General features: G+C 41.5%; 1 protein-coding gene across 1 annotated transcript; it reads right to left on the reverse strand.

Annotated features, from left to right (window-relative positions):
- Positions 1-16,274: 16,274 nt before the first annotated feature.
- CDK4 (cyclin dependent kinase 4) lies at positions 16,275-47,130 on the reverse strand. The gene is made up of 8 exons (XM_063427774.1): positions 46,983-47,130; positions 38,695-38,931; positions 28,150-28,285; positions 27,359-27,526; positions 22,828-22,937; positions 21,070-21,120; positions 18,871-19,006; positions 16,275-17,389 (listed from the first exon to the last, which is right to left on the reverse strand). Exons 2-8 carry the CDS (start codon positions 38,910-38,912, stop codon positions 17,252-17,254), a joined length of 957 nt encoding a protein of 318 aa, XP_063283844.1. The 5' UTR covers positions 38,913-38,931; positions 46,983-47,130; the 3' UTR covers positions 16,275-17,251.
- Between the last annotated feature and the right edge of the window lie 24,959 nt (positions 47,131-72,089).

A 72,089-nucleotide genomic window follows, 5' to 3' on the forward strand; every position in this document is an offset into this window, starting at 1 on the left:
ACCCCCCTGGCCCACAGGGGTGGGAGAACGGGGCCCTCAGTAGGCATGCGAGAGGTCCCGCCGGACTAAGCACGGGAGATCGGACGCCTCTCCCGCCAGAGCCTCACGACAGGCCTTAATCTCAGTTGCCCAGCTGTCTGCTTTACCGGCAGGACGGGGGCCGATATTGACATCCAGGGTATTTGCTTGTGTCCCCTTTGCCTTCTTGTGGCTGTTTATCATTTGTTTCGGGGGGAAAAAAAGGTAGGTTTTGACATTTTGTGTGGTTTACATAGGTTAAAATGTGGTTTATGTTGTTGAATTACATTACCTTTTGTATGTTTTCAGGGTATGTATTCAAAAGGTATTTTTAATTTGTGTATTCCTTACATTTTAAAGCTGTTTTGGAAAAAAAATGGGCCTATCCTGCTGCTTGGCTATCAACACTGGATGGCAATGACAGGCTAAGAGCATGTTAGCCCAGTTTATTCTCAACCAAAGTTGTATTGAAACTCCAGTTTGATACATCTGCAAGCCTCTTTCAAGTTCTTACACGGTTTACATTGGGATACGTGACTATATATGTTCAAATTACTATTTACAACTTTACAAAGGGAGGATTTAACAGCAAATGAGACAGAGTATTACACAAGTAGTCAGGAACAAGAGGTTAATGATGACCTTTCCTTTATCTAAAGATATAAGGATATCCTTTGACACATTCTCTTTAAAGGGATTCTCTAGTGCCAGGAAAACAAACCCATTTTCCTGGCACTGCAGAATCCTGGAGTGCAGGGCCGGACTGGGGATACAAAGCAGCCCTGGAAAAAAAAATCTATGCCAGCCCCATAAGTCATTGCGCCATATATTGTCGCAATATATATATATATATATATATATAGCTTTTTCTAATATAATATATTGGTCCTTTCAGAGTAAAACATTTAATTATACAGTAAGCATACTCTGCAGACACAGACAATCTCACTGACACACACAAGCTCATTGATACACAGCCTCATAGACAAACAATTTCACTAATATACATAAGCTTATTGACATAAAAACACAAGCTCACTCACTAGCAGGCACACACACACACACACATACACATGCAAGCAAGCTCACTAGCAGGCGCACACACACACAGCTTAATGTAGTGGTTCTGGTGTCTATAGCCTGTCCCTGCAGGCTTTTGAATGTAAACACTGACTTTGCAGAGAAAAGGCAGTGTTTACATTGCTTCCTAGTGACACCTCTAGTGACAGACACTCAGACGGTCACTAGAGGCGCTTCCTGTGTCAGTGCGGATTGGCTGAGATCATCAAGCTTGATGATCTCAGTCATAGAGGCAGAGACCAGCACGACGTTGGAAAAAAAAAAAAGGTGAGTAAAACACTATTTTTAAAAACACACACAGACACCACGACTGACACACACACACACACACACACACACCACGACTGACACACACACACACACCATGACAGACAAAGACACACACACACACACCATGATACAGACACACCGTGACACAGACAGACACACAGCATGACACATACAGACACACACACAGCGTAACACAGACAGACACACACACAGCGTAACACAGACACATACACAGCGTAACACAGAGACAGACACACAGCATGACACAGACAGACACACACACACAGCATGACACAGACAGACACACACACACAGCATGACACAGACAGACACACACACACTGCATGACACAGACAGACACACACACACTGCATGACACAGACAGACACACACACACTGCATGACACAGACAGACACACACACACTGCATGACACAGACAGACACACACACACTGCATGACACAGACAGACACACACACACTGCATGACACAGACAGACACACACACACTGCATGACACAGACAGATACACACACACTGCATGACACAGACAGATACACAGCATGACACAGACACACACACCGCATGACACAGACAGACACACACACACACCGCATGACACAGACACACACACCGCATGACACAGACACACACACCGCATGACACAGACACACACACCGCATGACACAGACACACACACCGCATGACACAGACAGACACACACACACCATGACAGACACACACACACACCATGACAGACACACACACACACACCATGACAGACACACACACACACACCATGATAGACACACACACACCATGACAGACACACACACACCATGACAGACACACACCATGATACAGACACAGCATGACACAGACAGACACACAGCATGATACAGACACACACACACACCGCATGACACAGACACACAAACAGCATGACACAGACAGACACACACACACCATGACAGACACACACCATGATACAGACACAGCATGACACAGACAGATACACAGCATGACACAGACATAAACACAGCATGACACAGACATAAACACAGCATGATACAGACACACACAGCATGACACAGACACACACACACAGCATGACGCAGACACACACACACACAGCATGACGCAGACACACACAGCATGACACAGACACACACACACAGCATGACGCAGACACACACACACAGCATGACGCAGACACACACACACACAGCATGACGCAGACACACACACACAGCATGACGCAGACACACACACACAGCATGACGCAGACAGACACACACACACAGCATGATACAGACACACACACACACACACACACACACACACACACACAGCATGATACAGACACACACACACACACACAGCATGATACAGACACACACACACACAGCATGACACAGACACATACACACACACCATGACACACACACACCATGACACACACACACACACACCATGACACACACACACACACTTCCACTTACATACATATTTTTTAGCACCTGTGGGCAGGGGCGTACCTAGAGCATTTGGCACCCGGGGCGGACCCTGAGTGTGGCAACCCCCCCCCCCCCCCCCCTATAATAAAAATGTAAGAAAACACCCACATATTTTTTCAATGTTTTCAATAATATTTATTGCACAAATTTGTAAACTGCTTGTAAAATTTGTAAAATGCGCCAGTTTTGTAGAAGGGGGAAGACCAGTGCTTTTGTAGAAAGGGGCTGGTGAGAACCTTCTAGAAAACTCCTGCCCTGCCCTGCCCCTTTCTACAAAGCCCCTTGTCTCGCCCTTCATATAAAAAACCCTGCACCCCGATCACATAAATGCCATACACTCCCTACACATAAAAACCCTGCACCCCAATCACATAAATTTCAGACACTCCCTACACATAAAAACCCTGCACCCCAATCACATAAATTTCAGACACTCCCTACACATAAAAACCCTGCACCCCGATCGCATAAATTTAATTCACTCCCTACACATAAAAATCCTGCACACCCCCTTAATAAAAAACCCTGCACACCCCCTTAATAAAAAACAAAAACGTGCACAACCCCTCTTAATAACAAAAAACCTGCACACCCCCTTATAAAAACCCTGCACACCCCCTTAACAAAAAACAAAAATCTGCAGTGCACATCCTCCCTTAATAAATAGAATACTGCAACCCCCTTAATCAAAAAAACCCGGCACCCCCATTATGTAAAACTCCCCCTTTAATTCTTTAATCCACAGCCCCCTTTAATTAATCCACACCCCCCTTAATTAATACACCCCCTTAATAAATCCTCACCCCCCTTAATTAATACACCCCCCTTAATTAATCCTCACTCCCCCTTAATTAATACACCCCCTTAATTAATCAACACACTCCTTAATTAATACACCCCCTTAATTAATCCACACACCCCTTAATTATTACACCCCCTTAATTAATCCTCACTCCCCCTTAATACACCCCCCTTAATTAATCCACACACCCTTAATTAATACATCCCCCTTAATTAATCCACTCACCCCTTAATTAATCCACTCACCCCTTAATTAATCCTCACTCCCCCTTAATACACCCCCTTAATTAATAGACCCCCCTTAATTAACCCACACCCCCATTAATACACCCCCCTTAATTAATACATCCCCCTTAATTAATACATCCCCCTTAATTAATCCACTCACCCCTTAATTAATCCTCACTCCCCCTTAATACACCCCCTTAATTAATACTCACTCCCCCCTTAATTAATACACCCCCCTTAATCCACACACCCTTAATTAATACACCCCCCTTAATTAATACACCCCCCTTAATTAATACTCACTCCCCCCTTAATTAATACACCCCCTTAATTAATACACCCCCCTTAATTAATACTCACTCCCCCTTAATTAATACACCCACTTAATGAATACACCCCCCTTAATTAACACACCCTTAATTAATACACCCCCTTAATTAATACTCACTCCCCCCTTAATTAATCCACACACCCCTTAATTAATACACCCCCCTTAATTAATACTCACCCCCCCTTAATTAATACACCCCCCTTAATTAATCCACACCCCCCTTAATTAATACACCCCCCTTAATTAACACACCCCCTTAATTAATACACCCCCCTTAATTAATACTCACTCCCCCCTTAATTAATACACCCCCGTTAATTAATACTCACTCCCCCCTTAATTAATACACCCCCTTAATTAATACACCCCCCTTAATTAATACTCACTCCCCCTTAATTAATACACCCCCTTAATTAATACACCCCCCTCAATTAATACACACTCCCCCCTTAATTAATACACCCCCTTAATTAATACACCCCCTTAATTAATACTCACTCCCCCCTTAATTAATACACCCTCCTTAATTAATACACCCCCCTTAATTAATACTCACTCCCCCCTTAATTAATACACCCCCTTAATTAATACACCCCCTTAATTAATACACCCCCTTAATTAATACTCACTCCCCCCTTAATTAATACACCCCCTTAATTAATACTCACTCCCCCTTAATTAATACACCCTCCTTAATTAATACACCCCCCTTAATTAATACTCACTCCCCCCTTAATTAATACACCCCTTCTAATTAATACACCCCCCCTTAATTAATACACCCCCCTTAATTAATACACCCCCCCTTAATTAAACCTCCCTCCCCTTTAATTCTTTAATTAATCCATTATCCACCCCCCCCCCCCTTAATTTAGCCCCATCACATAAAATGACTACTTACATTTTATTGAAGTAGTACGCCACTGCCTGTGGGTGGGCAGACTGGTAGCTGTGCTGGCGGCTGCAGGAAGAACTTGAAAGGCGGCCGCAGGGGAAGCTTTTCATGAGGCCGGGAGCAGGCTCTTCTGGGGGAGCAGGCTGTTCTGTCTCTGCTCCCCCTCCCTCGCGCGCTAGAAAGACCGGGGCCGGAATATGACTTCATATTCCGGCTCCGGTCTCATTAAGCTGCGTGCGAGGGAGGGGGAGCAGAGACAGAACAGCCTGCTCCCCCAGAAGAGCCTGCTCCCGGCCTCATGGAAAGCTTCCCCTGCGGCCGCCTTTCAAGTTCTCCCTGCGGCCGCAGGTCACCCCGGCCCCAGTTGCCGACGGCCCACCGGGAAATTTCCCGGTATCCCGGTGGGCCAGTCCGGCCCTGCTGGAGTGCCCCCCTCCCTTCTGCCCCCCATCCCGCATCGCTGAAGGGGTTAAAACCCCTTCAGCCACTTATCTGAATCCATATCCACCCACGCTCCTCCCCTGCCGATGTCCGCCGACGAGGGAGACTTAATGCGCATGTGCGGCAATGGCTGCGCTCGTGTGCATTAGACCTCACCATAGGAAAGCATTATTCAATTCTCTCCTATGGGGATTTTGGCGATCCTGGAGGTCCTCGTGCATAGCATAAATAAATGTACAGACTGACATCTTCACATGTAGTAAGTGCAAGTATGTCGATATGCCAGATACGATGTCTAGCCACATTGAAGACCATGCATAGTTTCAAAAAGCTGTCATCAAGCGGACTAAGGCAGGAAGATGAAACAAGCAGAGATTTGGTCCTCCGTGTGGTAACATTGTTCTTTAAATCTCTGAGGTGTTCTTCCCAAGAGACATTAGAGAAAAAAAAAACATTTTGATTTACCATAAATTGCACTTCCTGTCATTCTTCTAAAAAGGCACCACATGAACGTCACACTCTCGTTTCTGTTATTTTGTCTTTACCGTCTCTATGCTAGTGGTCTGTGACAATACCAATTTACATTGTTATCTACAGCTAACACAGGAAGTTTGTAGTTGGGTCAGTGAGGTTTCCTTCTGGATAACCCTTTGAGGTGAGAATGCTATCAGCCTATCTACTTAATGCATGTATAGGATGTGAAAGCACCAGTATGTAGTCTGTTGCTATTACATGTTACTTAGGGATGTATGTGAAAACAAAACAAACAAAAAAATCAACACACACAAAGATCGAAAGAAGATGTGCAGGTTGTTTTTCTTAACTGTTTAACGCTCTTTACAATCTTTTTTTTTTTTTTATTCTTTATTTTTCTGTGCATGGATGTACACTCTTTACAATCTTAACCTCTTCACACCTAAGGGCTATTTAGTACGTTAACCCCTACACTACCAATTAGTTTGCACAAGAAAACACCACCAGAATCGGCGGATTTTGGATGTTCTTGAAAGTTTGTGTTTAATTGTATTTTTTTTTTTTTTTCAGTATGCACAAATATCACATTATTTACCGGACACAAAAAAAATAATTTTTGTTGGATGGAAAAACGTTAAAAAAAATCATGTATCAAATAATGACAGGTAAGAAAGCAGGTGTTTTGTTTTTACCAAAGTCTATAATCCTTTCACACATACATTATCTCATATGCATTCAATTGTGCGTGCATATATATACATAATAAAAAAAAACACAAAAGGTGGTGAACAGCACTTAGAAACAGTAAAAAAAAATTGAGTATTACACACAACCAATAGAGGGAGTGTTTTACTGGCTCACTGGACATCCCAATCTATCCACAGGTGGGGATCAGTCCACCCAAGCCCATCATACCAGAGCAGGTCCATGCTCTGGGTATTGTAAGTAGGATACTTACCCATATACTGCTATACCGTTTTACACTATTGGAGTTCCCTCGTTATGTTTGTGACATATACTGCTGATTGTTGCCAAGACTCCTGGGTTTCAATACTATATCTATAGACGGGGATTATACCGTCCAAGCTTTCTAAATAGAACTATAGTAGCTCTTAAAAGTGTGAGTGTTACATTGGCACCTTTCTTTTATTGTCATATATGTTTTATGTTGTATTGCACCATTATATAGTTTTAATTTTCTCTGTAAAGATACATATTGTGAACACTCCCTCTATTGGTTGTATGTATTCCTCCATTTTTTTTACTGTTTCTAAGCGTGGTTCACCACCTCTTGTGTTTTTCTGTTTGCTTGTCACAAGGTTGTGGAAACTCCTTGTAGGTGTACCGCTGCTACTAGAGATAGATAGATAGGGATAGAGAGCCCCTTTCACATATCTTTGTTTCCTATATATAAATATATATAAAAGGCAGGGCCTGAAGTTGTGGGAGGGGCTTGGTTCCCCTTCTTAAGGAGCTCCAGCCCTTCACTCACTTCCGTCTCAGGTCTAGAGATTTGCATAACCGAACTTCCGGTCCGTGCAAATCTCCTTTTCCGCAAGGAATCCAGTGGATGCACTTCCCTGTTCCTCCTACTCGCACGGTGGTTCAACTCGCACGGTGGTCCTGTCTCCCTCGGTGTATCCACATACCGGCTAAGCGCCCGGCGACTGGTGCCGTTTTCACAACTAACTGTAAGTCGTGGCTGCCGTCGTGCGTCGGTCGCGGTCGCTCCGCGTCATTTTGGGATACCCCTATACAACACTGAGCTTCTCCGTTACGTCACAATTTTGAGTATTTGGGCGGGCGAAACAGCACGTACGCTGGGCAAACTTACAATCGGTTTCTATGCATGATTTAGTTCAAATCAGATCGCGATCTTACGTACATATACCTGGCTAAAGTAATATTCATATGGCAGGCCAATACTCTCGTTATTTATTCATTAAACTACGCATTAGTACTTTCATTGTGTGGTTTAGGAGGGTTATGTCGGCCCCTTGTGGTCATACTAGTTATTGCATGTTGTGCTAGTTTGAAGCATATTGTGTTACATATATAGTATTAGTATTTGATGCAGCTTTAGTGACTGGCCTCGGCACCAGAATTCAGATAAATAACATGCAGGTCTGGCAGGTGGCATTTCGTGTTCTAGATACTGCAAGCAATCAATGTGAGGCATTTTTTTATGTTGCACATAAATTCCTAAAACACGTACAGTTACACCTGTCAATTTTATGTTATAAACTAGCCACTTGAGATTTTGCATAGCCATTGGTCTTTCTACATTTATAGGCTAGGCCATCCGTGCAACCTTTTTGGGTTTTTGATCCAGTCTCCAATTTAGGATAATCTACCTGGTAGGTATCTTGGGTACAGGAGGGAATTTAAAGGTACATCTTGATAAACCACTAAATAGTTATTAAATTAATTTAATTTTAAATTCACTATTTAATCTTGTAGGACCTACAGATCACCTTATTACCCTATCCGGCTAAATACTTGGCTCAACAGGTACGTCCCTTTTTTCGCAATTCCACACGATTCCCGTCCCCGACTATTGTCAGAAGATAGTTATACACTGGCACTTAAGCATAGAAGCCTCTAGGTACGTTCTTCCTGGCCTTTTACGCCTTACGTTAGTGGTCCCGCTAGGCCAACACCCATCCTCAAAACGGAGGTACGACATCCCCTCGGGCCAAATCATAGTTAGCCGCCTCGAACGGTTGCATAGAGAGGGCCTCCCCTGTCACTCCCATTCTGTCTTTTTCTGGTTATTGTCACAGAGGGGCCAACTCCCCGCCATAATGTCAATGGCCTCGTACCCCAATCGGGCCAACTCATAGGTAGAGCCTCTCACAGCCGCTTGGCAACTAGCAGGGCCTCACCTGCCACCTATCGTCTTAATTGTTTCGCCGCTTGGCACTAGTTAAAGCAGCCAGTGAAATTTTACCCTAGCACACCTGCTAGATCAGTCACTCCATCTCAACGAGACGACAATGCAAGCCCTTCATCTCTCCGCTCCTGGACTGTGCCGCGGATCACCGCCGAATTACGGTAAATAAATATCCCATTCCCAGCTACGGCTAGGAAAGCCGAATTGTATAGACTTTTAAACACTCAAACTGATAATACCGGGGCTGATGAAGGGTCCAGTAGCGGTCAGTCTTCTGATCTGCACGCAATTTTATCCTCGGTCTTGACCTCTTTAGGTCGTATTACCGATAAGCTGGAGAAAATGGACATGGAGACCCGACAGCAGTCGCAAAAGGCTTTGGCGAATAGTGACACGGCGGTTGTCCCCAGCCCTTCTCCTGGTAATTTTCCAACGGGTGCTAAAGACGCGCATATTATTAACCCGGCACACTTGGTGCCTGCTAATTTGCGAAAGGACATCTTGGAGGGGAAGGAGGTTAATTTGGTATCACTACTCATCGCCTCCCAAGATGTCCTGGAAAATAAGACGTATGCTTATGGTGATATATCCGTGGTACTTAAATCTAGGGACCCCAGACTAAATCGTAAGCTGTCTATCCCTGAATTTGTCCTGGCGTTTGGGACCTACAGGGATGTAGTTTGCTCAGTGCATCCCCATAGGAGGGAGAAATTGGATCTGTACCTACACAAGCTGGTGGATTTGGGGCACACGTATGGTGGTACGGCTTTTTATGACTACCACCGTGCTTTCGCCGCAAAGGCGTCGGCGGCTCTGTCCCAGTTTAGTTATCAAGTAGACTGGAGTGTGCTGGATACGGAGCTTTTTTGTCGGCACTTTGCGGGCCTCAAGACACCGGCTTGTGCCATTTGTGCTTCCAATTCACACACGGCAAATCTATGTCCCAATACCCCAGAGGTAAATACTTTCTACCCCCCTCCCAATATGACACCGACTGGGAGACCAGCCAAGGTCCTTAAAGATAAACTGGGCCGTGATATAATTTTTCTGGGACAGTCGCAAGTTTGCAACAATTTTAATACAGGCACTTGCGGGTTCAGTGCATGTAGGCTGCTTCATGTTTGTTCCTTATGTTTCCGGGCTCACTCTAAAGCAATGTGCCCAAATAAATTATACCTCAAGCAGTATTTATCGTCAATTGATGTCTCACTGCTGAGAAAGTTATTATGTGATCACCCTTCCCAACACTTAGTGTAATTTTTGGTGTCAGGTTTCACGGCGGGTTTTCACACGGGTATTATCCACATGCCTACTGGGGTCTTAGAATGCAAGAACTTGCAAACAGCCATGGCGGATCCTGACGCTATTGACCGACTAATACAGAAAGAGATTGACCAAGGTTTTGTAATTGGCCCTTTTGACTCTCCACCTTTGCTGTATGGAGAACTAACCCCATAGGTCTCGTCACTGGTAAATCCTCAAACAAGCAAAGGTTGATTCTTGACCTCTCTGCTCCCCATGCATCAGCTACACCAAGTCTTAACTCACTTATTCCGTCAGAAGAGTTTTCGCTGCAATACGCAACTATAGATAATGCCATCACGGCCATCCTCTCAGCAGGAATAGGCGCTTGGCTTAGTAAGACGGACATAATGAATGCATTTAAACTACTCCCTATTCATCCATCACTGTGGCATTTACATGGTGTTAAATGGCAAGAGTTATATTATTTTTTCACTCGTCTCACATTCGGTTCCAAGAGCAGCCCACGTATTTTTGATATGTTTGCTGAGACGTTGTGTTGGATATTGCTTAACACCGGTAGATGCCCCACCATTATTCATTATCTGGATGACTTTCTTTCCATAGAAAGCAACCTCTTACCTCCCAGTAGCCTCCAGGCCACAACACGGCTTTTTACACAACTAGGAATCCCGATTTCGCCTACTAAGACTGAAGGTCCCGATACGGTCATCAACTTCCTGGGGGTTGTGCTGGATTCTGTACACATGCAGGCTAGTCTCCCCAGGGAAAAGATTGAACGCATACTGGCCGCCATTGACTTTTACTTAACTGAACAGTCCTGCAGCAAAAAGGAGTTGCAATCCCTGTTGGGTTCTCTTAATTTTGCCATGAAAATTATTCCTCAAGGGCGGGCTTTTATATCCCGACTATTCAGTTTATTTCCTCGTTTTCAGATCGACTCCTCCCGTTTAATGTTAGATGTGCATGCCACCGCTGACTTACACATGTGGAGGGAGTTTTTACGACACTGGAACGGGAAGAGCTTATTCATACCAGTATTATCGGATGAGTCTGTTTCTATTTGGACAGATGCTGCGGCCACTTCCGGTTTTGCCGCTATCTTTGGCAATGAATGGATGTGGGGCAACTGGCCAAAGGCAATTGCTGAGATACCAGAGTTCAAGGACACATCTGCTTTATTTGAACTTTATCCCATTGTGGCAGCAGTGGTAAAATGAGGAGCTGTCTGGTCAGGGAAGTCGGTGCGGTGCTTCTCTGACAACATGGCAACATGCCATATTGTTAACAAGGGACGTTCCGCTTCCCTGGCCATCATGCGGTTTGTTAGGAATCTCACATGGCAAGCAGCGAAATACAGTTTTTTCCTGAATTGCATACATGTTCCTGGGATTCTCAATGTTGCCGCTGACCATTTATCCCGATCTCGTTTTCAGCAGTTCCGGGCGGCCCTTCCCACAGCGGCCTTAATACCCACTCCAGTACCACAGTGGCAGGAGATGATATTGGACTAAACAGATTACTCGCTCACGGATATCATCTCTCACAATTAGGGCTTTCTGTAAACACTAGAAAGGTTTATGACAGGGCTTTTCATATGTTTAATAAATTTGTGATGGAACACAACATTTCTGACAAATTTGCCATGAGCACTATGATTGCGTTTATTTCTTTTTGCCATCTTCACTTAAAACTATACTTCAACACCATTACCGTATATACTCGAGTATAAGCCGACCCGAATATAAGCCGAGGCCCCTAATTTTACCCCAAAAAACTGGGAAAACTTATTGACTCGAGTATAAGACTAGGGTGGGAAATGCAGCAGCTACTGGTAAATTTCTAAATAAAATTAGATCCTAAAAAAATTATATTAATTGAATATTTATTTACAGTGTGTGTATATAATGAATGCAGTGTGTGCGTATGAGTGCAGTGCGTGTATGAGTGCAGTGCGTGTATGAGTGCAGTGCGTGTATGAATGCAGTGTGTGAGTGCAGTGCGTGTATGAGTGCAGTGTGTGTGCGTATATATTAATTGAATATTTATTTCCAGTGTGTGTATATAATGAATGCAGTGTCTATGAGTGCAGTGTCTGTGAGTGCAGTGTGTGTGAGTGCAGTGTGTGTGAGTGCAGTGTGTGTATATGAATGCAGTGTGTGTGAGTGCAGTGTGTGTATATGAATGAAGTGTGAGTGTGTGCAGTGTGTGTATGAATGCAGTGTGTGTGAGTGCAGTGTGTGTATGAATACAGTGTGAGTGTGTGCAGTGTGTGTGTGAGTGCAGTGTGTGTATGAATGCAGTGTGTGTGAGTGCAGTGTGTGTATGAATGCAGTGTGAGTGTGTGCAGTGTGTGTGTGAGTGCAGTGTGTGTGTGAGTGCAGTGTGTGTATGAATGCAGTGTGTGTGAGTGCAGTGTGTGTGAGTGCAGTGTGCGTATATGAATGAAGTGTGAGTGTGTGCAGTGTGTGTGTGAGTGCAGTGTGTGTATGAATGCAGTGTGTGGGAGTGCAGTGTGTGTATGAATGCAGTGTGTGTGAGTGCAGTGTGTGTATATGAATGAAGTGTGAGTGTGTGTGATGCAGTGTGTGTTTGTGTATGTGTTGGTGGGGGTGGGCATTTAATATATTATTAATTTTTTTTTTTTTATTATTATTATTTTTTTGTATTATTATTTAATTATTATTTTTATTTATTTTTTTAATTATATTTTTTTTCGTCCCCCCTCCCTGCTTGATACATGGCAGGGAGGGGGGCTCCTTCCCTGGTGGTCCAGTGTCATTGGTAGTTCAGTGGGGGGAAGGGGGGGCTGGCAGAGCTGTTACTTACCTGTCCTGCAGCTCCTGTCAGCTCTCTCCTCCTCCGCGCGGTCTGTGCAGCTCCTTCTGTCAGCTCCCAGTGTAAGTCTCGCGAGACCGAGGTGCTGAACGGACGGCGCAGAGGAGGAGAGAGCTGACAGGAGCTGCAGGACAGGTAAGTACAGCTCTGCCAGCACCCCTCTCCCCCGGTCTGTATTATGGCAATGCAAATTGCCATAATACAGACTCTGACTCGAGTATAAGCCGAGTTGGGGTTTTTTAGCACAAAAAATGTGCTGAAAAACTCGGCTTATACTCGAGTATATACGGTAAATTATACATCACGGGTATTCAACACCACATCCTCACCACATGGCCTGATAAACAACGGTTCCTGTCCTCTTATCAAGTAAAGTCTGTATTGAAAGGTATCAAGGACTCCACCCCGGCACCTACACCTTCCAGATTACCTATACACGATATTCTATTTCAGTCACTGTCGAATCTTTTAGACACTTCACCGTTTGAGACTCGCACAAACCAGGTCATTAAAACAGCCATCTACTTGGCATTCTATGGGTTCCTTCGGCCCAAAGAGTTTACCACTACTAATTATAAAAAAAAAAAAACTAATTATAAAAAAAGAATATCCCAGCACACATCATTAAAATTATGGGCCGCTGGAAGTCCACAGCTTATACACGATACATTCCCCAGCCAGTTCAAGAAGTACGCCTAGTATTCAAGAATATGATTGTGTGATAATCTTATACTGTATTGTAGGCTGAATAAACTGGTTACATCTTTTTGCCCTCTTTTATTTCAGGCCTACTGCGTCGTCAGTTACGGCACACCACAACTGACTTTTCATGTCCTGTTTGTTTTAAGTTACTAATTCTACGGCTTTATGCCTTGACCACAAATATATATATATATAAACACACACCACCCATGTATATTGAATATGTTGCCGCATTGCATCTTTGGATACATGAATATACACATATGCATGCATACATGTACACATGTGTATGTAGACTCTGATATGCTAACACATACACAAACACAGAGGCAAACAATTACACAAATTGACAGTAACACAGCGTGTCTGAGAGTGTGTATTTCTGTCCGACTGTGTCTGGTAGTGAGGATACTTTAGTTTGTGTCCCTAAATATACATCTGTATGTGTGACGTGTCTGGACTGTTTATCTGTGTATGTGTGGGAGCTGCTTGCAGTTTTGTGTTTATGGGGAGAGGTTTGTTTTCTTGATGTGTGCTTTGTGTTTATGACAATCTCGGCACCCAATGCAAGCCCCCTATGCTTCTGATTGCATAAGTTTCTTCTTCTTTTATTAGTCAATATATTTGAATAAGAAGGGGAATTTTATACAAAAAATTAGATACCCAGCTGTTTTACTTTTAAAATTGTGGTGTTGGTCCTATTTATATTTTGTAGGGCAGGGCTCTGAGGGCTGCAGTCCATCATTTGAAATTGCTAAGGCAAACGTGTTAAACGTGGCTTTTAAAATGTGGAAACGTGGTTGGGGTATGTTTCATTGTTAATCTCCTAGTTCCTCTCTAGTGCATTTTTGTGAGTTAAGAGAGTCAGACTTGGAGAGCAATATATTCTCTGTTTACAGGGATTTAACAAAGATTTGTTTGGGGTCATAACTCATCAATGGGAAAAAGTTTCCATACAATCAATAGGAGTCTGGTTTGTAGGGTCCCTTGATCACTGCATAATACAAAAAGTGGATACCGATTATGTAAAATAAGTAATGTAACTTAACATACCCCTGCAATGCAAAGCAGTCATAGACAGATTACCAGTCCAAAAAAAAACAAAAAACTTCTGTAAATTGTCATAAGAATACTTTATTAGTAGCTAATTGTGGTTGAAAAGTGTCACAATGGTAACATTTCATCTGTCAAAATATAAATGTGTTAAAAACTAAAATTCAATCAATGAACAGAAAAAAGAAAACCTATTTCAAATATGTATGCTGGATTGCAGGGCCTGTTACTGAAACGTTAACACAGAAATATACAAAAGACAGTCACTAAATGAAGAAAATCCAACTAAATATAACATCACAATGGATTCTGGGAATAGAATGAAATCTATGGCCAATGCCAGAACCAACCATTCACAACTCTCTGTATGCAAAGACCACAGTCCCTGTAACTCTTTAACCCCTTAAGGACCAAACTTCTGGAATAAAAGGGAATCATGACATGTCACACATGTCATGTGTCCTTAAGGGGTTAAAGACCAGACAATGAAAAAAAAAAAAAAGGAAAACACATTAAAAGCAGGATTTGTGATGTTTATTTACAATATTTCTGACACGCATTTAAACCTTTTTGGGGTTATTCAATGAACCATGGATTTTAGAACACTGACCACAGTATTGTGTATTAAATTATTGAGTTGGAAAACTAGCTACGTTGGACAAGATTTCCATTTTGGCCAAAAATATGCCATTCTGATGCCAATCCAATCCTCTACCTATCTTAGTTTATGTAATAAACAGGCTTAAATTTCAATAAAAAAAATCATTCACGAAAATGTGAATTGTCTGGAATTCAGCGTAGATTTCAAATTTGAGGCCCAAATAGAGAATTTGGAAAAAGTCAGCAATGATTTCACTTTGTCCTGAAATGTTAAATTCGCTTTGAATTCCAAACTGTGCACATTTTTACGAATAAACCTGCCATATTATTATTATCATTTACATAGCGCCAACATATTCCACAGCGCTCTACATATATAGAAGTTATCTAGATTATTTAGAGGTGAAGAAGACCCTGCTCAAACAAGCTTACAATAGTAGTTGGACAAAAACTGCAAATTTGTAATCAACTTCCTACCACCATGCAAGACCATAGCTCCCATTTCAGTATTAAATAAATAATTTGGGAAGAAAAAAAAACAATAAATAAAAAAACAGGCGAAAGATAAATCACTTGAGACCAATACCCGGTTTGTTTCTCCCTCCATCTAGATTGTAAGCTCCCACGGGAATAGGCACCCAAACTCCATCTGTATTTGTTTGTCAATTTTTGTATTGTCTCAGATGTAATGTACGTTTTGTGTGTTTTACCAATTGTGCCGACGATGCACAGCGCTACAGAATTTGTTGGCACTTTATAAAATAAAAGTATAATAATAATTTGTTATAAAAAAGAAATGTAATCAAATCTGATGATTTAACTGGTTTTCAGCACATGACATGTCAGACAGACAATAAATCACAGACAACTGTGACATTACATTTCTTTTTAATAATAATAAAGCATACGAAACAGAGAATATAGAAAAGTATTCTGCAGTCTGAACAGCTCTATAGAAAGAGTTCAATACGATTCATCTTTATGATGCTCAAGACCCCATAATATGCTACTAACTCCATAAATGTTATGCATCATCTTAGGTCCTTTAGAGAACAACCATGCCTAGAACGAAAAAAAAACCCTGAAACTTTCAGGTGATAAGACGACATGATGAAATGCATAACAAATATTGACCATATATTTCCCCAGCACACAAATGTATTTTTTTTCAAACTGGGAATTGTGCAATTTGTATTTTCTAGTAACTTAAAAGATTTTTTTTATCACGTTCATGTAACTTTTTTAACAGATGGGTGTAGTGTCGTGACAATATAGCTAGGGACCAGTTTTAGATAAAAGTCCAAATGTTCTGGTCAGAAACACTATTTAAAAAAATTATTATGAAAAAATGCAGATAGACATTTGGCACGCAAGACTAAAAGGCTGTTAATCCATCAGACTGCAGCTTTTGCATCCAAAACTAGCTGATCCGGCAAAAGATACTTAAGTTCTGATAATTAACTGGTCCAGTACCAACCATCATGTGGGACATATTCACATCTCGCATTCTCCCATCCAGTCAGTCACAGTATAGTCCGGGTAGAAATGTTCAAAAGAACTTAGAATATATATATATATATTTTTTTTTCATGGTACAAAAGCAAGTAACTCAATACACGATGTTCAGTAATTATTTTGAAGGCAGTGGTAAGCTCAATGGCAGTGATTCTTGCGTAGCTCATGAGAACAAGACTGGCTTCCTCATTGGCTGACGGAATTTAGTCCACAAGGAGATGCGAATAGAGAAGAGATGTCCTCTTCTCTCGTCTTAATTCAATTTTTGATTAAAATGGAAAGCAGAGTTTTTAATGTCCAGGTGTAATCCACTTTTTGACAACTGTGGTTACCTTACACCTCATCTGCTGGGGTTTGGGTGTGAGAATAGGATTCTTGTTTGGAACAGGCCTCCGTGGTGTCTGTAAAAAAGAGATGATGTAGAGCTTGGGAGGCAGATATTCGTCTCTCAGGACTGAAAGTCAGCATTTCCTAGAAAGAAAAGAGACACTTTAAGATACTTTTTTCCATATCACAAAAAAAATGTTTATTTCCTGTTAAAACAAAAGCATGAAACCAAATCATATAAGGTGTTACATTTTTATATTTATTAAGTAATTTAAAAATAGGACCAGCCAAATAACCAAAACTTCAATGTCTTATATTTTGGACAACTGTTTCTTATTTCTTTTTATACGTTGTTATTACTGCTGGGTACTTAAGTTTGCGGCTTACTGGTGACAAACATTGCTAAATAATATGGTATATAATACTTATATATAGGTTGGCTGGCCAAGAGGCTTATTGCCGGATTCTGCGGGTATCGCTGGGTAGCAGGTCGGGCAAACTGAGTATTGGTGGTAAGCTGTGCATTAGGCAGCCTTTAGCCGTAGCCAGAGGCGGCTCAACCAATGCCCACTAGTGACAGCCTGCCAAACCCAGGGAATCTGAGTCCGTCTTGCTGAAGGTGAAAGCACCGCCGGTTCCAAGTGCCTGTGTGGTTGTGTACTTCACTGACTGCTCCGTCTGAGTCCAGTAACTGGGTTGTGGCCTCCAGGCCGTCTCAATGCCCGTGGGTTGTAGCGCCATATGTGATCTCTCCAACTGAACGGCATGCCAGCTTGGAGTCGGCTCCCTTGTGAGTGCCGTTCAGGGACGCAGCTGCAAGGTGGTAAGGTGCATGCTTGGTGGCATTGTGCTGCTGTGTGGTTTGGTGCTTGGGGAGTCCGCCGGCAGGCCCGTCAGCGAGATGGTCGCATCTCCATGTGGGCGCTGGGTCGATAAGCCGCCGCTTCAGCTCCAGTTCGCTGTGCGGTAGGTATAACGGGGTGGGTAGCGTTATGCTCTATGCGCCTTCAAAAGTCTCGTCAGATGCAGTCAAACTGAGCTTTGAAGTGCTCTCTCCATGCCTGTGTCTATGGGCTTTCTTGTGGTTGGTGTTCAGCAGCCATCTTGGGCCCGACATGCGGTCTGCATGCCGGCCGAGGGATTTCAGGATTGAAGCCTGTTGTTTTTCCCAGCGGGGACCAGGATAACCCACATCAGTCTAGGGGGGTGGATGTGGGTCATCAGGAGAGCTGCTGCTTTTTGCAGTCCCCAAGTTAGGCCTCATCTGTGAAGTGTGGACCGTTCACCCCAGAATTTCACAAGGCAGGTGTCAACGGGTGTCCACTTGGTTCAACACTGCTGTTTTGCTGAGCTGGGCTGCTTTTGTCGAGATTGTGGCATATATTTGCCAATATAATGCTGCGTTTATGCCGGAGCTCTCTGCAAGCATGTCTAGCTAGCTCGGCTGTCAGGCCCCGCCCCAAAAGAAAAGTTTAATTTCTACCCCCAAATATAATTTCTGCTCAGGAGCTTCTCAATGTTGTTTTAGTTCATTCGCATCTTTAAAGATGAAACCTATCTCAATGAATATATGGCAATTTTGAAATAAATTAATTTAAAAAAATTAAAAACCCTGAAATACTCACCAGCAATAGTTTAGCACCTATGGCATCAATCTCTGGCACAAAGTCCTCCACTGGCTGAGGATTCCTTGCTGAGAAGGCAATGCGTGACAACGTTACATCCACTGGCCACTCTTCCTCAGATGGAAGCCCAATCAAGCTGAAGAGAAATATAAAATATAAAAGGAAAATTAAATAGTTTACAAGTGATCTTTACACACCACAAATAATTGTGCAAATCCAGTGAACTCAATGTGTTAATTCATGGCATTTAAATGTCATGTCTGCATTTTTAGATAAGATTACATTCAAGCACGCTATGGCATGTTACAGAGGCCAACCCTACTCAATTCTGCACAATTAATCTGTGAGTCTGTTACACAGGAGTAGTACGGACAATGTTTTTGTTAAAATTTACCACAACTTAAATAATTCATCATCTGTAACACAATGAATTTCATGCTCAATCGAGACTGTAAAAATGCAGAGTGGACATGCTGAATGTTACATTATTGCTATTTTACTCATTGTATCATAGTATAATCTATATATTAGATTTTGAGGTTTTATAATCTCTGCTCTTGCGATACTCAAGATCGCGATCAATGACCTTCTTTCACGGTCTTCAGCCAATCCTGGTCCTCCTGTTGCTTTGATTCAATGGTAGAATTGTTGAGCATAGAAATGCAAATAAAAATAAACCTTTGTATAGGTCAATCTCAATATTTTGAGACACTATTCATGATCATTTTTTTGAACGCTCACTGCTGTTATTTTCTTCGAAAAGGGACACAACCTAAAGGACCTGACCCCAATGTTTTTTCATTCATTATTAAAATACATCCAGGAGTATAAATCTGCACCCGCCGCAGTCCCCTTTATCTCATTGGACGAGGGTTAATGCAGAATAAGCAGGTAGTAGTCATACCACAGCAAACTGCTGCTATTAGCCACAATACTCTCTGCAACGCAACACTTGCAGCAATGTTTAGCTATTATGATGCTCAGAATGACATTTTGATATTTAAAGAAAAAAAAAAATACTCACCACTTCCTCTTGGAAGAGATATAAGAACTAGCAACTGACACGGGAGTTTTACTTTACTGCACTTGAGTACGTCAGTTTTGCTTATTTATTTAAGAGTCAGTTAATAACATATAGTGAAGGGCTGGTTCGTAACTCCCCATATGTTGCAGAGCTACAACTCTCATAATGCTTTGCCATCCTTTAGAATGCCAAATCATCCTGGCAATCGCAGTGCTACAACATCTGGGAATCTACTGTTTGCCCACCCCTGACATAGCGTATCTTGTATTTAAAAACAACCGGAAGTATAAAATGTTGGGAGTCTATACTTCAGGTGCACACGAGCAAGCTCTCCAAGACTGACACGTTGTTGTTAATATACTTTTTTTCCCACATAAATACACCTACTTTGACAGCAGAAACTTTAACCCGTTATGGACCAAACTTCTGGAATAAAAGGGAATCATGACATGTCACACATGTCATGTGTCCTAAGGGGTTAAAGAAACACTCCACACCCCAAAAGCACTTCAGCTTGCTGAAGTGCTTTATGGGTGAGGAGTACTCACGTTAAACCCCAGTTTATAAAAGTGCTGCTTTCTATAAGAAATCAGCACTTTTATAAATAAACTAGGGAACTCCCCCTTGGCTGTCAATCAAACACTGCACATCGGCAGCAAGTCACAGGCTTCTCAATGAGAAATATCCCTGCGAAGAGACTGAAAGTCTTTTCCAGGAAAAAAAAAAGGGGAGGGGGGCAGGGGGGCTGGCTAAGAACTGCAACCTTTGCAAGCTCTTTTAAGATATACCTCCAATGAAAAAAAATAATGAATGCATGTATTCACTGGAGGGATATCTAGTAAAAAGTGATTTAAAAAAAAAAAAAAAAAAAAAGTTACTATGAGGGAAGTGGAGTGCTCCTTTAAAACAGCAGCCCTGTTAAACTACAGTTCCAAACCGACCCAAATCTGCTTCCACATGTTACTGGGGTAAAAAGCCAGCTCACTTTACTTCCTCCGTAACACAACAATCTTTTAAAACCATTCCATAGATATAGCAATGTTTGAGATGTTTTGCAATGCTGTTTACAGTTCAGCTCTCTAGCTGTGGAAACTCCTTATGTGACTTTAGATTCTAAATAAGGATAAGCAAACAAATTTCTCCTTTTAGGCTTTTCACAAGAACAGGCAACTTACTCAAAGATCTTGCATAACTGATCAGCCTCTGAATTTCCACAAAAGAGAGGCCTGGAAAATAAAAAACATGTAAACTGTCAGCACTGGTGGTTAATGGTTAGCTTCACAGTTCGCAGTTATAAAGAATACATCACGTTACATTCTAAGCTGGAAAAACAAAACAGACACATACGTGGTTGGTTTTAAAATTAACTTGAACATTTTCATTGGGGGTTAATCACTAAAGAGTAGGTTACGGTGAGTTTGAAAATTAAAAACCCTGCGGCAAAGTTAAAATGGTTTATTTGGAAAACATTTTTTTAACTCTACTATAGTCACTACTTGGCTATTTAGTCTGATGTTTGCAATTCACATAGAAAAAAAACCCACCAGAGAATTTTTTTTTTACATAATTTATTTTGCCCATAATCAGTGACAGAAGTGACCCATCCCCCAAACACCACCCTTGCCCCTTCCATCTCTGCAGTTATCTGAGCTATACTGGGATGTGGCACAGCCTACCTGGGCATTCCACAACCTTGGCACAATGCTCAACAGTCCCTTATGTCCTAGGGTCCTATGGCATCCTGGTAAAAATTTAAGTCAGTGATATGGCCCCCCCGCCCCACCACTTTAAAAAGGGGTCATCTGCTCCTCGGACCAAAGGAAACATCACAAATTAACACACAGTAAGCGTAACAGTCCTGAAGTCTACGGTGATGTTACAGGTGGTCAGAGGATTGTGACTTTGTTGGAATATGAACAAATTGTTCAAGGAAAGTAAAACTTGGTGTTAAATGTATTAATTCTAAAGTAAAAAGGAGCTGTTACAAGGGTTTGAGTTTGTATATCATGTCAGCAGAAGAGGTTGAGGTGGAGAAAAAAATATATACAAAAATACATAGTTTACACAGTGGTAAGACTCTTAAAGGAGCATTATAGGGTCAGGAACACAAACATATATTTCTGACCCTATAGTGTTAAAACTACCATCTAGCCCCCCTGACTTCCTCTTGTCACTAAATATAGTGCAATCTTACTTGTATTCAGGTCTGCAGCTGCTACCTCTGCCCCTGTTTGTCTGTGAACTGCTTCTGTCTGCTGACATAATCAGAAGTGTTGTTCTGAGACAATCCCAATGCGTTGCAGAGCCAACACAAGTCAACACAAGTCAAACACAGCCCTGGCCAATCAGCATTTCCTCATAGAGATGAATTGAATAAATGCACCTTTATGAGGAAAGTTCAGTGTCTACATGCAGAAGGTAGAGACACTGAATGGCAGTGCTGCACACTAGGCAGGACTGCCCCAGGAAGCACCTCTAGCAGCCACCTAATGAGTGGCCAGTGGAGTTATCACTAGGCTGTAATGTACACATTGCATTTTCTATGAAAAGACAGTGTTTACAGCAAAAAGCCTGAATGGAATGATTCTACTCACCAGAACAAATTCAATAAGCTGTAGTTGTTCTGGTGACTATAGTGTCCCTTTAAGATTTTGAAAACTAATAAAACATCAGAATGAACAAAAAAAACTAGAATCTGCTCAGTCAAGAGTTAGCGGATATTCTATACCTAGAAAATGGTATAACCAGGAAGCTGAGCCATTGAGGTTCTCCACTAGTCGTTAAGAAAAAGGTCCAACATATGCAACATGCCCAAACCTTTATTAACCTTTACCGTAATGAAGAGAGAAGGATTAAAGAAGATTGCTTTGAAGTCCTGGGAGTGTATCATGCACTATTTGGGTTTACACCTAGGTATAGCAACACATACTCACTTTCTTCTGTACATCTCAGCAAATATGCAACCCACGCTCCATATGTCTACTGGAGTGGCATAGGTTGACTGAAGCAGCACTTCTGGGGCACGGTACCACAGAGTCACCACCTGCACAAGGAATTTAAATACCATTAAAATGCCTTCTTTTAATCAACATCAAACAAAATGAGTAACAAAAGGTGCATGGATATTTATGAATGTAATTTAGGTGAGAACCTACTTTCCTATTGTAAACATGTTTAAGAGAACACTCCAAGCACCATAACCACTACAGCATGCGGTAGTGAATTCGGTGCCTCCAATGCCCTGGTGTCCCCCCACTGTAAGTAGTTCAACTGTTTTCTAATGGCTTGACTTCTTACCCGGGGCCTTCCGAGCATTACACAAGAACAAACCCAAGCCTCCACTGTTTTAGTTCAAAAGCCAGATGCTCCTAAGCAGGATCTTCTGTCTGCTCTTCTGAGTTAAGTCCTGCACTGCTGACTTAGAGAGAGCAATACGCTCTCTGTCTGAAGTAGTGGTGGTGGGGAGCAGCACCTGAGAGACAACCAAGTACAAAATCATACCACTCTAAAATGGTTGTATTGCTTACGGCATACTTAAGATTACAGCAGAGATTAGATACACACTTCCTTGTAGCCATACCGATTCATGCCTGCAATGGCACTGTTGTAGTGTGCAGTCAGCTGACAACACCAGAAGGGATGGGTTGCTGGGGACTCTTGTTTAGCATTAAACATTGAAAACGGTTTAATGCTGAATGGAAAGACTAGAGGACTCTAGTCACTGTAACCACTTCAATGAAATGAAGCAGCTACGGTAACTAGAGGGTCCATTTAAGTAGACACTGCTTTACTGCTTTAGAATAGGCTGTCATGCAAGGAATTAGACTAACAAAACAAGCATTTGCAAAATGTTCATTCTCCAATAATTAACATGCAATATTATCTGTCTTATACAGTTTATCCCACTCACAGAGAAACTGAAAGACCTAGTGGCTGACTGCTGACATAGAAGGTTACTGATGGCTCCTAACTTTTAAAAAAAATTGTATACAAAGCTTGAATATACACACTAGATCCTTTGTTCTTTAAAAAAAAAAAAAATCTATTACCGTTATTTCTAGGTCTAGAAATAAAAAGTTAAAATTTTAAATAATGAGGGAGAAGCAGGGGGAGGTTTGCTAATAATAAAGCATTTTTTATTTCTTGCGCCGGACTGATTATCCTGAATATCTGGCACCACTATTTTATTCTCCGCCATTCCCTTCTCTAGGAACTTTTCGCACATGCATGAAAATAGGCACACGCCAACCATTCTGTTTAATGAAGTCTGAGCCAAACCACATGCAAATTTGTGAGGCGTCTAAGTCCACCAAACATATTTCATTGATTGATTTTGGGTAAATCTGCTTGGCAACAGAAACGGAACCTTGATTAAGCTCTGCGTTTTGCCAAAGATCCTGGTCTACATTAGAAAAAGTAGAAACCCTAATTGTTTTTATGTAAAAAAAAAAAAAAAAAAAGCAAAAAAAGCAGTAAGGCGGCTTCACTTTATTTTGTCACACGTGAAATGAGCACATTAGATAAGATGGGTGAAATGGACACAATGTGCTTTAATTGGGTGATCTTAAACAGGGATTGTTTATTATGCCAATTCCTCGCTGTGCGGAGTGCAGCTTAGAGCCAGCTGCGAGCAGGACAGATGCATGAGAAGTAGACAATGTGCAGATTACATAGCCGGACATAGCCTGGAGCCAGCACAGCGTTTGAGAAACAAGTAGATGAATAAATAACCTGCCAGGCCAACACGTCCTTCCAGAAAGGGACATTTCATTTACATTAAAGCTGTGAGCAGACAGCTTGCGAAACACAGCAGCGACTGCAAATAAACTGAAACTGTTAAAAGCCTTTTTTGCGGGTACTCTTGTTTAGAGATACACTGAAACAACAATGGAAGTGAGTATGTGCAATGTCCACACAAACAGCCAAACAGTTCACCTCTTTGTTGCAGCAAAACAGACACTGTTCCAAAGGGAATGTTAGCTAGCGGCTGGTATTCAGTCTCAGGGGCTCACACAGGGAGAGGAGAACGCAGAGAGGCTCAGGCAGGGAAAGCCAGTGTCAGTATAGAACGCAGGCGGCAAGATGTCCCTTCACACAATTTTGTTTTTATTACATGTATTATGAGGGTTTGATCACTATATTAGGAGAACTGACAATGGCACCAGTCCAGAATACTCCAGATGTGCTTATGCACACTTGTGCATCTGGTTTAAAAATGCGATACAAGTGCCTGTGCTCTCGGGCTTCCTATTATAGTACATACGCATGTACAAGCCCCCATGCCACCTTTGAAAAACAAAACCTACACACAGCCAAAAACAAACTTTTGGTTATTTATGCAGCTAATTTTGCATACTTCAACTTTCCATTCATTTGAATGTTAATAAAATGCTCATGCGTGAATCTTTAGAGATTAAGCACCCAAGGCGTTACATGATCACTAGTGACTATTAAAAAATAAAATAAGTAAAAATAATGGCGTAAAAGTGGTGTTATACATTAAATAAAACTTGTGGCTGACATCTGTATTGACAATCATGTCTCAGTCAATATGTGCAGGGAACAAGAAAGTGGAGCCCCTACAGAGCTTTGTATGTTTGTTTTGAGAAGCCAGAGAGTTGATTCAGAATGATACCTTATGCTCCATTAGCTATGTCGTTTTAGTAAAAGGAGCCAACAAATCACCTGTATGTGCTAATTCACTAACAAGCTTTAAAGTAAACAAAGCTCGCCATCAATTAGATTTCATCTATACATTGTGCTACAGAATTATTGTATTGACAAAGAAAAAAATAAAAATGAAGCTAATTTTCTCCTCCAAGATGACATTCTGCAACGGAATGGGGCAACTAACTACACAGCTGCCCTGACCCACACTGATACATGAGGCACCAAGCTTTCTGATTATTGCATAGTAAAAGTGCACATACAATGTCCGCTCACTCTTGCCAATGGTAAATGTCTATCAATTGTTTATTGCAGTAAAATGTGATTGAGAACCACCTCTTCATTCCCATTAGTGTGATCAGATATCCATATAACCTCAACTGGTTCTTAAAACTGTGGCTTTCCTTTGTTAATCAAGCCTGCAGACAGACTGATACCCAATACGGTGATTTTAAAACTATAATATATTGCAGAAACCATAGAGTCAAATGCTAGAGCAATGATGTCCACCCTTTGGCCCTCCAACGCACATTTCCTATACTTTACTTCCAGATGCTTGCTGGCACAGCATTACGAAAAGTGCAGGCCAACAACAGCTGAGGGGCTGGCCCGTTTTGCATTTTAGGATCTCATCGGTTTGGCAATGAAATAGTTATACTCACTCCACAAGCTGCAAGCCAGCAACGTAAAAGCAGTAGTGGGTGGGTGTACGAGAAGTATCAGAAATGACTCATTCAATGGTAAGAAACTACCTACAACACTGACCGAAAAGTCCCAGCAACGAGATTATCTCAGTAAGTTAAACAGCACATGTTTTTAAAGCTCAGTCTGCTTGCTAATGTCTGAACACAGCTATGTTAGCAAAGCAAGAGACTCTATGTAGCCGACATCTAACCATTAGAAAGAGGAAGTCACTAATACGTGAATAAAATGGGAACACTAATAAAAAACAATAGGCATTCACACACACACTCCTAAAATTCCTACCTTTTTAAAATGTTATTTTAAAACATGTTTTATAACAAGGTTTATGAGCATATGAGCAGATCTCCAACATTTCCATAATGGAGGCTGCACGAGTTCGCTTTAACCTTAGAAAGCCTTTTAAACACTATAAAAAGTACGACAGGAGTGGAATTTAGTCCCTGGCTAGATAGTAATGGAATGCTGCTAACAAACTCAAGTGGTGAAGATAAAGACATAGCTGGGTCACCATGTTGGTAACAGAATATACCTATTGCCATAGCTTTACATGCGAACATTGCAAGTGCTTTGTTTGAAAAATAATGTTAGGGTAAAAGCCAGATATGTTTATGGTGTAAATATTTGTAAATCGAAATTCTTAGGCTCTATCGATTTATAGAAAGTACTGGGAAAAGGCCCTTTTTAAGTTTATATATTTTACTAAGAATGTCTTAAAGGAACAATGTAGGCACCATAACCACTCTAAGAGACTGAGGTGGTTATGGTGCCGGCAGTGTCCTTTTACGTCCAAGCAGTACAGTGGGTGAGGTGACTGATTTGTATTAAAGAGTACAGAAACACAGTTATGGACTGCACATGCTTTAACAAATGTATATGATTCCATAGTGCCTCCCAAACCGGAGTGACAAAATTCCTTTTCAATAGATAAGATAAGAAAAGATGTCCAAATAAAACCTGTTTTTAGACGATCTCTGTCTGTGCTCGGTTGTCTTTTTCAACTATGGGCGAACAGAGTAATGACGATAATTTATTATTCTAATCTAAATGTTCTGGAGGTGGATGGTTAGAGAAAAAAAATAATAAAAAACTTACCACGGGTGTGAGAGCCATCTGGCAGCTGTAAATCCTTGCCAGGCCAAAGTCGGCCAGTTTGACCTGCCCTGCACTCGTCACCAGTATGTTCTCTGGCTTCAGGTCACGGTGCACAATACAGTTCAAGTGAAGAAATTCCAAGCCGCAGAGAAATTGCTTCATTAGGTCCTGAAAAGTCAAAACAATCCTTCATTGTAAATTCAATACGCAAAATGCACTTTCCCTGGATAATTCCATTAATATACCTGAAGAAGCAATATTATAGCTTCACATTACAGATAAACGCAAACACACATATAATCTTTCTGTTGGTATTTTTCACCATTTGCATTTTCGCTGTGTGCTTATTTCCCATAATGCTAAGCCTTCTTTTTTTTGCAAACTAATGATCATCAAAAATGCAGTACACAGAGTCTGAAGAATCAAAGACTAGCGATTGCATGTAATTCTGGATAAATGTAACTAAAAGTTAATCTATGTTATGCCACCTCAGAAATGTCCAACTGGTCACTAAAACCAGCATGGGGGCCTAAGAGCAATTTTTTTTCTCTTCTGTATAAAGGCTACCCTAGAGCCAGTTGCATCCTCATTTGAGTTAGTTGAAGTGTGTAAAGACTTCCTAACACTGTTGATTGACTCCTGATGCAAACCTGTGTTTATTGAATGCCTATTTGTCAGCCCCAAATAGCATTTATATTTATAATATCAGACATGATGTTGGGAGACACTTTGATTATCCCACTCATCACAATGTTAAAACTGCCCAGAATTAGTTAAGGAACAGCAGATACCTTAATTGTATCCAGAGGCAGGCCAGGAGAAGGAACTTTCTTCAAGTAAGTCTTTAAGTCCTGATCCACATGTTCAAAAACAAGAGTTACTTTTGTCTCGCGGTCTGTCCGGGCAGAGGCACAGACATCCATTAACCTGGAAAAAACAATATAAGATATGTTATAGATACAAATGCTATAAAATGATTGTAAATAACTGGCACGCACTCAAGCTGGTCTCATTCACTGTATTTCCCACAAGCAGCTCTACTGACTCATTAAAGTAACACTCCAAGTACCATAACAACCAATCCATTTTAGCACGGTTTGACGCCACTCCCAGCCTCCATTAACACTTAGTGAGTGCTGAGCTGTACACGAGGCAGGGAGAGCCATACATGTAAGAATTCAAACTATTTTAAAACAGTTTGACTCCTGGCACCATAACGTAACTATAGAACGCTGTAGTGGTTATTTGGTGCTAAAAAAATAAAAAGTTTTTTTTAAATGATCAATAGCTTCCTGGAATGACCCCTGGAATGACCAGAAGTGGCTGGTTTCTGTTGAACACTTGAAAAGGATCAGATCCTGGAGATATGCTGCTATATACTGAAATTCAAAGGTGTCTTATTTTGTGCCCTTTCAATGTACCAGCAATATTTAATGCAATAAACAAAAAGAGTTATTTCAACCCGGGCCTTCTAAAATATAGAAACAAATTGACATTCTGATATGGCCATTGTGATATTAAGGCTTATTCACAAAAAGTGATGAACTAAAAATGAAAGCACAAATGTATGCCAGTATGTCAGAATAAGTTGGAAAAAGGATGGACTGGAAGGGTTTCACAATCTCAGCCACCATGGCCTAAAAAAAAATCTTACTTTTACTGATAATTTTACTGATAATTTCTTCTTTATGTGTTGGATATAAAAGGAAGTAGAGGGGCCAGTTTATCAGTTTAAGATTATTCTGAAGGTGCAGTATCCCTAGCACATAACTATCAAAGAAACATGGCTGGAGGCCTTGATAATTAAATGTGTAAAAAAAAAATAAACAAAAACAAACCACAAACATATTATGCACTTCGCCTGTGTTCATATTATAAAAGTGTTAATTTTAATGACTGCACACAAGGCTTGTCTGCAAGGCTGTGAAGCCTCGGCCTTGTTATTCACAGAGACGAGAAGCATTTTGCAACCCAATATGTCATATCCCCCTTGAGAAAACCTGAATTAATAGTTCCTAAACATTTTTGATAGGGACTCATATAATGTAATGTACTTGGCAATCTTTAATTCTAATAGAATGTGTGGTATAACCAAAGTAAAGCACTTTTATTAGACTATTCCCAGCGTCGAAAGGGTCTATACTGGGGAATGTAGAGCTGCTACAGTAATTAGTTCAATGTGCGCAGGACCAACACCATGTTCATTTGGATGCCGCCCCAGAAATTAAAGCAGCACTAAAGGGTAAAACTGCCCATTCAATGTTTTAGTGCAACATACACATAATGCATTAGATATAATACAAATAAATCAAAGTTATGTTTTACTCATTGCCTATTTCCTGGGAATAGTTTCCTCATCATTTTGTTTCACTATATAAGCAGATAGCAGACATGACTGCTACCGGTGTAAACATGGTCTGGTTCACAGTTTAGTGAACAGGACTATGTGAGGCTCTCATAGAGAGAAGGTCCTCGCATGCACAGTCCGCGGCTCCGCTTTATCTACTGAGAAAAGTGAACTCAAAAAGCACAGAATTCACAGCTGGACACAATTAACACACACAACCCAGAACAAACTGAATGATAGCTTTGATGGACAGGCTAAGAGTTGCAGACATTTTACAAACTGTAAGTTATTCTGAATGTATATGCAGGGTACTATTGTGACGATGCTTAGAGTGACCCTTTAAGAACCGCAATTTTTCTCTCTCTTTCAATCTTTCTGTTACAGTTTCATTGATGTATATTGCTCGCCACTCTCCAGCAACACTAAGGAGCCATTGTGACACTCTATTGGTATCCAACTCAGAATAATTAATAGCAATGAGTAGCTATCTGTTCTGCCACAAAGATTACTTATGAAATAAATTCAAAATCAACCTAAAGGGCTCATGTCTCATGAATTTCCTATTCATAACTTGTAATAAAGAAATACTTTCTTTTATCAAGCTACTAATGAATAAAAAACAGAGGTTGCATTTAGTATGTATATCATGAATGAGCTAACAAGAATGAGCTAACAATGTACAACAAGGGACACCAAACCCTAGGTTTTCCGTGAATTGTGCCAAATCATGGTCAGTTGCTGGTGAGCATTTAACCGAACTACATATAGCATTTAATACTTGCCAGTATTGTCCCTCCAAGCACTATGACCACTTCAATGATTTAAAGTCATGTTCCTGGCGTCTGTATGAGCAGTGTTTAACCCTTCTGCTGCCAGAGTTGTAACTCAGAGCATCAAGAGTTCTGCGCCACACAGCCAATCGTGGCACGGCTCTCCCCTCTGTTTTATTTTGAGTTGATGGGCAGACCACCACAGAAAGGGTTTTTCTAACCAAAAATAAATCTGAAAAGGCAGTGTTTACATAAAAAAGCCTGCAGGGGCAGGCTATAGACACCAAAACAACTGCATTAAGCTGTAGTTGTTCTGGTCACTATTGTGTGCCTTTAAGGACCTTAAAACATGCATCACAACGCAACAGCAAGGGTTTAACCCCTTAAGGACCAAACTTCTGGAATAAAAGGGAATTATGACATGTCACACATGTCATGTGTCCTTAAGGGGTTAATGACTGTTAGCTCTTTGCATCCATAGAACACACACTGTGCATATTTCACAGCATAACAAATTCACTGCAGCTGGACACTTGAAGAATCTCCTAAAACAGCAGAAACATGTTGTCGAATAATACAAATAAATAAATAGTGTGATTTTTTTTCTGTACAATACCCAAAGTGCTAAATCAGAGCAAGTTTCCAGGGCAGTAACCACATGTGGAATTATGGCACAAATTCCCAAGAACAACTTCATATCTTTCTGGTTTGTGGGAGCAATCCATCTCTCTCATGAAAGTGAAAAACTGGTAAAGAGTACAGAAGAGCTGGATAATCATATTTAGTAAAGAGAAAATTGAAAAAGAAATTAGCAAAGAGCTAATGTGGATCAATTTGCAGATCGATTACTGCATATTGCCCATTTATTTTCATTTGAAGGTGGATAAACATGCCAGCAGTGAGCCATAACTCCTAAGTTTGTTTTTTGTTTTTTTGGGGGGGGGGAAGGGGAGGGGGGTCAAGTTGTGCAGCTACCTGTCAGCTGCATCTGCTGAACCCCAAGAACCTCAAAAACCTAATAACGCCACTACTACTAGTACTGGTTGTGGCTAGGACAGTAGTATGCCAGGGAACCTTTTCACCCCTATACACCGTAGAAAACCATGCATAACACACAATTAAAAGGGGGCACTATCACATGCAAAGGCCTTAAACAACGCTCATCCTTCAGACTTCTCACAATGGTCCACAGATCAGGCCATAACCATGTAACGCAGTATCTATAGGGTACATATTTATCAAATATGCACTCTCATCATCTTAGGTCATCCTCATGGTACAATGCTACAAGACGACAAAAAAACATATCGTTGATTATGGAATGCTTCTCACTAGACATAAAAATTTAGTACCATCCCATATTTCAGATAAAAAGTAAAGACCCGACTCTCAAATGTGACTTTCTCCCACTCTCGTTTTAGTTCTTTTTTTTTTTACCTTTACCACTGTTTTGTACTTTTTTTTAGTTGTCTCGAAGTTTCAAAAAAACACAGAAGGATGGCCTCCTCTGTTTCAGCACTACACACATTCATCCATTGTAACACAGACGTTGGTATGTATGTGATGTGATAACGCATATAGAACAATTTTATTCTGCTTTTGTAATAACCTCCCATTTGCATTTTCTCAATGTTGAAACCTGGGGCAAGATAATCAGATCTGTAGGCTGTTTTCTACAGATAAATGGTCCTCTGGCTTAGTATGGCTTTGCATTGACAGCTAGATTGAGCAACATGACAAAAGCAGGTTTGCTAAACAGACAAGAGATGGGGAGAACTCTTGCCACAGGATTAACAGCTGTCATCTGCAGAAGATAACGCAAATTGTAACCAATAGTTGCTGTGCTTGTCTTTATATTTCAGCTTCACTTTTAACCCATTCATTGAAGGAGCAGCCTGTACAGCTGTAAACAAGGCCTCAAGAAGGTTTCGATTTTTACAGCCACATATTTGAGAAAAAGAACATTGGCTGGCAATTCTGAACATAAAAATCGATCAAATATTAGTTATATCCTTTACTCCTTAACACGTGCTGTCTGTTTGACAATGTTGGTTGCCATTCTATATAGAAGGAAGTCAGTCTGTGTTTTGCCTCTTTTATTTCATGCCCAGATCTTTTTTATTCTTCCCCAGATACTGTTAAACTTGTTTTATTTCTGTCTGTCTGTGATATGGCTTGTATTTTATTTGTTTGTTTTTTTTAAATCAATAAAATGTTAAAGTAAAAATGTTTCAGTGGTTTACGTGGACTTTTAAAAAGTGTTTAATACAAGGAGAGTGGTGGGTGTTACTCTCCTAGCCTCTGTAAATGTCATTAAATGTCACAGACAGTAACACGAAGGAATGAACAACCATCCAATGCTTGAGAATGAGTCTATTCTTTGTTTAACCCATTGAGTGACAATAATCTCTGTACAGTACTTACTTCCCCTTAGGCCTTCAATGTGCTTTGTTTGAGTTCTCTCACTTCGCAAGCCAGGAGTCTCTGTGGTAACCCTACAGATTGCTGTATGTGTGTTCACATGTGCAAAATATATGTATGTGACCATTACTATGTGTGATACCATTTAGAGAAGCCGCCACGGAACTCTGATGACTAATTTCTTTATATATTGTATTTCTAACCTACCACTCTGCACAAGTAGCTGTGTTTTACTTGCTACTTACCTTGAATTTAAATAAAGGTTTTGTTGTACTTACCTTGAATTTAAATAAAGGTTTTGTTGTACTTACCTTGAATTGAAATAAAGGTTTTGTTGTACTTACCTTGAATTGAAATAAAGGTTTTGTTGTACTTACCTTGAATTGAAATAAAGGTTGAGTTGTACACCTAAACAATATATATAATCAACTGCTAGTGACAATGATTTACCAATACCCTTTGGGTGAATGTTTGCAAATTTATGTATGTTATTACTGAACAGTATCTTGAGGTATTTTGGGTTTTAGCTCCTTTCCCCTTTCTCTTGCACATGCTAGATCACCACTATTTGATATTGTTTATCTATGTTACTGAACTGTAAAATAGTATGAAAGTGTCATGGACAATTTACAACACTGGGGATGAACCTGGCAGTAATGGGAGAGCCTCAACCAGGCAGCGAAACTATCCAGAATAACACAATATCTAGCGTGGTGGCTGAGCAGGGCTGCCGATGCACAGACCGCTGCTAAATCACTCGCATAACAGCAGAAATTGTCTAGAATTAAAGAGTGCAGTATCAAGAACATTTCAGTCTTCCAGTGTGTACTGGGAAATACTCCAATCAGAAGGCTTTTCATTGTAGGGGCCACAAGTGTGCGCAAGAGTGAGCTGTAATACAACTCATTAAGAAGGCCGTTGGCCTAAGTGAGGCTGATGGAGGCGGAAGAAAGGCTCTGTGAGTAACAGCCAGGGAGAAGTTTATGCCCCAATTATAAACGTGCTGATTTATGTTGAAAATCAACACTTTTATAAGTTATCACAAATATGACAGACTCCATCATAAAGCATTTTGGCAAGCTCCTTTAATTAAATTCACCTTGAAAAAAAATGTGAGTGTATTTCCCAACAAGTTTTGCTGCAAGTTAATGATAGTTATATTGGTTAAGAAAAGCTAATAACAAACTGTCTGATATGCAGGCATCGGAGTTCCCCGCATAGAGGGACTTTTTATACTTTACTCAGCCAACGCACTCACAGCATCAGCTAGATTATAGTGAACAAAAATATATCTTACGGACATGATTAGCACAGCATCGCTCTGGCACTTGAATTTTAATGGGTGGCTAAGAGCATAAATATACAGTTTCATACTGCCCAGAATTCTTATCTTAAAGGTTAACACCATTACCGCATGATGCGTCACTTTCCTCCTCAGTAAACATAACGGCCACTAATGTGTACACCAACAATCCAAGGATAACAGGTAGATCAGACACATATATACTACGTACACACATATATATACGTTCATATATATCACTCACATATGATTTGGGTGTACTCTGAGAAAATTACACTAATGTCTACAGTAACTTCGAAATCTAAAACACATCTTAAATCTAAAGACTAGAACTGAGCAAAAACGTTTCACTAAAGTGGAATTACAAATAGTAATATATATATATATATATATATATATATTTTTTTTTTAACATGGATAACGCTGGATCAAATTCATGTCCCAATTGAATGACTGTTGCTTTAGAACACAGTCTAAGTAAGGCAGATAAAACCAGCTATCATATGTTGTGTAGGGAAAAGATTAAGAGTTGCCATGTCAGAGATACACAAAGAAAAACACGTTTCTAAGAACACAACAGCCACAGGAATAGTTTTTTTTCATGCATTACCTAATACTGTAATAAAAAAACACAAAACAAACCCCCCCACAAACTACACTACATACATTTGAGGTCCTGTTGCATCCATCGTATAACTGTAATTGCCTCTTTGGGGCTTACTCCAGTGCCCCTGCGGTATGTAGTCTAGGGCTATGATGAGTAAAGTGTAGTTTAATTCAACCCAATTCTGACTTCTCCATGACTTTATTTTTTTTGTCATCAGATCCGACTTTGCAATACTAATCAGCTTCTTCCTGTCTGCAGCACAGAGGGGACAGGTCGGCATGAAATCTCATTTAGAGTAAGAATTGAAATGGTTAAGCTAAACAAATTGAAAGCACCACAGACAGTCAGCGCTAGGTGATATAACCACTTCAATTAGATGAATTGGTTACAGTGCCTATAGTGTCCCTTTAAGGTCACATATTGGGTAACGATTTTACAGAATTGCCAGAATGTGATCAAAAATCCAAAATGTTTTATCCTAGATAGGCACTATTATTTAGCATATATATATATATATATATATATATATATACACATACACACACACACACACACTTAAAGGGACACTATAGTCACCTGAACAACTTAAGCTTAATGAAGCAGTTTTGGTGTATAGAACATGCCCCTGCAGCCTCACTGCTCAATCCTCTGCCATTTAGGAGTTAAATCCCTTTGTTTATGAACCCTAGTCACACCTGCCTCCATGTGACTTGCACAGCCTTCCATAAACACTTCCTGTAAAGAGAGCCCTATTTAGGCTTTCTTTATTGCAAGTTCTGTTTAATTAAGATTTTCTTTTCCCCTGCTATGTTAATAGCTTGCTAGACCCTGCAAGAGCCTCCTGTATGTGATTAAAGTTCAATTTAGAGATTGAGATACAATTATTTAAAGTAAATTACATCTGTTTGAAAGTGAAACCAGTTGTTTTCCATGCAGGCTCTGTCAATCATAGCCAGGGGAGGTGTGGCTAGGGCTGCATAAACTGAAACAAAGTGATTTAACTCCTAAATGACAGTGAATTGAACAGTGAAATTGCAGGGGAATGATCTATACACTAAAACTGCTTTATTTAGCTAAAGTAATTTAGGTGACTATAGTGTTCCTTTAATTGCAGGCTTAATTTATACTTCTTGCTGGCAGTTGCAATGTATAAACCCATGCGAATTGAGCATGCTTTGTGGGTGAAAAAAAATCTCTATAAAACGCTTTGGCATGGCTCTAGAAAGCCACAGTCTCTCCAGAACTGAATATTAAATATTGTGCTGCAATAGCAGAAGGTCATGTTAAAGAATTAAAATGTTTAAACTGCTGAACAGTTTAAAAACAAATACGCAGACGCTGTCTGAACTCCACTGCTGGTCCATGAACTACAAATCCCATGAACCTTTGCTAGCCCGTGGGAAATTTAAGCCTTATGCTCAGCTGATCAGCCACAAAATTCCTAGCCCTGCTTTGAAAAGCAATACGATTTGCTTGGTTTCTACATAGTTCTTCCAGTGTTGTACAATGAAAAAAAACCAACTTGAATTCCAAAAGATTGGACATCAGCAACATGAACCACAGCCTTGAATGTGGGAAACAACACAAAAGGACATGTGCATATTTTTGGTCACCCAGTCATAGCTTTCCAGTTCCTTCAGGAAACTCAAATTTCACAGGCAGTAGAAAAATAAATTAAATGGAAAGGGAGAACAATCATTGCACAGATGGCTTGAGCTGTCTCGTGGACGAAGATTTTGACAACGTTTGGAGAATTCCTGTAAGACAATCAATCATACAGGGAGAAGAGCGTAATCTTTATTATCGATAAAAAGCCAAAAATGACACTTTCAGAATTGAATATAACATTAAAAATTTTAATTAAAACATACCCGTTTTCTTTGCACTGCAGGACCCTACAGTGCCCCTCTCCCTCCCACCCACCCCCATCCCATGTAGCTAAAGGGGTTAAAACCCCTTCAGTGACTTATCTGAATCCAGCGGCGCTGGGTCAGGCTCTGCCCACGCTCCTACCCCACCGACATCAGCCGGCAGGGGAAACCTAATGCGCATGCGCGGCAATGGCCGCGTGCGTGCGCATTAGACCCTCGGCGCAGGGTCAGGCTCCGCCTATGCTCCTACCCCACCGACGTCAGCCGGCGGGGGAAAACTAATGCGCAGCAATGGCAGCATGCGTGCGTGCGTGCGCATTAGACCTCCCATTAGGAAAGCATTATTCAGTGCCTTCCTATGGGGATTCCAGTGATGCTGGAGGTCCTCATGCATAGCGTGAGGACGTCCAGCGTCGTTTAAAACACTTTTCGTGTTCTAAGAACATGGAAGTCCCTATAGTGGCTGTCTGATAGACAGCCACTAGAGGAGGACTTGACCCTGCAAGGTAATTATTGCATTTTATAAAAACTGCAATAATAACACTTGCAGGGTTAAGGGTGCTGGGAGTTGGCACCCAGACCACTCCAATGGGCAGAAGTGGTCTGGGTGCCTGGAGTGTCCCTTTAAGAACATCGCCCCAGTTATTTCTGCAGTTTCCAAAACCTGCACAGAAACACTTTTCTCTTTATTCTTTTTTTAGAGTTTTTTTTTTTTTTTTTTTAAATATTTGTCTATAAAACCTCATGACTAAGAGGTCGAGTGTTTGATAGCTGTAAATAGGTCTGATGGTTTTTTTTATGGCGGCTGTATGGGTTGCAGACAGGGAAGGTGTGGCTAAACTGCATAAACAAAGTGATTTAAAGTAACACTCCAAGCACTCTAAACACTGGAGCGCCCTTCAGTGGTTATAGTGACAGGAATGCCTTTGGCCCCCACCCACCCACTCCCCGTTTCACTGAGACGACAGTGCCGGAAGCCCCAAAGCAGAACTTTTATTAGCTCTCCTGAGCTGACCCATGAAATCCAGGGCTAGCTCTGGAGTTTCTGGAGTCTGTTATATTTGTGGCGGTTTATAAAAGTGCCGATTTCATTGGAAATCAACACTCTTATTAAGCCAGGGAAGTTTTCTTTATTCTCCCAATAGCTCGACAAAGCTAACAGGAGCTGGACTTCAGTGTGGCTCTGTTTCCCCCTTCTCAATGAGCTATATTACAACTCATTGAGAAACATAGGAAAGCTCGCGGCTCCAGCATAGAGACTTAAGAAACCTCTAAATGTTGTAAGCCCACAAAGACTGAATGTCTGCGCCATGGAAAAAGGGGACGACTAGCGAAGGCTGCAGCTTTTGCAAGATATTTATCCATATACCCCCTCAATAAAACATGCAGAAAAAAATACATGCAGGCGTATATTTACTACATCGTTAATAAAATCTTAAAGTGTTCCTTTAACTCCTAAATGTCAGAGAACTGAGCAGTGATGCTGCAGGGACATTATGTATACACCAAAACTGCTTCAATAACCTAATGTTCTGTTGATTAGAGTATCCCTTTAAGCAAAAAAACAACAACAAAAAACAAACAAGCAAAACAAAACAGTAACACATGAGACAAGACTTATAAACACACAGAGCCTGAACGTGATTTCATGTCACATAATATGAAATGTCACTATTATTAAAGTGCAGATCAACAAATGAGACTCGGGAAATGTAATGTGCACGTTTCACACAGTGCAAGCGGCTTCCATGGTCGCCTGGTTGGAAATCCCAGAGGAAAAGAGACATGGGAATGAAATAAAACTGAGCAGGTGAATGCATATGTAACAATAATAGCACGCTGACAGCACTAATGTCTAATGTCACTCCTAGACTAAAGACACACGCCCCAGAGATCAAATAAAGGTGTTTCATTGATAGTAAGTAGTAATAAGTAAAAAAAATATATCAATGCATTTTCCTTCAAAGATCCGGGGAGAGACAAATACAAAAAGCCCTCACACCCCTAATTCACTTACTTTACAATGTTTGGATGGTCAAAGTGCTCAAGGCGTTTCAGTAAAGCAACTTCCCTCACTGTAGATAGAGGAAGTCCATTTTCATTGGTCTGCACCCGGACATTCTTAAGAGCCACAAACTTCCCACTCTGAAGATCCCGTGCCTTGTACACAGTACCATAGGCTCCGACGCCAATCTCTGCAACCGGTTCATATTGACCTCTCATCTCTTTAGCCATATTGTTACTTCACTCTCCCCTGCAAAAAAAACAAATACATAAATAAATCGTCACAACAATTAAATGGCTAAAAGACCATGTTGCACTGAATAATACACTATCAGGTATGTATTTGGATGTGTTAAGGCAGAATTCCGTTATTTTCAGTAACAACCTGCAGAAAGCGAAAGCAGCACTCTGCAGTCCACCTTCCCCTTAGGGCCCCCACCCGCCGCTCATGGGTGGGAGGACAATATGTCTGCCCCCCCCTTATTGTAATTTAGGACCCCCACCTGCAGCTCAGGGGTGGGGGCCGGGGGGAGGACACTAGGTTCACCTCCCCATTTTCATTTAGGGCCCACACCCGCCGCTCAGGGGCGGGGGCTGGGGGGGAAGACATTAGGTCCACACCCCTATTTTCATTTAGGGCCCTCACCCGCCGCTCATGGGTGGGGGCCAGGGGGAGGACACTAGGTCCACCCCCATTTCCATTTAGGGCCCCCTCCAGCCGCTCAGGAGTGGGGGCCAGGGGGAGGACACTAGGTCCACCTCCCCATTTTCATTTAGGCCCCCAATAGGTTCCCCCCACTTATTGTTATTTAGGGCCACCACCCGCCATTCAGGGGTGGGGGCTGGGGGGAGGACAAACGGTCGTCATCGTCCCCTTATTATAATTTAGGGCCCCCAGCCCCTCTTGATATTTAGGGGCCCCACTCGCCGTTCAGAGGTGGGAGCCGGGGGGAGGACGATAGGCCCCCCCTCATTGTCATTTAGGGCCCCCAACCAATTTAGGTCTTCAGCCTTTTGGTAGATACCGTGAGCACGAATCAGAATTTAATTCATGCAGTGTTTGCATTACAGCCTATGGATACCTCCACTTGCCACTCCTCGGACTGCCACTAGAGGTGCTTCCTACGGGAAAGCATTGTAATTGGCTCAGCACACCACTTCTGATGATGTCAGCCAAGCAGGCAGATCAGGGGCAGAGCCAGCAACAACAGACTGGAATAAAAGTAAGAACTTACTATGTTTAGGGGGCAAGGGGAGAACCAGGGGGACTAGATGGTGGTTTTAACAAGGTAAGCAATACATGTTTGTGTTCCTGACCCTATAGTGTTCCTTTATATATATAATTTTTCATAACCAATAAGTGCTACTGTAGCTCCTACTCAGGTTAGGAATGCAGAAACAAATTAAAACCACTATCTTCCACAGCACTTTTTCTAAAATGCCTAGTTCACAGCTGTTACTTAACGATGGGTTTGAGAGAAAAAAAACTGAGAGTGACACTTTAAGCCCTATTCTAACTAATACCACCAAGATATCTTTGAACTGAAGCCTGTAACATTCAGAGTTTGTCATATTTAGTTAGCAAAAGGAAATAATTATGCATTACATGCAGTATTGATACTTCGGGGACTCAGCACTAGTTGGTTCTATTTTTAGCAATATTAAGATGCTGCCCTGTAGAGAAAAAAGGAAGAGACAACAATCATTACAAAATGATTTAATGAATCTTAAAGGTTAACTTCAAGCACCATTATCACATCTGCTTTTAGAAGTGGTCATGGTGGCAGGAGTCTGTGTGTGCAGCGTTTCTGCTTGACATGTTGCACATACAGAGAAAACTGCACTTTGGTGTCGGTGGTTTGTTGAACACCGGGCACAAGTGTCTGGGCTACCTAACTTCAGTCCTGTGCAAAAATCGCCAGTCTTCAGCGCACTCTACGTGCAAGCGAAAGATGTAAAGAGTTTCTTTCTTGCAGGCAGCGTACCTTCAAAGGGGAACTTCATTGCCCCTTTCTGCCCCCCTTTGTTTTGAACATCTGTATTATTTTTTATTATTTGTATTAAAGAATTAGTTTCCTCCCCTCATCGACCCAGAGCCCCTAAGCCAGCGAAAAGGTCCAATCATGGATGATGTGTCGTGACGACAGACAAGGTATGGAAATAAAGCTTGGTGGTGTATTTAATGTAGGTTTCAATCTATTTAATACATTTTTTAATTAAATAAGGGGGCGGAGAAGAATAATAGTGCCCAATGCAACACAAGGATATTACAAAAAGCAAGAAACAGATTTCACTTTTGGTGAAGGTCAAGATTTAACTTATAATATAATAGTGAGTTATGTATAAAACGGGTCCAGCTCAGAAAACTGGTCTAAAGTACTAAATGTGGGGTAATCACCACGGAAACCAGTGAACCCTATAGAATGTAAGCTCGTTTGAGCAGGGCCCTCTTCAACCTATTGTTCCTGTAATTTTCCCTTCGATAATATTGTAAAGCGCTACAGAATATGCTGGGGCTATATAAATACCAGTAATAATAATAATAATAATAACCTAGCAGACACAATCCATAGGTGACGCCAAACCTTTTATATCTTTGCACCACTTTTCACAACAGACACTTTTTACACATAAAACATAATCGTAAAGATACCTGTTATACCGTATATACTCGAGTATAAGCCGACCCGAATATAAGCCGAGGCCCCTAATTTTACCCCAAAAAACTGGGAAAACTTATTGACTCGAGTATAAGACTAGGGTGGGAAATGCAGCAGCTACTGGTAAATTTCTAAATAAAATTAGATCCTAAAAAAATATATTAATTGAATATTTATTTACAGTGTGTGTATAATGAATGCAGTGTGTGTGTGTATGAATGCAGTGTGAGTGTATGAATGCAGTGTGAGTGTATGAGTGTCGCGTGTGTGTATGAGTGTCGCGTGTGTGTATGAGTGTCGCGTGTGTGTATGAGTGCCGCGTGTGTGTATGAGTGCAGCGTGTGTATGAGTGCAGTGTGTGTGTGTGTATGAATGCAGTGTGTGTGTATGAATGCAGTGTGTGTGTGTATGAGTGCAGTGTGTGTGTGTGTACGAGTGCAGTGTGTGTGTATGAATGCAGTGTGTGTGTATGAGTGCAGTGTGTGTGTATGAGTGCAGTGTGTGTGTATGAGTGCAGTGTGTGTGTGTATGAGTGCAGTGTGTGTGTGTGTGTGTGTGTGTGTGTGTGTGTGCAGAGCCTTGGTGGGGGGTGGGCAATTTTTTTATTATTTTAATTTTTTTTTATTATTATTTATTATTATTTTTATTTATTTTCATTATTATTATTTTTTTATTATTATTTAATGTAATTATTATTATTATTAATATATATTTTTTTCGTCCCCCCTCCCTGCTTGATATATGGCAGGGAGGGGGGCTCTCCTTCCATGGTGGTCCAGCATTGGCAGTTCAGTGGGGGCTGTGAGAGAGCGTTACTTACCTCTCCTGCAGCTCCTGTCAGCTCTCTCCTCCTCTGCGCCGTCCGGTCAGCTCTTCTGTCAGCTCACACTGTAAGTCTCGCGAGAGCCGCGGCTCTCTCGAGACTTACACTGGGAGCTGACCGAGTTGCTGAACGGACGGCGCGGAGGAGGAGAGAGCTGACAGGAGCTGCAGGAGAGGTAAGTAAACTCTCTGACAGCCCCCACAGCCCCAGTCTGTATTATGGCAATGCAAATTGTCATAATACAGACTATTGACTCGAGTATAAGCCGAGTTGGGGTTTTTCAGCACAAAAAATGTGCTGAAAAACTTGGCTTATACTCGAGTATATACGGTAATTGAAATTTTAAATTTAAGGCCAAAGCAACTAAACTGAAAACACACCTGACTTGACTATAGTTTCCCTTCAACAGAAAACTACTGCTTAATGTAGTTGTTCTGGTGAGTATATTCATTCCCTTCAGGCTTTTTGCTGTCAACACTTGCTTTCCAGAGAAAATGCATTGTTTACATTACAGCCTAGGGACACCTATAGTGGCAGTCACTAAGACGGCCACTAGAGGTGCTTCCTGGGTCAGTGCTTATGTTCAGCATCTCCACGCTCTGTATGGGAAGACGCTGACCTTTCCCCATAGAGATGCACTGAATTAATGTTTCTCTATGAGGAGATGCTGATTGGACAACACAGTGTTTAGCTCCACCCCCACCTCCTTGGAATTGATGATCTCAGCCAATCCAATCCTTTCCTGGATTTCAACAGTTTTGTCCATCTAGCTATCTACCGTCTAATGTTGTGCGGCGGCAGCTAACCTGTAGTACACAGCAGTTGAATAGCAAACTCCTTAAAAAATTACTCAACATTTTTGCTTACAGTTTACTCATGAGTTATTTGGATGATCTGTCCATGTTATTGACTTGGTTACCGATATAAATTATTACTCCTGCATGAAACAATGAGGGGGCTCAAGTTGCAATGGTGGGAACAGCATGAAAAAAAAAAGTGAAATTCAGTGAAGCTGAGTTGAGGGCACTGGTAGATAAACTGCTAGCATTTCCATAGACTTTTTTTGAAAGTATGCTGGGTGCCTCTGGATGATGGGTGTTGAAGGCTTCCTGCTATTAATGGATGTGTATTGATGACTGTGCTAAGGAATGTGTATGTCTGGCTGGGGCTAATGAATATGGATGTGTGACTGGGGCTAATGGATGTGGATGGATGCCTAGGGCTAAGGAATGTGTACGTCTGGCTGGGGCTAATGAATATGAATGTGTAACTGGGGCTAATGAATATGGATGAATGGCTGTGGGTAATGAATGTAGATGGATGGCTGGTATAATGGGTGTGGGCTGCACACTGTTCATGTATATGTGATCTTGCCTTCTTTATTGAATAGCACCAGTGACAACATCGGGACCCAACATGTGCGCTGACATTTAAGGAGTTTGAGGCCCACACACACACACTCACTGACAAACACTTAAACACTCACCTCCCTAGGATCCAGTGTGGGGCAGCTCCTCACTCACTAAACACCGTTTAGTATGCCGGGACCGGAATGACGTCATATTCCGGCTCACGGCATCACAGAGGGCGCGTGAGGGAGGAGTGAGAGGCTGCAAGAACCGCCTCCCTCGCCGCCTTCTGCTTCCCCCCTCTCCTTCAGTCACTGGGATTTAATGGCAGAGCAGGCACCTGTCATCAAGGTAAGAAGGTGCCTGCTCTGCCATACTGTGACAGGGCTCTTCTGGGCGCCCCCACCTTCGGGTGCCTGGTATAGCGGCCCGGTGCTGAGGGGGGGCGGCTCTAGAGATGCACGCCCAGCGCTGCGGCCCAAGACGGGGTGAGCCCACCAGGAAATTCCCTGTGGGCGCCCCCAGCAGGCCGGCGCCCCAGGCGAATGCCTAGTTCACCTAACGGTGGTGCCAGCCCTGTCTGTGTGTGTGTGTGCCTGCCAGTGAGAGAGCTTGTGTGTGTGTGTGTGCCTGCTAGTGAGTGAGCTTGTCTGTGTGTATATGTCTGCTAGTGAGAGAGCTTGTGTGTGTGCGCCTGCTTGTGGGTGAGCTTGTGTGTGTGTGTGCATTCTAGTGAGTGAGCTTTTGTGTGTGTGTGTGTGAGCTTGTCTGTAGACGGGGTGAGCCCACCAGGAAATTCCCTGTGGGCGCCCACAGCAGGCCGGCGCACCAGGCGAATGCCTAGTTCACCTAACGGTGGCGCCAGCCCTGTCTGTGTGTGTGTGTGTGCCGGCTAGTGAGTGAGCTAGTCTGTGTGTGTGTGTCTGCTAGTGAGAGAGCTTGTGTGTGTGTGTGTGTGTGTGCCTGCTAGTGAGACAGCTTGTCTATCTGTTTGTGTGTGCCTGCTAGAGAGAGAGCTTGTGTGTGTGTGTGTGTGTGTGCCTGCTAGTGAGCGAGCTTGTCTGTGTGTATATGTCTGCTAGTGAGAGAGCTTGTGTGTGTGCCTGCTAGTGCGTGAGCTTGTGTGTGTATTCTAGTGAGTGAGCTTTTGTGTGTGTGTGTGTCTGTGAGCTTGTCTGTAGTAAGCTTGTGCGTGTCAGAGCTTGTCTGTAGTAAGCTTGTGCGTGTCAGAGCTTGTCTGTACTACATTTGTGTGTGTGTATGCCAATAAGCTTGTCTGTGCATGTCAGTGAGATTGTCTGTCAGTGAGCCTATTTGTGTGCATCTGTAAACTTATGTATTTATGTCAATGAGCTTATATTTATCAGTGAGATTGTTTGTCTATGACGCTGTGTATCAATGAGCTTGCGTATGTCAGTGAGATTGTCTGTGTCTGCATGTGAGTATGCTTACTGTATAATTAAATGTTTGACTCTGAAAGGAATATTTTATATTGGAAAAAACAAATATATATTGACCAATAATATGTAAGGGGCTATGTCTTGCCACCCCAGATGATTGAGTCATATATAAATACATATTATATAATATATTTATAATATGTGTATATATTATATCATATATATAATCATCTGGGGGTGGCAAGACATAGCCTTACATATGATATGTGACAATACATGGAGCAATGACTTATGGAGCTGGCATAGATTTTTTTTCCAGGGCTGCTTTGTATCCCCAGTCCGGCCCTGGTCAGAGTGCCTCGAGCCTGTATGTTTAGCGTTTCACTACCTCACTTCTACCGGAGGCTCTGGCTAATGTCAATTCTGTGCAATATTGGAGTGGTCAGCTGACACTCTCAGCCAATGAAATATGACGGTCGCAACTGTGCAGAAGTCAGAAGTTCAAACTAAACTGTTTGCCCCATTACAAGGGAACCACACTGGGGTACACCTGGCATCATAACCACTACAGAGTGCTGTAGTGATTGTGATGATTGGCGTAATCCTAAAACTTGCACACTGGATTGTATGAATGTCAGAAAATTGTAAACCAAACTGTGCAATTTAGATAAGAAATACCTTTTTGAAAAAACAAAACAAAAAAAAACCCCTCTGTAGTCACAGCCTGGCAATTTTTCGTTTTTAGTACAGCAAGTCGCTTAGCCAGGTTTGTGTTGTATCAGTTTCCTTATTGATCTGTCATTAATAAACTTATCACATACCACTAATAATCCTGAAACAATGCAAGCCAGTTTAGTGATTTATAAACGCATATTATAAACATGATGCATATGTTTTAAAGTATAATTTACTCTTAAAACTAAAAATATAATAGCCGAAGTAAGACAGCAACAATTCCACTACAGAACTTTATCAGAGTGCTCTAAATTTTATCTCTTACACAGTAAGTTGTGTAACACATGACTATTATCCCACCCCAATAGCATATAGTTATGGCTACTAACTACAGCTCTGACCTGTTGGAGTTGTGGGGTTGAGGGGGGTGGGGGGTTAAAGTTCACAACAAGTCTAGTAATGAGAAAACAGCTCTGAAATGGACATTTGTATTTCGAGAAAATGGAGAGATAGAGTCGCCTTGTAAAATATGCATGGTATTTATTGTACAGGAAATAGCTGTTTTCAATTTCCCATCAAGATAGTCCTCCCCGGAAATCTACTTGGCTCTAAGGTACCTTTAAATAATGCGAAAGCTGCGGATTCCACGTGGTGGCAGTGTGATGCGATAAATCCTTTGTGCTTCGCCCATGTGCCATCCTTTAATGAATGAAGCGAAGAGGAACTCCCTGCATCCTGCTAGGAATGAATCAACTAACATTCTCTATACCCCTTTATTCTCCCCTCCCCTTCCTGCAAGGACATTTTACACTTTCTCATTAGGTCAAAGCCCGGAGTTTTGGGTTTTTTTTAGGAATGAAAACTAAGTAAACAAAAATCCCAATGTTGCCTGATCTGCACGATTTCTTTTTAATTATTATATCCAATTTCTTGCCTTCTACCAACTTTATGCATTTAACTTTAAAAGATCATCGATATATCGGGGGAGGGGGAGGCTCAGAGTCGTTCAAAGTCAGACTGCGACACAGCAGAAACATCTGTTTAAAGGGGCTTTCCTCAAATACTGCTTTAGTTCAGACAACCGATCACTTATGAGAGGGTGAAGCCCATCCCTTCTGTCCCATTCAAACTACCACTCTGTGCTGTGCCCCCACCAACAGTATCACTGAGGCCATTGTAAAGTTACCCAAAATAAAGAAAACATGGATTTTTTATTTTTACTTTTAAAAAAACAGCAATACGAAATATACATATCCTCCAAATTTGGCTGCAGATCACATATCCTGCCTAATAATAATATTAATCCAACAGATGGCTTGCAAATAAACAGCTGAGCTTCCATTAGAATCCTCCCTGTAAATGACCAACAATGTATCCAGGGGATTAACTCTTACCTGGGTAGATCCCTTGTTAGCAGTCAGTGAGCAGCCATACCATGTCGATTGTCTTGTGTGTTTTGTAATAAGCCAGTGTTCACTTATCTGCGTCCAGTTCACATGCTCTAAGTCACTTCAGTTTGTTGAAGATCCACTTCCTGCAGTCGTCACTCCCACTCAAAGTGCATGGAGCTGGTCTCTCCCCCTTCTTCTCCTCCTTCTGATATTACGTAACCAGCATCTAGAAAAGACTTAATTGTCATTATAATTGTTTTTCAAAACTGTATGGTAACAAAACTCATTTAAAGTTCAGCTACTGTAATAATTGACTGTCTTTGTTTTTACATTTGTTTTTAGGATCATTGTGTTTATTAAAACATTATATATGTGTCATGTATCAAATTGTATTTTTTTTTAAAAACTAATAATATTTTTTATAAGGTTTTTTATTATTAAATTTGGTTTGGAACTTCTCAAGGCCACCATTGAATAGACTTAATTTTGCCCTGAGTTGGCACCCAACTGCAATGGTCCCAATTGACCCAGGACGTTGGATGATAGAATAAAGTCGCAGACATTTCCTGATTAACTTCAACATTTTTTAATAAAAGTCACGCTCACTGGGGTGCAGGGGATTAAAAAAAAAAAAAAAAAAGATTGAGTTTAAAGAGCAAGATGGTGTCCTCAAGAAGCTTATAGATCGGAGAGGGACTTGTGTCACCTTCTTAAAATAAAGATATTGACAGTTGTGGGAAGTTGAATTTCCCAGCAATTACCTTTTGGTTAATAGGAAGTTTACGAGACACCATTTCCTATTTTATTATATTTAATTAAGTATAGTTTTTTTGTTGTTTTTTTTATTTAACAAACAGACAGTAAATGTTTATTGTTTTTTTTCCTATGGATATGACTGCAAAACAGCAGGCATTCTGAAATCTCAATATGTTATTTATTATTTTGGTGGATAAACGTCCAAATTCCTCTACTATGTACTTAGCAGACTCCAGACTTTGACCAGGGACTTTCAAATTCTAGGTTAAAACAGGAAGAAATTTCCAACTCATCTATGTTTCCAGCTTTTCTGGCTACTTTGGTAAGATCCCGACAATTATCATTTTAGAGAATGATCCAACCTGCGAATGCTAACATTCCCCAGAACTTCAGTATTTGTGAATAATACCAGGATTTGACTCAAAAATGCATCTTGGGCATTTATATACTACAGGTAGATTTGACCCGTATTTAAAAATGTTTCTCTAAATTTAATTTGCAAATAAAATATTTTTTATACATCGAGAGACCTATTTGGGAAATGTAACTTGCCAGATTTTTGTAGCTCTATTACCACCTTACTCAAATGATTTATTTATTTATTACTGCCATTTATAAAGCGCCAACGTTTTCCACAACGCTGGATGCTCAAATGATGCTCTACATTTTGACATATCAAATGCAACTTTTGATCACAGATCTATTGTAGCCATATAACCCATATACAAGATTTGAAATTAGGCTTTCCATATTGCTGTTTTAACGAAGTTCACGAACGTATACTTTAGAGCAGTGGTTCCCAACCTTTTTTACTTGAGTACCCCTTGGCAACCCATTTCCATAAATTGTACCCCTCCCATTAACAAAATGTTTGTAATTAATTTAGTTTTTTCTCTGTCCCAAATCCCCTTTTTCTCTGCCCTAGACTCTCCCTGCTTCTTCTCCGCACCAGGCTCTCCTTGCTTCTCCTCCGCCCCAGGCTCTCTCTGTTTCTCCTCTGTCCCAAGCTCCCCCTGCTACTCCTCTGCCCCAGACAGACAAACTGTCACACATGCAGACACACACACACAAACACCCATACAGATATACACACCTGCAGATACACTGTTGCAAACACTGACACACATGCAGATACACACACTGACATACATGCAGGTACAGATGTACAGACACAATTATACACAAACACAGATAAAAACACTGACATGCATACACAGACACACAAAAACATACATATAGATACACTGATACAAACACTGACACACATACAAATACAGACAAAATAAAACAGACACATGCAGACACCCAGATACACACACTGACACACATACAGGTTCACAGGTACATACCCTGGCACATATGCAGATACAGTGAAACACAGATACATACACAGATACAGACACTGACAAACACAGATACACACAATGACAAACAGATACATACACTGACACACATACAGACACAGATATACAGATTCAGACACTGACACACAGATACACACCCTGAAACACAGACACACTGACACAGAGATACATACCCTATCACATATACAGATACCCAGACACAAAGATACACTGACACACATGCAGATACACACCCTGACACACTGATACAGACCTTGACACACATGCAGATACACAGACACATAGATACATACTCTGACACACTGACAAACAGATACACACTCCGACACAAACGCAGATACAGACACACATGTAGATGCACAGATATACATCCACTGACATACATGAAGATACACAGACACATATATACATACCCTTACACACATACAGATACATACTCTAACACACATACAGATACATACCCTGACACATAGATACACACCCTGACACACATGCAGATACACAGATACATACAATGACACACTTAAGGATACACGCATTAACACACAGATACACACTGTCACATAGACACACACATGCAGATACACAGAGATACACACACTGACACACAGATACACGCTGACACACAGACACATACCCTGGCATACACTGTGCTGTTTGTGAGGGGTGTTCTGTGTGTGTGAGTAGTGCTCTGTGGGGAGGTGCAGTGTTTGTGTGTGTGCGGGGTGCTCTGTCTGTGTGTGTAAGGGGTGCTGTGTCTGTGAGGGGTGCCGTGTGTGAGGAGTGCTCTGTGTGTGTGTGTGTGAGGGGTGCTTTGTGTGTGTGTGTGTGTGAGCAGTGCTCTGTTTGAGTGGTGCTGTGTGTGTGAGTGGTGCTCTGTCTCTGTGTGTGTATGAACGGTGCTGTGTGTGTGAGGGGTGCTGTGTGTGTGAGGGGTGTTTGTGTGAGGGGCGCTGTGTATCTGTGTGTGGGGTGCTGTGTGTAAGAGGTGCTCTGTGTGTGTGGGGGGGCTGCTGTGTTTGTGAGGGGGTTCTCTGTGTTTGTGAGGGGTGCTCTGTCTGTTTGAGGGATGCTGTGTTTGTGAAGGGGTGCTCTATGTTTGTGAGGGGTGCTCTGTATGTGTGAGGGATGCTGTGTGTGTTTGAGGTATGCTGTGTTCGCGAGGGGTGTTGTTTGTGTGTCTGTGTGAGGGGTGCTCTGTCTGTGTATGTGTGTGTGTGTGTGAGGGGTGCTCTCTGTGTGAGAGGGGGGATGTGTTTGTGTGTGTGAAGGGTGCTGTATGTGAGTAATACTCTGTGTGTGTGTGAGGGGTGCTGTGTGTGAGGAGTGCTCTGTTTGTGCGGCGTACTGTGAGTGAGGGGTGTTTGTGTGCTGTGTGTGAGGGGTGTTTGTGTGTGAGGGGTGATGTGTTTGTGTGGTGTGCTGTGTGTGAGGGGTGCTGTGTGTGTATGAGGGGTGCTGTGTGTGAGGCATGCTGTGTGTGAGAGGTGTTTGTGCGTGTAAGGGGTGTTGTGTTTGTAAGCCGTGCTGTGTGTGAGGAGTGTTGTGTGTGAGGGGTGTTTGTTTGTGTGTGAGTGAGGGGTGCTGTGTTTGTAAGGCGTGCTGTGTGTGAGGGGTGTTTGTGTGTGTGAGGTGTGCAGTGTGTGAGGGGTGTTTGTGTGTGTGAGGGGTGCTTTGTGTGTGTATGGGGGGTGTGGTGTGCTGGGTGCTGTGTTTGTAAGGCGTGCTGTGTGTGAGGGATGTTTGTGTGTGTGAGGCGTGCTGTGTGTGAGGGGTGTTTGTGTGTGTGAGGGGTGATTTGTGTGTGTGTGTGTGTGTGTGTATGAGGGATGCGGTGTGTTGGGTGCTGTGTTTGTGAGGCGTGCTGTCTGTGAGGCATGCTGTTTGTGAGGGGTGTTTGTATGTGATGGGTACTGTGTGTGTGAGGTGTGCTGTGTGTGAGGTGTGCTGTGTGTGGGGCGTGCTGTGTGTGGGGCGTGCTGTGTGTGGGGCATGCTGTGTGTGAGAGGTGTTTGTGTGTGTGAGGGGTACTGTGTTTGTAAGGCGTGCTGTGTGTGAGGGGTTTTGTGTGTGTTTGAGGGGTGCTGTATTTGTGAGGTGTGCTGTGTGTGAGGGGTGTTTGTGTGTGGGATGCGTGCTGTGTGTGAGGGGTGTTTGTGTGTGTGAGGGGTGTTTGTGTGTGAGAGGTGTTTGTGTGTGTGAGGGGTGCTGTGTGTGAGGGGTGCTGTGTGTGAGGGGTGTTTATGTGTGTGAGGGGTGCTGTGTGTGTTTATGAGGGGTGCTGTGTGTGGGTGATGGGCATCGTGTTTGTGTGTAACTGTGTGGGTCTATATATTGGGGGATGGGGGGGATTAGGAGTACTTAATCTATTTTTTGTATTACTATTTAAAAAAAATAAAATAAGAAAAAGCATAAATAACCTTTATGTCCCCTCTCCCCTCTGCTTACCTTTTCCTCAAGAAGAGGGGACATTGCCCTGGTGGTCCGGTGGAGATGGCTGCTGGCAGAGTCCAGTCCTCCCGCGAGATCCTTGGAGCGTTGCTGTGGAAACCCACCGCAATGCTCTGTATTGCCCAGTTCGCAGGAGGAACCTTCCACCTCTCGGCTCCTCCTTCCTTCCCTCCCTCTCATGCAGGCCGCCTGACAGCACCTTTGGGCCAGTGATGGAGTTCTCTGATCTCCCCACCGGCCCATGAAGGCACACACAGCAGGGCCGGAGCTCGGATAGCGCTGGCTTTGCATGAGCTTGCAGGGGAGTTCCTGTGATCTCCCCTGCTGGCACATGGCCAGCGCGGCTCTCCAGGCATTTGTTGGGAACCCCTGCTTTAGAGGATATTTTCGTGGTTATATTATGTGCTGAATTCTGCATTCTATTGATATACTTTCCGGTTAATAAATATTTATTATAACTAATATTGAACAAAAATACATGAATAAATGGGGTACATGGTTCTCTTAAAGTGGCACTGTCTTGCCCAACTTATCTTTTTCCTATTGTTTCCTCTTCTCTTTTTATATTAGAATCTATTCTTCTTTCTTTATTTCTGATCTAGTTTATCTATTCTGATCCATCTGATTGAAAATGAAACCAGATTTTTTTTCATGCAGGCTGTGTGAGTGTGGGCTGCATAAACAGAAACAAAGTTATTTAACTCCTAAATGGAAGGGAATTGAGCAGTGAAACTTCAGAGGAAGGAAATATGCACAGAAACTGCTTCGTTAAGCTAAAGTTGTTTTGGTGACTATAGTGTTCCTTTAAAACATAAGACAAAGGGAGGGACTACTTTGTCTTATGTATATTTCCTATGATTGACTTTATTTGACCAAAGGAGGAGATTATGTCCGCTCCATTTCCTGTGTCGAGCAGGGTGAGTACTATCTCTGACACAGGAAATGGAGCGGACCTAAGAATACAAATCTGTATTCCTAACCTATAGTGCACTCTGACCTCCCCCTCCCTTTCGCCGTCCAACTCCCCATAGCAGATAAAGGGTGTAAAAACCCTTTATTTACTCACCAGATTCCAGCGCAGATGTCCCTCCATGCTTGGTCGCGCTCTGCCTTCTCTAATGCGCATTAGGCCCTCCCCATAGAAAAGTATTGCCTCAATGCTTTCATATGGGGTTTTCACTGACGCTGGATTTCCTTATGCAGAGTGTGAGGACGTCCAGCGTTGTGTAAGGCACTCAGAGTCCGCTAGAATCCAGGAAGTGCCTCTTGTGGATGTCTGATAGACAGCCACTAGAGGCAGTATTAGTCCTGCAATGTAATTATTGCAGTTTCTCTAAAACTGCCATATTTTACATTGTAGGACTAAGGAGGACTGGGACAGTACACCCAGACCACTTTTTTGAGATGAAGTGGTCTGAATAACTCTGCAAAAGTAGTTCCAGATTAACAGTTCCTGTCTCTCGGTACCACACACCCTGAAAGAGATTGTTTCAGTCAAATAGTGAGTTGCCCTGTTCTGTTTGTGTTACGGTGGAAAGCAGTGCCCAAATGATTAAGAGCCATTTTTCCTATCTTGACACTCGCTTCTAAATTGTTTTTTTTGTCCTGGATTTTATTATCGTGAACACCTTGATAAAGATTTATCATTCCAGTATTGTTTGCTTCTAGAATTTGTTGGGTGTGGTTTTGCAATTTCCCTCAGAATGTGCAAAAAAATCCCTGCCAGATATGGATACATAATTTCCTGACTAGTTTATAAAAAAAAAACTGTTTTTGCATTTTTCTGATATAGGTTTCGATTTAATATTTTTGAATAAGCGTTTCAAATGATTTGAATTTTTTGGATAAACTTTAAAAAAAAAAAAAAGAAATATTAAAAAATGTATCATGTATAAAATATATAACAATACATCCAAACATTTTAAAATATTTGTTCAGACAGGATTAAACCCTCCATCATCGTAATATGATGATCTTATAGACCCCCTTAGGCTTTTAGTTTATTTTATTTTTTAATGTAGTGGCTGGCTAGCAAGTATTGAACAGTTACCACATAATTAACCCATGCACCACAGAGGGTTTTTAACATTTTACCCTGTGGGCAAATACTTTGGATTTTTTTTTAAATCCAGGCCCAGACTTGCAGCATTCAATCCAGATTCCAGCCATCCAACAGTGTTCGAACTGGCTGAAATACAGACCATTCATGCCCATTTGGTGACAGAATTACAAAATCTGGACACTGTTAAAGGGATACTCCAGATCCCTAAAGCACTTAACTTGCTGAAAAGTCTTGTGTGTGATTGTGTCCTCTTTTTTTTTTTCATTTTACAAAAAGTTCAGATTTCAGTAGAAATTGACACTTTTACAAATAATCTGGTCACACACCAGTGACTTTCAAGCAGACAACAGGTCCTGTTACTTCTTGGTTTGGTTAGTTCGGTGGATCTAACCTCAAGAGGAAGCAATTGCTCAGAGCACCTGCTTTACAAAGACTTCTCATTGAGCTGCATTGGACTGGACAGCCACAGAAAGTCTGGGTGGGGTTAGACGGCTTGCAAAGGCAGCAGACAAAACAGGTTTTACAATCTGTTTTTAGATATACTGCCAATGACAAAAATGCATTTTTATATTATGCAGTCCGAATGACCCCCATACGCAGCCGAATGGTTTTGCCCCATCCGTTACAGGGCCATTAGGACCTTAGTAAATTTAGTGGGGTTTTGTTTAGTTTTTAATTAGCCAACGTTTTGATTGTTTCTTGTACCATTACAGCCATTTTATTTGTATATTTTACGTACACTGCAGCTGTTTCTGTTTCAGTACAATATTTGCATTTCTACAAACTGTGGTTCGTTTTATAAAATGCAATTACTGCATTAAAATCTTTTGCCCGATTGTTTCTGTTTCTTAGGCATGCATTAATTTGTTTGTTTGTTTGGGTTTGTTTTGTATGTTGATAACCTTGACAAAAGCACCCTCTGTGAGACGGTTGATTTATTGCTGTTGTTTTGGTACATATTTACACATTTTTTTAATTTGCATTTAAAAGGGTGAGTGGAACACCTTGTCTTCAGTGTAATGAATAAATGCCTAATCTACTGGATGGATCAGTATGTAAATGCATGGGACAGCCAAGCCATACTTGCCTTTTTTTTTTTTACCATTCTGGAGGGAGAGCCCTGATTTTGAGCTCTTGTCCCATTGTCCTAGATTTTTCTTTTGTGTCCCACTTCCGGAGAAATTAGATAAAAGTCCAGCTGGAGTGAACTTCAGTATGTTGCTGCTGTCATTTTTCTGCCCACAATACAGCTCGACTAGAGCATTATTAATGTGGCGAGCCTTAGTTTTGTCAACCAGTCATTCTATAACGACTCGGCACATTTACAGCCATGTTATGTTTTTTGTCACATACATATTGAATTTTAATAATGAATTTCAAACACCGTGTTTTTTTTTTTAAAAATTCTTTATTTGTAGAATTTTGGTATTCAAGGGTAGGGATACAGAATGAGAAAAGGAGAGGGAAGGTTAGAGGGTCCATGCATTATAACATCAAGTGTCGGATCAGCATTCAAAAATTACATAGTTATAGTTTCATTGCTGTTTTAGCATTGTTCCGAGTTGTTTTGGCCATGTAGGGCCCCTTCTGTCACTGTGTCAGGATGGTCCTCGGGGGTGGGTAGTGGTTGTCTCGTGGGGGGGTTCCTCGTCAGTGTAGGTGTGGTGTATTGCGTCGTGGGTTCTCCTGTGATTACAGGGGGTGATTGACTGGTGGGTTCGTCTGTCAGGGATGGGTGGGTGAGGTGTCCTTGTCTGGTCTGTGAGGGGAAGATCGTCGTTCAGGTGGGGTCAGACCGTCGGTGGTGAGTGTGTGTTCTTTTACAGGGTCCCACGTCCCCCCGGGGAGAAGGGTGTGGGGAGGGTAGGTGGGGGGTGGGTGTACTTTGATGCGTGTCTTAGGTTGTGCCTGTGGGCTTGTGCTAAAGTTGGGTGAGAGTTGTGGTTCATGTCCTAATGGCAGCGGTTTGTGGTTTGTGTTGCCTTACCAGGGTAGAGATGTGTCGGTCATGAGCCAGGGGTCCCATATTTTGTGGAACTGTTTGGTATTTTCGTGGATTTGGGCAGTGAGTCTATCCATGTCTATATGGTCTTGGATTTTCCGAAGTATTGTTTGTTGTTTGGGTATTGTGGCTGTGGACCATACTTCACCAATTGCTCTACGTGTGGCTAGGGCAGATCGTTAGTGATGTTGTGGCTTCCCATATTTCCGCCCAATCTCCTGTGTCTGCTGGTGCGCCTAGGTCTGTCTCCCATGCTTTGATGTGTGGGAGGGAGATGTGGGTTGTGTGGGTTGCTATTGAGAGGAATATGTCGGATATTTGTCCTTTTCTGGTCGAGGCCGTGGTGCAGTCTCGTTTGAACTTGGTGGGCTGGGATTTGCCTGCTTGTTGGATGCAGGGCATTGCTGCTAGGCTGCGGAGTTGAATGAAGCGGAAGTAGTCGAACGTCGTGAGTGTGGTGGCTTCGGGTAAAACACCGTGGGTTTTGCTAGTTCAAGACCACATATTTGTATTCTGCTTTACAGATACACGCAACATGTATACATTTGCCAGGTTTAGTGGGAATTTATTGGGTCATGATAGAGATGGGCAATATTTTCTTTGCTAGCTTCCCACCATACTGGTTGTCATCAAATTTTGATGCTGTATCTAACCGTGGCTTAACACTAATCCTATGTAACTGTAACCCTATCCCTGTCCAATCCTAACCCTATTTAACCCAAGCCATTCACTGTTTGGTAGTTTAGTGAATGGTTTTAACCCTAACTAGCCTGAACCCTAAAAACCCTAACAATTAACTGTTTAGTACACTCCCACCCATGCTGACTGGTCATCCTTGAGACCAGTCACATTGCTTACAATGCCTTGGCTGATGACTGAGTTGTCACAATCGCCTGCCTGGAGAGACCTCTATTTGACTCTTATACTATTTCTGTCATAGTGGCCACTAGCTTTTAAAAACCACACCAAAATATCACTGTACAGCATGTATGTCAAACTCAAGTGTGGCACGGGCCACATAAACAAGGTTTAAGTTTATGTGGGCCGCACACACACATACTCACAGAAAGACACACACACACTGACATACACACACACACACGGACAGATACACACACACACACTGACAGACACACACACACACACACACACACACATACTCACGGACAGACACACACACATACTGACAAACAGACACACACAGACACACTGACAGACACACACACATACTCACTGACAGACACACACACATACTCACTGACAGACACACACACATACTCACTGACAGACACACACACAAACACTGACACACACTGACACAGACACACACATACTTGCTGACAGACACACACATACCTGCTGACAGACACACACTGACACAGACAGACACACACACTCACACACATACTTTTCATTATTGCTCCTTACCTTATGGAGCCAATGGGGGCATCTCCCTGGGGTCCTTCCTGCTCCTCACTGCTCCCGCGCGTGGTTTAATGATGCCGGTTGCCGGAATATGACGTCATATTCTGGTGCCTGGCTTCACTTCAGTCTGAGCACTCGAGGGAGCAGTGAGGAGCTGTAACACTGAGCTCCCTCACTGGCCCTCCTCCCCGGCCGGGTAAGCTTTAGCAGAGTAGGCACCTGCAATGTGGGGAAAGCAGGTGCCTACTCTGCTATAACACTGAACATGCACTCGCGGCTTGCCGGGCTGCAAAGATGGTCCTTGTGGGCCGCATGCGGCCCGTGAGTTTGAAATGCTTGCTGTACAGAGTTCGTCAAAAGTCAGGAGTTTATAAAGTAGTTCTGACATACCCTATATGTCGGCAGTTATGAAGGGGTTTTTAATAATAGGAAAGTATTAATTGGAAACTCAACTATCTAAAGTGCATTTTTTTCCCCAAACAAGCTTACATTCCTCATTGGAGATGGTGTCGAAACATTCCTTTTTTATTTTTTTTATTTTTTTTTTGAAAGAGATAATAAAAGGAAAGTGCTTATTGGGAACTCAACTATCCTCAGAGTATCGTTTTCCAAACAAGCTCACTTTTTACATTAGAGATTGTGTCCAAACATTCCTCTTTTCTTTATTTGGCCTCCAAAAAGGAAGGAATACTGTAAAAATAACAATTGCAAAAAAAAAAAAAAAAAAAAACTAAACTAAAAAAACATTCAGTGTTAAATGAATGACTGACAAAATAATTTGATAAAAAATAGAGATGCAGTACAAATAAAATATTGAGAAGGGTTAAACAAGCTTGTATAATCGAATAACCAGGTAATATTTAGATTACAAGTAAGCTATGAGTTTTATGTATTTTTTTTTTCCAGAAATTGTCATGGCATAACAACTTATATGATAGAAATGATTCACTTTATGAGGTGATGCTAATTGGCACATGTAGCAATTTGCCACGCATGTGCAATAACCTCCCAATGCTTTCCTAAAAGAGCATCAAAATTTGATCTCAGCCAAGGAGGTGGAGCCAGCTGTGACAAGAATAGCGTGGCTCTGCAAAAAAGATGAGTAAAATCACCTTTTACTCCTCTAACAGGGGGCTGGTCATCTTAACATCAATTTTCCAAGTACAGAGTCAGAAATACATATTTGTATACCTGACACTATAATGTTCCTTTAAGTTTAGTATTGGGGTACTGTGACGAGAGCAATCTCGCCACATTGCATTGGAGAACCCTGGTTGCCCGCCTGTTGCCTTTGGACTATGGACCAGACTTTAAAACACTTTATTTCCCCTGCAGAAAGGCTTATTCGTGCCTTTCTGCCAGGGTGTTCAGTAGAACAAAATACCGAAGGCGCGACCACTGGGAAGCTGGCGTGTGCCTTCAATTGACCACCCATGGTTACTGGGTGGTCGCGTTTACACATAGCAGCCACACGATGGCGGTGTTATGGAGCTTCCCGGGCAGCCAGCGCTGTTCTGCCCGGCTTCAGCACCGCTGAGCTACCAGCCTGCGGGTCTTCGGCTCCGTTCGTGAACCGAATGGCAGAGTATTCGGGACTTTGTAAAATAAAACGTAATCTATGTGAAAGTACCCAGATAGCTATGCCATGGAGCCTGTTCGTGGAATTAAAGACTTTGGCTCCATGGCTATTAAACTGTATTCGTGTGGTCTGAGTGCCATTCACCTAATAATGTGCACTCAGACCTGAGCTATCTGGGGATATGTTACATGCATATATTTATTGTACCATTTGTCATACTGTACATTTTAAAGTAATACTCCATCCTGTGCTCACCATGTGCATAATGGCGGTTTGCCTTTGTCCTGTGAGATAATTGAATTACTTCTCAATTATCTCCAGGGCAGAGGAGAAGAAGCCAGGATGCATTGTGGGAAAGTATTGTGACTGTATGTCCTAAACTGATACCTGTCTGTCTTTTGTTACAGTCTCCCATTTGGTCCCCTAGGGGAGTGTCCGCCAAGTGGGAGACCTGCATAAATACTGGGCGGGTAGCCCATAATAAACCAGACCACTGCTTGACCCTCAACACAGAGCTTTGTCTCGTTCTTGGGGGGATTCACTGTATCCTGATAGAGACTGATTGCCAGGAGTGTAAGCCGCTTGGGAGCTTTTCCTGTTTGTCTGCTAGCAGCTATTCGTGAGGTTACGGTTCGGGAGTTTGGAGTGCTACCTTATTCCCTTGTATGCAGTTCGGGAGTTTGGAGTGCTACCTTATTCCCTTGTATGCAGTTTGGGAGTTTGGTGCATTCCCTTGTATCCAGTTCGGGAGTTTGGTGTTCTACAGTAGCTGCCTTTATATCTGAAAGGGGAATATCGCCTAAACGGATTTTAACCCCTTGTCTGCTGAAACGGTCCATTACAGGTACATTGTACGCTTAAGATTAGTTAAACCTAGGAGATAAAAAAAGGGTTTTGTTTGAGGTTTAGTCATTGAGTGCTTACATTTGAGACTAATGAAGGAGTTTGTTTAGGTTATAGAAGGAGTTACATTGAGGCATAGGGAAAGAGTGTTTAGTGTACAGTCATGTGGAGTTTGAAGGGTTATATGCTAAATACTCACCTTCCCATGATGGGTAGTAGAATGGCAGGGACTGTTATACAGAGTACTCCACTCAATGCTGAAGAAGATAGAGCATTAGCCATGGTGAGACTTAGAAGCTCCTTATATCAAGTTGCAATCCTTCAGACATGATGACTCATCATTAGAATAGGTGTATTAAAGGCACCCAAGTTAGAGTGAAGTCATCTAATTCTGAACAGGCCTTAGCTCCGTAATAAAGATCTGATTAGTACATACTGTGTGTCTCTTATACAGGATTTTTTATTATAGTCACTCTGATGTGTTTGTCTACATGGTAACAAGAGTAGCTTCAGCTAACAAACTTTGTCTTTCACAGTTTATAAAAATGACATTTACAAAAAAAGTTTTTAGTTTCCAAGTACCTGTCAGGTTTGGTGATGTGAGTTTGAAGTATGAAGTCTAGCACACCCTTGAAATACACTACTAACCAGGAGGCCTGGTAGGGACAAGGCAACCATATAGCCGACTGGCAACACTGGGCTTTTTTTATTAGAATGGGAAAAGGCAAAGACATAGAAAATTATTCCTTATTCCAGAAAAAGAGCTCGGTCCAGGCACACAAGTTCGAAGTAGGAGTCACAATCAGGGGTTTGGTACACTTTGGAGTCAATGAATAAACACACTATATAGTGGCTGGTAGGACTGAGCCAAATGTACAAGTTGTGAACAAAACAAAACGTAAACAAAACCTGCTTTTGCGCTGCATGTCTGTCCAACCGTAATTCACCTCTTTCATATTAAATGCACCCACACTTATTATATATCATTGTATTCAGGGGAAACAGGGCTTTCATTTAATCTCAAATATTTAGCTATGAAACATAATTTAATATGAAAAAATGGGAGAAAATAAGAAATGTTGTTATATTTTTTGTTCTACATGACATTTTAACTGTCAATGTCATAATACTGTTTGCTTTTACTGCAATAAAATACACATATTTGAATTCAGCAAAGTCTCACGTGTAAAACAGTACCCCCTATGTACAGGTTTTATGGTGTTTTGGGAAGTTACAGGGTCAAATATAGCGTGTTATATTTGAAATAGAAATTTGCCAGATTGATTACGTTGCCTTTGAGACTGTATAGTAGCCCAGGAATGAAATTTACACCCATAATGGCATACCATTTGCAATAGTAGACAACCCAAGGTATTGCAAATGGAGTATGTCCAGTCTTTTTTAGTAGCCATTTGGTCACAAACACTGGCCAAAGTTAGCGTTAATATTTGTTTGTGTGTGAAAAATGCAAAAAAAACGCCAGTTGTGGCCAGTGTTTGTGACTAAGTGGCTACTAAAAAAGACTGAACATACCCCATTTGCAATACCTTGGGTTGTCTACTATTGCAAATGGTATGCCATCATAGGGGTAATTTTCATTCTTGGGCTACCATAGGGTCTCAAAGGCAACGTAACCAATCTGGCGAATGTTAATGTGAAAAAAATGAAACACAAGCCTTATATTTGTTGCTATAACTTTTTAAAACACCATAAAACCTGTACATGAGGTGTACTGTTGTACTCGGGAGACTTCGCTGAACACAAATATTTGTGTTTCAAAACAGTAAAAAGTATCACCACAATAATATCGTCCGTGTAAGTGCTGTTTGTGTGTGAAAAATGCAAAAAAACTTTCTTACTGGCAATATCATCATTGTAATACATTTTATTGTTTTGAAACACTAATATTTGTGTTCAGCAAAGTCTCCCGAGTAAAACAGTACCCCCCATGTACAGGTTTTGTGGTGTCTTGGAAAGTTATAGGGTTAAATATAGTGCTAGCAAATTAAATTCCCTATACTTTCGGCATGAGTTGTCAGGCAGGTCCCGCTAATTGTAATTAATTAAAATACCTAATTATGTAAAAATATTACATAAATATATATGTAGAATTAATATATATATATTTATATATATATATAATTTTTATTTATATATAGGTATATACATAGTGATATATACGTATATATTTATGTATATAGATAGATATATTATTTCGTTCTACGCGTATTTTGATATAAATATATATATATTAATATCACAATACAGCTAGAAATAACACACATCTATATTTTTTATTATTTTTTTAATTTTATTTTTTTACGTATTTACATATTTTTTTAATATTATATATAAATATATATAACAATAATTATATATATATATATATTTAATCAGTATCAGTCTACGTGTAATTTGATATATATATATATATTAATTGTAAAATACACTTAGACAGTGTATGTGTGTGTATGTATATGTGTATATATATATATATACTTAGATCATATATATATATATATATATATATATATATATAATGTGTGTGTATATATGTATATATATATAATGTATATATATATGATCTAAGTATATACTTAGATCATATATATATATATATATATATATATAATGTGTGTGTATATATGTATATATATATAATGTATATATATATGATCTAAGTATATAAATTGATTTTAACTTTATTTTATTAGATTTTCAGCCAGCAGGGGGACTGTCATTACAGGCAGTCCCCCTGCTGGCAATGCAGCAGCCAGCTAACCCGGCCATGTGATTGTGAGGTCCTCAAAAGTTCCTGGATAAGCAGATTATGAAGGTACCACCAGATGCAGGTGATGATGAGGAGGGATGTATAATATGTGGATACAGAGACAATCTGAATGTCATCTGAAAAGAATGGGTACTAAGTCTATCACAGGAGCAAATGTTGTAATTAGTGGAGTAATGACTGAGAAGAGAAGAAGGCCAAGAATGGCATTGTGAGGTGGCATGAATTGTTAAAAAAAAAATCCAAGGATCAGTTAGAGAGGTGATGGTAGGGGGGAGTGTGCTAAGGACTTATTCAGGTAAACATACCATGCTATCGCAGAAGGAAGTTATCAGTCAAAAGCCAGGGGGGTGGGATATGGTGCATTTATTAGATTTGTGAGTAATCATACATTTAGCAACATAAATAATTAAATAAAAATGTAGGATTGCTTTGTTTGCATGATGGTGTATCAGATACAAGGTTACAATTTAAGTGCTTGTACTGTCAACACAACATACAGAGTATTCTTTCTTTGTACTTGTGATTAATGTAAACATTGTTTTTGTTCTAGGTGAAAGGTCTGCTTCAAACGCTAGAATCAGCTGCAGACATATTCCAGTAGACACATTCCAGACATTCCATTATTTACCAGTGGCACCACTGCACCTCTGACATTATTTATTAATTCGGACACAAAGAATCACTATTCCAAATAAAGTATGCCACATTTAGAGAAGTACAAACTGCTCTACAAAATGTATGCCTCAGAAATTATGCTGGAAAATTCTCAAATTCAGCTTTTTTTTGCAGTTTGGATTTTGTATCTTAAATGTACTGTGACCGCTTGAAATGCATTCCTATTTTTTTTGGTGCATATTTTGGCTTACTTTTGCTCAATGGCGATGGCCATTTTTTATGCCCGCTTGGTCCTGCTTGGTCAGAAGCACCACTTATCTGACCAAAGGATGTGTGCAAAAAAACACTTGTTGACACCAGGCCAGAATGTGTTACTGAGATGTCTGGTGCCTTCAGAATTTGGAAAATACATCATCAGCCTTCCTGTACCTTCATATTCTTTAGTTGGGTAAGATGACTTAAATGTGGCTTTCCCCAAGGACCAAAGGTCAGCCAGGAGATGCACTGAACAGATTTATATTAATAAAGAACACTTTTCCCTATAATGGAAAGTTATTTAATGTGCCTGCTGAAAATAAATGTGAAATGCTTTCTTCTGGCGGATGAATTAACCCCTTAAGGACACATGACGGAAATATTCCGTCATGATTCCCTTTTATTCCAGAAGTTGTGTCTAAAAATAGCAGAAATGGATGGGCAGTTGATGCTATGGGGCCCACTGTGCATTAAACATAATAAAATCTATTTCTAGTAATTGCTGGATTTATTGTGGACACTAGTTTACCTACTATATGCTGTGATACTTGGCAATTGTGATCTATGATTTAGAAAAAATAATATAACAGTTCCTAGCCCATCTGACTACAATAGTTGTAAAAAGAACGCTTAGAATGTAAGCTTGTTTGTCAGGTCCCCCCATCTTTTGTTCATATATGCTCAAACTTGTCTTGTTGCTACTAGTCCGTTTATTGTACATAACTTTGGAGCAAGTTGCGACTTTATAAGTAACATAAATCACTAAAAGAGTCTGGTGAATAAAGAAACAAGATAAGGGAAATTTACTAAAATGTGTCCTCACACAACACACTAATAAAACAAGTAATAACAAGCATATATTTGTAGGAATCCCAAAGTGCTAAAAACACTCCAATGTATTAAAAATTAATATAACCTTGTATATAAAAAAAATCCTTGCAAAATGAATCTAAAAAAACAAACATAAACTATGCAGTGTCAATCTGAATAGTAAGAGTGAAAGTGAAGGGTTTGCTTGAGAACTTACAAGAAGTAAGAATATTGAAGTCACTTCTCCCCACATTGGGGTAATATAAAGAGACCCTCCTTTGTTTGAATATTAAAACAGAAGAAACAAATAGTGCAATATGTATGTATGTATTAAACAGCAGAGATTTTACTGATAGAATTCACTTACAAACAACAAGAAGAAACAGAGCCTTTCTCTACTTCTAGTGGTATATGGAAAGCACCATCCAGTTGCAGACAGGTAAGTAGTATCCATTCCCAAAGAAATCAGAGGCAAGCAAGCAGGAACAAATACATGATATCTAAAGGCCATGATTCTGAGGCTTGTTACCAGCTACTTCCGAGCTCCATTCATTTAAAGGATCAGTATAGGCACCCAGACCACTTCAGCTCATTGAAGTTAGTCTGGCTGCAGTGTTCAGGCCTCTTAACCCTGCAAAGGTACCGGTAATTGTTTTATTCGTTTTTAAGACACTGCAATAATTACCTTTATGGGTTAACTCCAGCTCTAGTGGCTGTCTACCAGATAGCCACTAGAAGGAGATCCGGGTCGTTCAGCGACTTTTGGTCGCTGGACATCCAGCGTCACCCAAAACCCAAGTACTAATGCGAGTGCGGCCGTCAGGTCTCACCCGCTGATGTCAGGAGGAGCAGAGGTGGAATCAAGTAAGTGACAGAAGCTATTTTTAACCTCTTCTGTACCACGTGTGGTGGTGGAGGGCTCGACGAAGGTGTATAGGGAGCTATAGTGCCAGGAAAATAATTTTCCTTTTAATTTCCCAATTCAATCTAGCTCTAGGATTTATCGTTTTAAATGTACCGGTATACTCTTTTTTTTTTTTTTTTAAACTCAGTTGTTGCTGTGTTCCTTCCAGGAATCTGTTTAACTTTAGAGTTGCTCTAAAGCATGGGTCCTCAAACACTAGCCCCCCAGATGTTGCTGAACTACAATTCCCATGATTCTTTGAATTACATAGATAGCCCTATAATCCCATGATTCTTTGAATTACATAGATAGCCAGAGAATCATGGGAGTTGTAGTTCAGCAACATCTGGGGGGCCGGAGTTTGAGGACCCATGCTCTAAAGGTTCTAACACTGCTGCCGAAAGCTGTAAAATTGAAAAAGAGAAAAAAAAGACAATTTACTCTTTTTATTGATTTTGTGCAATTATCCCTACACATATGTTTCTACTTATATGTTGAACAATATGTTTCTCAAGTCTGATTGTCGAATAAATAAAAAATGATATCTGCAATATTTGTACATAAAACTAATCTGTTTAATGGCAGTCACAACTGGCCTTTTAGGACAGTCCCCATGCAAGCTATATTGCAGGGCCCATAGTCCTGAGGCAAAACACGTGACAAGGTTCAGTTCGTCACATAAACTGACTGAGAAAACATAGGTGCTTTTCTAATGCTCTAATAGCAATCAATGTAACTATGTAAGGCACTTAGAAAAACAACCGAATATGAAAAATTATATATTTAATATAGTTAGGGAATCAGACAAGTATTGGTATGGCCCTTGAGAGAGGCATAGGTGTACCCTTCATGAAGTCTAGGCTCATGTTTGGGGGACTGGAGAGCTATATTCACTCTGGTATAATCACTATACTCCCTTGGATCACAACAATTGCTCTTGTAAGAGCAGCCTGCTTTGCTCTCTGGAGTAGGAGAGGTCTACCCACTGGAAGCTGGATCCTGTTCTCGGGTCCAGGGTGGGTGGAGGACAGTGAGACCCCAACCAAGCTGCGGCGATTTGTGGGGTTTACGGTGGTTATGGTGTTCCAGTGCAGTGCTTATGGTGCTCGCAAGTACTAGGAAGCAGCGACTGACGGAGGTACCCGGTTTGGGTGCCAGGTGGTCCGTCACAGTTTGATTTATTACCAGCCACACCTCCACATAAATCACCTAGAAGAAATTTGGTATTTGCATGAATAATAGTAAATATTCCTCTATCTCACTGGTCTAACAGCTATGTTACTATAACAGCCAGAAATATTAATTACATTTCTAACATAAAAAATGCATATACACATCATTGAAAAATGTGACTACACATCACTTTGATTTTCATAATTTAGCCCATACAGATTATTCATTAAAGTGAGAATACAAAGTGAATTAAAAATTTGAGGCCGATGTAGCGGCTAACTTTAAAATTAAAATTCACATTGAATTCTCACTTTACTGAATACACCTGACAATATAAGTGTGTAATCATTATCACATTGCTTTATTCCAGGTGTATGCAGCCTTCAATACTCCAGATGTTTTGGACCTCATCTTCTCCTTATCAGTGGTGGGAGCAAGCCTTTTTGATGTTTTCACTCTCCTTAAACCTTTGACATGTGGTAAGGATGGACCAGTATTTCAACCTAATTTAACATTGGTGTGAGTCTCCTGGTCAAGTCGATGGGTAAAGATTGTTTGATTCGTATTTGTTGCAAATTGTTTCTCATTCCTGTATTTTTATATTTTCTATATATTTTTTATATTTTTTTTTTCCGTGCATGAGTTAATATAACAAGCATTCATGCCATGCCCCAACAGCAGTAGCATGTATTGAAATAGACAAAGCATAACAGTTGTGGCATAGAAAATAGGTGCACATTGTTGTATAAGGGTCATCAAGAGAAAACAAGGCAATAGTCAGTGGTGCAACAACACGACATGATAAAAAACTATCAAATATTTTGTCTTGATGTGTTAGTGCATCTTCCACATAGTTGCCTCCTAGTTTTGTTTGACCAGGTAAGTTTTGTGCTGGCATCTTGGTGGGCTTGCTGGAGGCAATGTAGCTGTGTGCTTTGGGTCAGTTTGGGACCGGGATAACCCCCACTGGTCCATGGGGGGGAAGGGGTTCCACACTTATGTGCACAGCAAGATATGATGGTCGGGGAGCGGCCGTCTCCCTCACGCCATTCATGCTGGTAGGCTGTGATACCCGATTTGGTAAGGCTGAGCACCCCACCCATCCACTATGGTTGCCCCTTTGGAGGTGACTACAGGAAAGCTTATATTGAGGAGTCTCTCGAAGCGTCTTTAAACTGCCAGTAAGTATTGCAAGTTAGCATGTACTTCCATGTTCAAATTTGTGTAGGACCCACCAATATTGGGGTACTGTGACATAGTGGTGGGCTTAACACAATATGGCCATATGGTGAAACTGAATCCCCATAGTTATTTGCTAAGATAGGTGATTTTAAGTAGCCTTGTTAAAGTTAAGATCAGCATTTTTTGTTGATTGACTGCTCGTTCCCATTAGGAGTGCCGACTGGTTGAGAGATGGCTGTAAAGATAGCTGTAAAACTATCAAGTAAATTTGCTTTATACAGGGTTATTTATTGAATTGGGAATTGTTGGGAATTAAACGTGTATTCAAATTGAATTTCTAATTGAAGGCCAAAATTGCTGAACTGGAAAATGTCTTCAAGTCAGCTATGGTTCGACTTCGACTCATGTTGAAATCCAGACAATCCCGTTAGAGAAAAACGCTATGTGACTTTGCATGTCTTCTTTCTCATTCCTTGTTAACCTTATTAACTAATGCTAGTTGCTCTGTGCCTCTACACCTGCAGGTCACGGCAATCATGGATAGCAGACAAGCAGGTCACAGCGACAGCGAAGTCTGTTGCTAAGGCTACTCAAACAGAAGCAAAGTGATTTAGCTCCTAAATGCAGGGTATCTTCACCTGTGTATCTCTTAATACCCTTTTGAATTTACCTCTTTAGCCCCTTTTGAATGTCTTACTTGAGTGTATCTTATTCTCCTTTTGTGTATTTTACAACGCGCTTGTGTGTCTCTTACCCCCTTTTTGTGTGACTCTTACTCCCCCAGCCCCTCTGCGTATCTTTTACTCCCTCCAGACCCTTTTGGTGTCTCATGCTCTTTTCAACACCGTTGTGTGTCTCTTAGATCCCCCGAGCCACTTTGTGTGCCTCTTACTTCTCCCCAGATTCATTGTGTGTCTCTTAATTCCTCAAGCCCTTTTGCGTGTCTCTTACTCCCCCAGTCCCTTTGCTTCCCCCAACACTTTTATGTGTCTCTTATTCACCTTTAGCCCCTCTGTAACGGATCACCTGGCACCCCGACTGGGTACCTCTGTTGATGGATGCTCCTAGAGCTTCTTGAAGATTCCAAGCACTGTAACCGACACCACAACCACCGCAGGCAGAACCTCTCTTCCTTCTGAGCGAAGCAGGAACAAGTTTTTAAAAGAGTTTAGGAGTGATTATAGCAAGGGAATATGCAGAGCATAGCAATCCCTTGTAGCAGATTACCCCAATAAGAGACAGGACTCCAAATTGAAGGTGAAGTAAAACTGTCTAAAACTTTATTTTACTAGAGACTAGCCCATATGATCATTACATTAACATTGCTGTGAAAACTCAATAAAATTACAAACAGTCAAATCATAGCAGGCAACATACAGTGACTTATTATAACATAATTGCATATTTATAAATGGGTGGGGAAGACCATAATTAACACAAAATTTCTCTCCTGCATGCAGAATTAGCGATATGCAAATCTACCCGAATTACTAGTCTTGCTATTCAGGTAGTGCATATTACTGTTGCTACCAACAGAGGGCACTACACAAGCTCCATAACCAAATCCACCTAGTTGGTAGCAATCCTCAGCAGTACAGGAGAGCAGGCAATACATCCCAGGGGCCATAGTCACATGGCAGGAGGGTGGCAATCAGTCTTCTCCAATGCCCAGTGGCGAGGCTGGTTCCGCCACACCCTCTGTGTCTCTTCCTTCCCCAGCCCCTTTGTGTGTCTCTTCCTTCCACCAGCTCCTTTTTGCATCTCTTAATTTCCCTCAACCTTTTTGTGTGTCTCTTACTTCCATAGCCCCTTTCTGTGTTTCCTTCTCCCCCCAGCCCCTTTATTTGTCTACTTCTCCCACCCAGTCTCTTTGTGTGTCTTTTACTACCCTTGACTGCTTGCTTTCCTCCTGTTGAAGCATGACCTTGTGGACCTTGGGTTTTCTTTATCCTCTACCTGGTCTGACAAGAAACTGCACACTACTCCCAGTGAGCAGCTTCCTGTCAGGCCTGGTAGAGAATAAATAAGATCCTCTTTCACAGTCCATGAGACCACATCGCATGGAGTGAGTGGCAGTAGGGGCAGTGTGATTTTGCATTTCCAATATAGATTTTCAACACCATGTCATTGCATTATAATGCTCATCATTAGGCATGTGCATGGGAAAAAAAATTCGGTTCGGTTCGGCATTCCGAAATTCGGGAATTTTGCAATTCGGCACTTCGACACTTCGGAACTTTGGCATTTCGGGACTTCGGCACCTCGGGACTTCTCTTGCAGCCGCTTTGTAGATAACTCCCTAATTCCCACGGTATCAGGGAGTTATCTACCAAAAGGCTGAAAGACCTAAATTGGTCTTTCAGACAAATTTACTAATACTAAGTAAAAATTACTTAGTATTAGTAAATTTTTGCCCCTACTCGCTATACCGCGAGTAGGGGCATGTCTAGTAAACATTGAGCAGCCTGTGACTGCTCACTGTTTAAAAATAAATAAATAAAATAGTGCCCCCCCGGCCCCCACCCCTGAGCGGCGGGTGGGGGCCCTAAATACTAATAAAGGGGGGGAACCTAATGTCCTCCCCCCTGGCCCCCACCCCTGAGCGGTGGGTGGGGGCCCTAAAAACTAATAAGGAGGGGGGGACCTAATGTGAGCGGCGGGTGGGGACACTAAATTGTAATAAGGGGGGGAACCTAGTGTCCTCCCCCCTGGCCCCCTGCCCTGAGCGGTGGGTGGGGGCCCTAAACTAGAATAAAGGGGGGGCTTATGTCCTCCCCCCTGGCCCCCACCCCTGAGCGGTGGGTGGGGGCCCTAAACAAGAATAAGGGGGGGGACCTAGTGTCCTCCCCCTGGCCCTAAATACTAATAAGGGGGGCTAATGTCCTCACCCCTGGCCCCCACCCCTGAGCTGCGGGTGGGGCCCTAAAAACTAATAAGGGGGGGACCTAATGTGAGCGGCGGGTGGGGGCCCTATATTGTAATAAGGGGGGGGGACCTAGTGTCCTCCCCCCTGGCCCCCTCCCCTGAGTGGTGGGTGTCGGCCCTAAACTAGAATAAGGGGGGGACCTTATGTCCTCCCCCCTGGCTCCTACCCCTGAGCGGTGGGTGGGGGCCCTAAACAAGAATAAGGGGGGACCTAGTGTCCTCCCCCCTGGCCCTAAATACTAATAAGGGGGGGCTAATGTCCTCACCCCTGGCCCCCACCCCTGAGCTGCGGGTGGGGGCCCTAAAAACTAATAAGGGGGGGGACCTAATGTGAGCGGCGGGTGGGGGCCCTATATTGTAATAAGGGGGGGACCTAGTGTCCTCCCTCCTGGCCCCCACCCCTCAGCGGTGGGTGGGGGCCCTAAATACTAATAAGGGGGGGGGACCTAAGGTCCTCCCCCCTGGCCCCCACCCCTGAGCGGCGGGTGGGGGCCCTAAAAAAATGTCCCGTCCCCCCCAGGTCCCCAAATGTTTTCTTTCTTCTAAAATCTTCTTTTTTCATCCTCAAAAAAGGCCAAATAAAAAACCATAATAACCGACGCAATTATAAAAAATAAAATTAAAAAAACGAGCGCAAAAAATAATAATCCATCTTCACCCATGGAGGGCTCCGCGCAGACTGAGCTCTGCAGAGCTCTACATTTACCTGTCACAGCACTCTGATTGGTTGGTTTGAAATCCACCAATCAGAGTGCTCTGTGTCATTTTACACAGCGTGGGGAAGTTCTTTGGAATTTTCCCACACTGTGTAATTTGACTCATAACTCTCCGATTGGTTACTTAATCCACCCCTTAGTTTGACATGCGAGTGGGGGCTCGGGAGGGGGGACCTTATTTATTTATTTTTGTTACAGTGAGCAGCCACAGGCCACAGGTTTAATAGACATGCCCCTACTCGCAGAATAGCGAGTAGGGGCATAATTTACAAATACTAAGTAATCTTTATGTATTAGTAAATTTGGCTGAAATACCAATTTAGGTCTTTCAGCCTTTTAGTAGATAGCTCCCTAATACCGTGGGAATTAGGGAGTTATCTACTTATTCATTCCTGTCATTACATGACTGGCTAAGTAACTTACATTTTATATGAATGTATGTTACATGATTGTTGTAAGTGTTGCAAATGCTTACAGGTGAATCCTGGCTATGTTTATATACTTTTTATTTAAAATTGTATACAATATAACATTCTTTTTCTTTCACTGGGTAAGTATTTTAGTACTTAGGCAATACTGTGCTTCGGAACTTCGGCACTTTGGCACTTTGACACTTTGGAACTTCGGCAACTTCGGAACTTCAGTACTTCGGAACTTCGGCACTTCGACACTTCAGAAATTTGGTAATTTCGGAACATCGGCAATTCGGCACTTCGGCAATTTGGGACTTCGGCAATTCGGACATTCGGAAGTACCCGAATATCCGAATTGTCCGAAATTCGTCCGAATTCCTATTCGGACCGAAATTAATTGCACATGTCTACTCATCATCTTCTGTAGTAGGCATCTTCTGTAGCAATTACATTTGATTGTAAACATTTGTCTGCTTTGAATTCTACCTGTATTATGATTGGCTGAAAACACCAACAGGCCAATTGGAACATAGTTTAAATTGTGAATGCAGCCTCCCCATGCATTCTTTCTCTAAAATTGTAAGGTTCCTTGTATTTAAAACATAAGAGATAAATCACATAACTTTTGCTTACATACAGTATCTGAACATGTTTCTATAGAAAGGCTATTTATATTATATTGTTACTGAACCTTGAAGAACTTTAAGAATCTGATTGTGAGAAACATAAATCCTTCATTCATAGCTTTTGTTAAAACTTGTTGGCAGTTGAAATTAGATATGAAAAAATTCCAATACAATCTCAGGGTGTGCCCTACTAACATTACATTTTTCTAAAGTGAAGA

Source organism: Pelobates fuscus, chromosome 1 (assembly GCF_036172605.1).
Source record: "Pelobates fuscus isolate aPelFus1 chromosome 1, aPelFus1.pri, whole genome shotgun sequence".
In the NCBI taxonomy this organism is placed as follows: domain Eukaryota; kingdom Metazoa; phylum Chordata; class Amphibia; order Anura; family Pelobatidae; genus Pelobates; species Pelobates fuscus.

Excerpts from the sequence above, each read along its gene's own strand:
- CDK4 (XM_063427774.1), bottom strand. The coding sequence starts at position 38,912 with ATGGCTAAAGAGATGAGAGGTCAATATGAACCGGTTGCAGAGATTGGC. Across the intron at positions 21,121-22,827 it reads GCTGAGATGTACAGAAGAAA|GCCTCTCTTTTGTGGAAATT; the intron begins GTGAGTATGTGT and ends TTTATTTTCCAG. Across the intron at positions 19,007-21,069 it reads CAGTTATGCAAGATCTTTGA|CTTGATTGGGCTTCCATCTG; the intron begins GTAAGTTGCCTG and ends ATTTCTCTTCAG.